The sequence below is a fragment of the Choloepus didactylus genome, chromosome 26, assembly GCF_015220235.1.
Source record: "Choloepus didactylus isolate mChoDid1 chromosome 26, mChoDid1.pri, whole genome shotgun sequence".
In the NCBI taxonomy this organism is placed as follows: Eukaryota; Metazoa; Chordata; class Mammalia; order Pilosa; family Megalonychidae; genus Choloepus; species Choloepus didactylus.
The window spans coordinates 14525740-14597828 of record NC_051332.1 but is presented as its reverse complement, the minus strand read 5'-3'; the positions used below and the strand labels follow the sequence as shown (position 1 = coordinate 14597828).

The 72089-nt window shown below is 36.0% G+C and overlaps 2 pseudogenes; one reads left to right on the top strand and one right to left on the bottom strand.

Annotated features, from left to right (window-relative positions):
* Positions 1-521: 521 nt before the first annotated feature.
* LOC119520825 lies at positions 522-3980 on the bottom strand (annotated as a pseudogene).
* Positions 3981-21829: 17849 nt separating this feature from the next.
* On the top strand, positions 21830-67231 carry LOC119520776 (annotated as a pseudogene).
* The last annotated feature ends 4858 nt before the right edge of the window (positions 67232-72089 follow it).

The following is a 72089-nucleotide window of genomic DNA, read 5'->3' as shown; positions in this document are numbered from 1 at the left end:
TCCTCAGGAAATGAACCAGCAACCTTGACTAACTCCTCAGGAAATGCTTCACTGGGCAGCCAAAGAAGACGTGAAGGTCCTCCATCTGTCTTGCTTATAAGTCTTCAACTGATTAATTGGATCAAATCCAGCCAATTGCATTCTCTCATTGTGGAAGGCATGCCCTTTGATGAGTCATCAGTCACAGTGGCAGTCAACTGACTGATGATCCAATAAACCAGCCTGTTGGTTTATCAACCAGCCTCAAAGTCCTCACAGCAATTGTTAGGCCAGTGTTTGCTTGACCAGACAGCTGGGTCACCTGGCCAAGTTGACACATGAACCTAACCATCACAGTCCACCCCTTGTCAACTTGGCGGTTATACACATCACCTAAAACCGTACCTTCAAAATGAACATTGCAGCTTATGGCATATGATAAGGGGATAAAACAGAGAAGAAAGCACAGATGTTTGCTTTACAGACAAATACAAACATAATCATAACAAAACAAGGAGGAAATATTCATGTCATCATGGTCCTCATTTCTGTAACTGGTCACATGGCCATAGTTCATATTTATCACTACCTTCTTCCACTACCCATTCCATGTTCCCTTTACCCTCAGCAAGCACTTCAGCTGGCCGTGGTTCTTCGCCTGGTGGGGTGACCCAAATATTCATTCCTGAAGTTTCTTGGCCATTGGTAGTCCTGCCTGGATTGGGTTGTTGCAGTTTTCCATTGATTTTAATCACAGGTCACGGTAGTACTAAGAGACGCCCTAGGGGATCTCCTGTATTCCAGGAAAACTCTTCTTTACTTCCATTGTGTAGTTGCAGTGCTATTTCCCCTTGATAGTCAGGATCAATCACCCCAGGCAGTACAGTAATCCCCTTCCTTGCCTATTGATTTGGAGGCATAAGAAGTCCAAAGTGGCCAGGTAGCAGTCTTAACTTCCAGTTCAATGGGATTATTGTTGTGTTTCCTGGTGGAAGCACTCTTCCTTTTGGAACTAAGACCTGTAGACCAGCAGAGCTTAAGCTTGCAGGGACAGGAAGCAAAAATTTACCTAGTGGATCACTAGGAGTGATAGTGAGTGGTGCCACTCCTGTTTCCACCCCTTGATTCCTAGACCCATGAATCCTGGCTATGGGAGTAACAGCACCATAGAGTGGACTCTGATTCAGAGCATACACAGCCTCCTGGAGAACACTGCCCCAACCCTCCAAGGTACTGCCACCTAGTTGGCACCGTAATTGAGTCTTCAATAGGCCATTCTACCGTTCTATCAACCCAGCTGCCTCTGGATGATGGGTAACATGGTAAGACCACAGAATTCCATGAGCATGTGCCCATTCCCTCACTTCATTTGCTGCGAAGTGGGTTCCTTGGTCTGAAGCAATGCTGTGTGGAATACCATGATGGTGGATAAGGCATTCTGTAAGTCCATGGATCATAGTTTTAGCAGAAGCATGTCATACAGGGAAGGCAAACCCATATCTGGACTATGTGTCTATTCCAGTAAGAACAAATTGCTACCCCTTCCATGATGGAAGTGGTCCAATGTAATCAACCTGCCACCAGGTAGCAGGCTGATCACCCCAGGGAATGGTGCCATATCAGGTACTGAGTGTGGGTCTCTGCTGCTGGCAGATTGGACACTCAGCAGTGGCTGTGGCCAGGTCAGCCTTGGTAAGTGGAAGTCCATGTTGCTGAGCCCATGCATAACCTCCATCCCTACCACCATGACCACTTTATTCATGAGCCCACTAGGCAATGACAGGAGTTGCTGGGGAAAGAGGCTGATTGGTATCCACAAAATGGGTCATTTTATCCACTTGGTTATTAAAACCTTCCTCTGCTGAAGTCACCCTCTGGTGAGCATTCACATGGGACACAAATATCTTCATGTTGTTTGCCCACTCAGAAATGTCTATCCACATACCCCTTCCCCAGACATCTTTGTCACCAATCTTCCAATCATGTTCCTTCCAAGTCCCTGACCATCCAGCCAAACCATTAGCAACAGCCCAGGAATCAGTATACAGATGCACCTCTGGCCAGTTCTCCTTTCAAGCAAAGTGAACAACCAGGTGCACTGCTCAAAGCTCTGCTCACTGGGAGGATTTCTCCTCACCACTGTCCTTCAGGGACATCCCAGAAAGGGGCTGCAGTGCTGCAGCTGTCCACTTTCGGGTGGTGCCTGCATATCGTGCAGAACCATCTGTAAACCAGGCCCGAGTCTTCTCTTCCTCTGTCAACTGACTGTAAGGAACTCCCCAAGATGCCATAGCTGTGGGCTGGGAAAGAGAAGGTAAGGTGGAAGGAGTGGGGGCCATGGGCATTTGGGCCACTTCCTCATGTAACTTACTTGTACCTTAAGGACCTGCTTGGGCTCTATCTCATATATATCATTTCCATTTTATGATGGAGTGCTGCTGTGCACGCCCAACTTTATGGCTTGGTGGGTCAGACGACACCCAGCTCGTGATAGGTAACTCAGGTCTCATGGTAACTTGGTGGCCCATGGTTAAGAGTTCTGTCTCTACTAAGGCCCAGTAGCAAGCCAACAGCTGTTTCTCAAATGGAGAGTAGTTATCTGTGGAGGATGGTAAAGCTTTACTCCAAAATCCTAAGGGCCTGCCTTGTGATTCTCCCATAGGAGACTGCCAAAGGCTCCAAACAGCATCTCTATTTGCCACTGACACTTCCAGCACCATTGGGTCAGCTGGATCATTTTGTCCAAGTGGCAGAGAAGCTTGCACAGCAGCCTGGACCTGTTGCAGAGCCTCATCTTGTTCCAGTCCCCACTCAAAACTAGAAGCTTTTCTAGTCACTTGGTAAATGGGCTGGAGTAGCACACCTAAATGAGGAATATGTTGTCCCCAAAACCCAAAGAGGCCAACTAAGCATTGTGCCTCTTTTTTGCTTGTAGAAGGGGCCAGATGCAACAGCTTATCCTTCACCTTAGAAGGAATATCTCGACAGGCCCCACACTACTGGACAACTAAAAATTTTACTGCGGTGGAAGGCTCCTGTATTTTTGTTGGATTTATCTCCCATTCTCTGCCATGCAAATACCTTACCAACAAATCTAGAGTTGTTGCTAATTCTTGCTCACTAGGTCCAATCAACATATCATCAATATAATGAACCAGTGTGATGTCTTGTGGGAGAGAGAAATGATCAAGGTCTCTGTGGACAATATTATGACATAGGGCTGGAGAGTTGATATAACCTTGAGGTAGCACAGTGAATGTAAACTGCTGGCCTTGCCAGCTGAATGCAAACTGTTTCTGGTGGTCCTTGCTGACAGAAATTGAGAAAAAAGCATTTGCCAGATCAATAGCTGCATACCAGGTACCAGGGGATGTGTTGATTTGCTGAAGCAATGGTACTACATCTGGAACAGCAGCTGCAATTGGAGTCACCACCTGGTTGAGCTTATGGTAATCCACAGTCATCCTCCAAGACCCATCTGTTTTCTGCACAGGCCAAATAGGAGAGTTGAATGGGGATGTGGTGGGAATCACCACCCCTGCATCCTTCAAGTCCTTAAGAGTTGCATTAATCTCTGCAATCCCTCCAGGAATCCAGTATTGCTTCTGGTTCACTATTTTGCTAGGCAGGGGCAGTTCTAGTGGCTTCCACTTGGCCTTTTCCACCATAATAGCCCTCACTCCAGGGGTCAGGGAACCAATGTGAGGATTCTGCCAGTTGCTGAGTATGTCTATTCCAATTATGCATTCTGGCACTGGGGAAATAACCACAGAATGGGTCTGGGAACCCACTGGACCCACTGTGAGATGGACCTGAGCTAAAACTCCATCAATCACCTGCCCTCCATAAGCCCCAACTCTGACTGGTGGAACAGAGTGACATTTTGGGTCTCCAGGAATTAATGTCACTTCTGACCCAGTTTCTAATAATCCACAAAATATCTGATCATTTCCTTTTCCCCAATGCACAGTCACCCTGGTAAAAGGCCGTAGGTCCCCCTGGGGAAGGCTGGGAGGAATATTAACAGTATAAATTTTTGGCAGTGTAACAGGGTCCTTCCCCAAGTGTACCTGGCCTTCCTTTCATTCAAGGGGCTCTGGATCTGTAAACTGTCTCAAGTCTGGGAATTGATTAAGGGGGCGTGACTGTCTGTTTTTGTAATTCAAGGGGGAGTTTTGTTCACATGACCTAGAATTCTTCTGCCTATATAGTTCAAACAAGAATTTAGTCAATTGCCCATCTATTTTACTACTTGGTACTCCATGATCCCCTAGCCAAAGCCATAGGTCTCTGTGAGTCATATTATTTTGATCACTGCTTTGAGCCTGTTTTCCATTATGGTAGCCATGCCCACCTTGTCTGTGGTGATTAACTGCAGCCACTTGACTTCTACTGACTCAGGACCCGATTATCCCTATTGTGTTTAAGGATTCCAGCTCAGTGACAGCAGTTCCTACAGTAATATCTGACCTACAGAGAAAGGTGACTACAGAGCTCTTTAAGGATGATGGAGCTAGTCTCACAAATTTATTCCTTACAGTCCTGGTAAAAGGTGTGTCCTCTGGATTCCAGGGCTGTGTGAGCAGGTCTTCCATGATAAATCCACTCTAACATTCCAATCTCTCTAATCCTTTGAATCCCCTCCTCCACATTATACCAGGGCAGTTCTGGCATTTCAACCTCTGGTAATGCTGGCCACCTTTTGATCCATGTTTCAGCCAGCCACCCAAACAAACTGTTAACACCCTTTCTAACCCCTTGAGCTACAACACTGAATGCAGAATCTCTGCTTAGTGGGCCCATATCAGTAAATTCAGCCTGATCCAACCTTACATTCCTTCCACCATTATCCCACACTTTTAATATCCATTCTCACACATATTCCCCTGGTTTCTGTGTGTCTAAGTTGGAAAACTCATACAGTTCTTTTGGAGTATAGCATACTTCCTCATGGGTCATACTTTGTACCTCACCCTTTGGGGCTTGTTGGGACTTGAGCCTAGTTATAGGTCTTGAAGCAAAAACTCCAGTGGAGGTGGGTCATGAAAAGAGTTAGAATTATCCCTCAAGCCATTCACCTCAGGACATTCTGTTGCATTTTCGTCTCTTAAAACAGGATTAATCTCTCCAGACAAAGGAGTGGTGGCTGCTTCCTCAGGGGAGGTGATTACAGGATTAGCAGGCACTGAAGGGTTAATCTCCATAGGTGGGGGTTGGGTGGCAGTCTCCTTAGGGCAGACTGGAGGTGGGGAAGCTGTTTCCTCAGGACAGCCCTCTACAGGTAAATCTAACAATGACCCAGCAGAATCCAGGTTTCCAATGTCCTCACTGCTATTATTATCAATCCATATGTCCCCATCCCAAGTTTCCAGATCCCATTCTTTTCCAATCAATGCCTTTACTTTAACAGCAGACACCCTGAGAGGTTGAGATTTTTGTTTATGTTGTAAATTTGCTACTCACACAATGAGAGACTGTGTCTGGTTTTCAGAAACTTCCAGTCTGCGGGCACAGGAAATAAGATTTTCTCTCAAGGCACACATGGAAACCTTTACATCTGTCATACGGCATTTAAGTTTTGAATTTGAAGCCTTTAGCTCATCCCTTTCTCTTACAACTGTATCCAAAGTATCTAAGAGCAGCCAGCCAACATCATACCTCTTAATACTGCAAAACTCCATGAAAGTGTCGAAAACACTGTCACCCAGAGCCTTGCTTAGTACTAGAGTATGATTAGGAGAATCAAATGGTGCTATTTTGTGTATTTCCTTTGCCAACTCATGCCATGGACTGTCAGTGCCCTCTTGATTATTGGAAATAGAGTCATTAGTGCCTCTGAATCTAATCAGAGTAGAAAACAAATTGTAGAAGTCCATTTTAAGATTCTGTTTCTCAAGAACCTCTCCCAGTACCAAGTTGTATTAGTTAGGGTTCTCTAGGGAAACAGAATCAATGAGAGGTGTCTCTGATTATCAAATTGTAAAAGTGACTCACATAACTGTGGGTATGCATGAGTCCAAATTCTGTAGAGCTGTCAGCAAACTGTCAACTCCAAGGAAGATGTCCAATGAACTCCTCAGGAAATGAACCAGAAACTTCGATGAACTCCTCAGGAAATGCTTCACTGGGCAGCCAAAGAAGAAGTGAAGGTCCTCCATCTGTCTTGCTTATAAGTCTTAACTTGATTAATTGGATCAAATCCAGCCAATTGCATTCTCTCATTGTGGAAGGCACGCCCTTTGATGAGTCATCAGTCACAGCTGCAGTCAATTGACTGATGATCCAATAAACCAGCCTGTTGGTTTATCAACCAGCCTCAAACATCCTCACAGCAATTGTTAGGCCAGTGTTTGCTTGATCAGACAGATGGGTCATCTGGCCAAGTTGACAAATGAACCTAACCATCACACTTTACCTTGGACACTTTATGGCCTTCAGACTATAACTTTGTAACCAAATAAAACTCCTTTATAAAAGCCATCAATTTCTTGTATTTTACTTAACAGCAGCATTAGCAAACCAGAATAGATGGCTATGGAGGAAGAAAAATAAGAGTTAAATGGCATAATTTAAAATCTTGCAAATTGGGAGATTACTCCCCCTAATTGTATACAGTATATATTTCCCCTATACTACCCAGCAGAATTCAACACATTGGAAATCCTGGAAAAAATCTTATTTAATTCTGAAATCTACCTCCATCCTGTAACAAAACCAGGTTTTAAACATTTCCTCCTTTGTACAGGAACAGGTGAACAAGCCACAACTCTATTGAGGTATGCTACATATGATGACTTAAGGTAGCTAATGGCAGAAGCTGTAACAGTAAGCCTTGTTGCTCCTGTCCACATGGAATAGCTTAATGAAATTCATGATTTGTGCTGTCTACTCCCTAGAATTGTGTAATTTTATTTTAAGCTACAAAACACAATATTAGTTTCTACCTAGCATCCCTAACACAAGAAACTAGGAATCCTTGGAACACTGCTTGATTCCAGGGTTAAGGTGGGGAAAATCCAAGATGATCCCAGAGTACCATGTGGTGCCAGAATTTGAGAATGTGAAACATGAAAAGAGAGAAAAAAAGCTGGGGCATGAGGATATGCTCAAAGGAAAAAAGAAACAATATAAGAGAATTCACTTTGGCCCACATGAGAACAATATGAGCCACAAAATAATGCAAAAAATAAATAGTATTGGATTATACAACAAAGAATAAAATAAATGTATATGAGTTGATTAAACAAAGAATAACATAAGTGTATATGAATTCATTCTGATATTAATAAAGAAATAACTAAGTAACTGTAACTACCCTTTCTTATAGAAGAACTTTAAAGGTACTTATGTTTATGGTGACAGTATTCATGTTTCACAAAAGGTGGAGGTGGCCTAAGGGTATATGGACTGATGAACAGAATGGTGAACTGTGGTGTACACATGCAATGTAATATTGAGCAGCTGTAAGAAGAAATGAAATTTTGAGGTATGCAAATAAGGAAATGGATCTTGAGGACAGTATGTTACATGAAATAAACCAGAAATGAAGAGACAGACATTATAACACCTCACTGATATGGACTAACTATAATGGGCAAATTCAGAGAATTGAATCTGAGAATACAGGTTATCAGAGAAAGGCTATTGTAGTGGTTCCTAGATTGTAAGCCTTTACAGCAGTTACATCTATTCCTAAGTTTTTATGGGTATTTCTAGATTCTGAGATGCTGAGCTCTTGTGTAGAACCTGCTTATTCCCTTGAACTTTGGGTATTGGTGTGAATCCTGATACTCAGTTAGAGTTCAGTAGCTATGAATGTCAACATTACCCCTTACAGCAAATGTTAAAGAAGCTGAAAATAGATCAGACTTCAATTAGAGAAATGAATGAAATGGACTTTTTGGACTGAGGTAAATCAGACTAAAGGTTAAAGGATGATATTGACTGTGTTTTAAAACTTCAACTTCAGTGTGAGACAAAAGGTAGAGATGTTTATTTGGTTTAAAATATTTATTTCTGTAACATGCTATATAATTTAACTTACATTGTCAGTTTATTCAAACACTGTAATTACATGGAAAGTTGAATAGGGAATGAGATCTGAATTATTTGTACCAGTTAGTGTGAAGCCCTGATACATTCAAGAGTAATTTTGGCAGAAGTTAAGAAAGTATTTGAAAAGCCCCCTTGAGGAACAAGGGGAAAATGTGGAAATATTGAATTTACCCACCTCAGGAATTCCTTATATTCTTACAAACATTGTGGACTATCACTTTTGTAGGCCAAGCCCTTGATCTTTGAACTTGCCCTTATGAAACTTATTATTGCAAAGATAGGATAAACCTACTTATAATTGTGCAAAAGTGTCACCCCCAGTGAATCTCTTTTTTGCTCAGATGTGGCCTATCTAAGCCAACTTGGCAGGTGGACATGCTGGCCTGCCTCCTACATGGGACATGACTGCCAGGAATGTAAATCTCCCTCATAACATGGGACATGACATTTTGGGATTAAGAAACCCTTCTGGACAAACAGAGGGAAGAAAAATGAAAAAATAAGGTTACAGTAACAGAAATTTCAAATGGAGTTGAGAGGTCATTCTGAAAGTTACTGTTATGCATTCTATGGTACACACTTTTAGTTTTCAGTGTATTATAATAACTAGAAGGAAATACCTGAAATTTTGAACTGCAAGCCAGTAGCCTTGATTCTCAAAGATGATTGTATAACTGTATGACTTACACATTGTAACCATGTGTTGTGAAAACCTTGTGGCTCACACTCCATTTATTCAGTTTCTGGACAGTTGAGTAGAAAAATGGAGACAAAAAAGGGCATGAATAATAAGGGCTATTGTTGTAATGGGTTGTTTTGTGTGTTCTTTTTTACTTCTATTTTTATTTTTTAATTTTATTTTTATTAGATATTTTGATTAGTGAAAAGTTTCAAAAATTGAGGTGATGAATGTACAACTGTACATTGTGAACAATTGATTGTACACTTTGGATGATTGCATGGTATGTGACTATATCTCAATTAAATTGCAAGGAAAATAAAAGTAATGAGAAATGAATGAAGTAACACCACATTGATAATTGTCACAAGTATGGAACAAAACTGAACAAAAATGACACATTTGAAACAGAAACAGTATTTGCATTAACTCATAATATATGCTTCATAAAATGTTCAATAACTACAGAAAGAAAAAATTATTAACTTATCAGTAGTGAATTCTGGCAGATATTATTTTAACCAAATGATCATATTTGACATCATTAGTCATGTCATATTGATATCATATACCCCTTTATGTGATTCAAAGAGAAGAGTACATCACCTTCATTATGTCTTTCCCAATGATACATTGCCTCAAACTTATCATGAGAACATATCAGAAAACAAAATTGAAGGAAAAACAAAAAACCTGGCCAGTTCACTTCAAACACTATCCAGGAAATGTAGGACTAGGAAAGACCAAAACAGCCACAAACTAGAGAGACACAGGAGATATAATAATATGTAATGTAGGGGAAAAAAGAAAACAAATTTTTATCTGTGAACAAAGTCTGTAGTTCAAGAAATAGTATTATAACAATGTTGCTTTCTAAGTTTTGATCATTATTAATGTTATGTAAGAAGTTAACATAAAGGGAAGTTTGTGAAAGTTACGTGGGGATGCTGAAATTTATTTATATCTTGACAGCAAGTGTAAAATGATGTTAATTATCAGAGAGTCTTGCTAACATTCTAAATTTCCAAAGTTAAATCCAATGACCATAATTAAGCAATACAATTTTGATGAATACCAAGTACATTTGGGGATTAAACCTACCAGTATTAAAGATATACTGTTGGATTCTTACTATATTACATATAGTAATGTATAGATTATATATCTCAACAGACATCACAAATAAATTTCAAAAGGATGACTCATCATAGATAGTATTAGAACACTTTAGATCAAGATGGAGAAAAATTTAATTCTTTATAAAAAACAATATACATGAAATTGCAAGTACATGTAATATTAAATAGAAAAAGAATAAAACAAGCATGAGAAAATTAGAAAATATTTATGAACTTGTTTGAGAGAAAAGTTTGAAAGAAATAATTTATCACCTACAGTATTTAAAAAATACAAGTGAAATATCAATATGTTTGTTCAGGAAAAGAATTTGCCCATAATTGACAAAGAATAACAAGCACATAATAAAATGTAAACATTTGATAAGAAAATAACTACATACAAGTCAAAAAGAAAAATAAGCAAGAGTTCGTAATGTGCAATTCACAGAAGTAGGAACCCAAGTAGTCAATAAATGTTAAAACATGCTTCAACTTACAATATATGTTTGGAATCCCACATTATTCACATCATATTGACAAAAACTTTAAAATATAATGTTATAAGATGGTACCAAACAGGTATGAAAGGTAAATATTCATACACTAGTCTGGTGTCATTTTGGAATATTAAATGATACTACAAATTTGGAGAGCAATTTAGTAATTTCTATCAACATGTATTGATACACAATTCCACTTCCAGAAATAACTATAATCTTTAGTAAGGTTTCTAAATGTAGATGAAGTTATATGCACAAATGTGCTCAAAGTATGATTGATTGGCAATTGTCTTCCTGTTATATCCTTATCAAATTTTGAAATCATGTATGTGTTGGATGCATAAGAATGTGTTTGAATTGTTTCCCTCTTTGAGTATTGTCTGAAAGAAACTGTCTGAATATTCTTAAATAAACTTCTTTATCATGCACCTAAATTTGCTTATGGAATTTTTGGTATAGTTTTTTCCTTTACATCTTTGACAATTTATGCATTGTTCAAATTTTCAAACCACAAAGTATCTGTCTCCAAATCTAGAAATAATCAGTATTGTCAACTTTGTATGTTTTTAAAGAAACTTTTAAATCACATGCTTACATGGATTACAGAGAAGTTTCTTGTGGTTTTTATTTGAAAGTATGTTTTGAAAAAATTGTAGAAATTTGCCAAATATTGGACACTTTTAAATTAACAATGTTATGATTATCAATATTATTATTTATTTAATCCTATCTGTTTCATCATATTCCTTCCAATTTTTGAAATCAAAGTTATAGATGAAAATTTTAAATATGTAAAATATGGATTAAATAGTGTGGTAGGTTCCTGTGTCAATATGGCCAAATGATGTTGCCCAGTGGTTTGGTCAAACACTGGCCTAATTGTCACTGTGAGAATATTTCATGGACTTAAATCATCAGTAAGTTGATTGCATCTATTGCATCTGTGGCTGATGAATGCATAGTCAACTGAAGAGATTGCCTTCAGCAACGAGAGATGTTTCATGCAATCGGTTGATGGTTTTAAAAGGAGAAGCGATGATTTCAAAAGTCAGAAGACAGGATTTTCATTTCTGCCTTATCCAGCCAGCTTTTCCTGGGGAATCCAATGAAAACTTTCATCGGAGTTCCCAGCTAACAGCCTGCCCAATGGAATTTAGACTCATATATCCCCACAGTTGCATACAATAATTTAATGAAATCTCATAATATTTACACATATATCCTGTTGGTTGTGTTTCACTAGAGAACCATGGCTAACAAAAATAACAAGCACTTCACTATATTTCTGCTTCTTTAGGCTAAAATACTAAAGTCAATGACATTTTATTCAACTTTTTTGTTTCATTTTTCTAATTATTAGATAATATTATCAATCTACCATTTATTGATTTTTTCAATTGAAAAAGCACCACTAGATTTCCTCTGTGTAATTTGAGTGGTCTTCATATCCAGTAAAATGGAACACCAACTCATCCAGTTATTTATATTTACTATATATTTTCTTTTATTTTTATACCACCGGACATAGTGGAAATACACTTAAAGTATTCTATGTCTTTTTTTTGTCTCTGTTTCCTCCTATTTCTTCTCTCCATCTTTGTTAAGTTTCAGATTCCCCATTTTTTTCATTAAGACTATGCATGTTTTCCTAAATATTAGCAAAACTAATTCAAGATACTTCAATTTTTGCATTGATTGAATGGGACTTCATTATTTTTAGTTTTTCTTGTACTCCCACAAATATTACTATAATTTGTGTTAATATATTTAGGGAACACTGTTGCTGACAGAGCAATGCTGAAATGAGACACAGACACAAAGTTAAGATTTAAGGGAGCAGGGGACCCACTGCATCTCATGCTAAGTGGGTGCTGATGTACCTGTGCTCCAGTTATTTATTCATTTGTTACACAAAGCTAGACTATGCTATGTGATCAAAAGCATTCAGGGTCTGTCAGATATTAATCTTGACATCCTGCTGCAGATAAGAAGGAACAATCTGGGGTCAATGGTTAACACTGCTGTCATAGTCACAAGACACACATCTTTACAGGGTGTGCCTACATGGTGTTCCATGCAGGCTTGTGACCCAGTGTTCCAGGTCACCACCCCAGACATGGTCTAAGTGACATGAAAAGCTTGGTTCCCCACAGAACTCATGTATAGTTATCAACTTGTAATTCTTTTCCTCCTCAGAATCAATACACAAGAGGTAAAGTTTATCAGACTTTGCATATCAAAAAAATGTATTTTGTCCATATATTTGACTTTGGTGTTATAGAATTTTAGAGAAAAATCATTTTTCCTTACAAGTTTCATGGCATTGCCCTAGTATCTTCTAGAATCTTGTGCCTTTGATGTGAATATTGATGTATGTTCAATTCTTATTAATTTATACTTAACTTTTTCTCTCTAGATATTCTTATTGTCCTTTATTTATCCGATTTTTTGTGGGTTTTTTCTAAGGGTTTCCTTTTTCTCCAGTATTCAGCTTTTCAAACAGCAACAAATATCTTCTTACATTTTCTGGAGGATTCTGTGTAGTTTCTGTATGTATACAATTCTAATTCTCCATTTTTCTCTCCAAATATATCTTTTCTTTCAAGGGTCATTTATTTCATTCAAGTGGTCTGCCTATTATCTTTTAAACATTTTCCTGTAGGTATATATATATATATATATATATATATATATATATATATATGTATATATAATATTTAAGAATGTAGGGCTTTGCAAATTTTTAAGTGTGTGTTTTATTTAGCAGTGTCATGAGTGGAAGGGTTTCTTTTTGTTTTTGTTTAATTTCTGCTGTAGTTAATTCTGTTTGGAATTCTACATGCAGGCAGACTTTAGGATGAACATTCAAAAAACTACATTAGTGTAAGAATACAAGAGACTTGTGATGAATTTTTGGTTGTTTCATTTTGCAACCCAACTGATTAATGAAAAAGGAGGGGAGAATAGCTATGAGGACCTAACATGTGTTGAGCAGATTTTCTCAGCCAACTTCCCTGTTGCAGACAACTCTCTCATTGCTATACACTACTGTACTTGCTAACTCTGAGTCTAAAGTTTCCTAGAATATGAGTCCAATTAAATTACTTGGGTGCTGATCTAAGGAAACATAGTTCTTAGTATTGTCAATTGTTATAGGGGTGGAAAAGTGGTCAAATTTGGGTCTCTTTCAGGTAGAACAATGTAATTCAATTCCACCAGAGATTTTCAGAGTAAGATTTAGAAAAAGTCTCTGTATTGCCTCACCCCAACAGGAAGAAAATTGGGTGTTTATAAAACCTATGTTTGTCATTGGTGGAAATCTTCTCCTGGGGAAATTAAATCCCAGGTAATCCTATTCTGAGCAATCCTTGGGCCAAATACATTCTTAGAACCAGAGAAAACTCTATTCTTGAGGGCTATGAGGTATTAGAGTAAGAGGTCAAGGGGCAGGTAAAAGATGAACCCTAACAAACTCATGTTCTTAATCTTGAACCACACTCTTGTAGGTGTAAACCAACTGTAAATAGGATCTTCTGAAGTTATTTTTATTAAGATGTAACCCAACTAAATGAGGGTGGGTCTTAATCTTGCTTACTGGAGGAATCATAACTATGAAGCTAGAAAGAAGAGAACATTTCCATGTGTTTGGAGGCAAAAATAAAAGTCAAGGTTTCCCAATAATTGCTGTCAGCCAGCACAAGAATGCTACTGATTTCGGTGGAGGGGGGTGGTAGCCTTGATAACTGCTTGAATTTGAACTGCTTCTAGTCTTAAAACCATAAGCAGAATAAGTCATGTTTTTTGATTGAAAACTGGTATGATATTTGTGACAGCAGTTCAGGCAAACTAAGGCAAGCCATCATGTTATAAAAGAATGAGTGTGGATATATGTGAGAAAGACACCAAAGTAACTACTGATCTTATTGTCAGATTAAAACTACAAGGTCAACACTAAACCCCACTACATCTTCCCTAGAATGGCTAAAATTAATGATTTTCCAACCTTGTGCCAATGGTGCAGAAAATATGAGTTTTTACTAAGTTTGAACATATGCACAGTCTTAAATCAACAATTCATTACTCAGCTATTCAGACAACAGAAATGTATGTATATGTATATACTCCAAAAGACACTTATATGAATATTCAGAATGATTAGCATTATAAGAAGAAATGGTAAACAATCCAAAAGTTCATTAATAGTGGGGATATATATATTATGGCATATTCATATAATACAACAATAAATATGGAATGCTGGATGGGCTCAGCAATTATGATTTTATTATCAACACATCCCTGTGTTTTATGTTCTCTTTTAAAGTTGTCACATATTGGATTATAAAAATCTGAAAATTACAATCATCACCCACACATCCATACAAAGTAGTAAGTTAAAGTAAAAGTAGATAAATATTCCATTGTGGTCAGAGAATGTTCTTTGAATATATTCAATTGTTTTTTTTTAATTTATTGAGGCTTGTTTTATGTCCCAGCATATGGTCTATTCTGAAGAAAGATCCATGATCACTAAAGAAAAATGTGTGTCCTGGGGATTTGGGGTGTAGTGTTCTATATATGCCTATTAAATTTTTCTATCTCAATTGAAAAAAAAAGAAAAAGTCTAAATAGTCAATGACAATTAAATGCCAAGGATGATCCTGGATGGGATCTGAGGATGGAGGAGAGGAGGCTCAAAGGGACACAGCTGGGACATAAGAAAAAAAGGAATTATAGAATGTAAGCTTTGTATCAATGTTGAATTTCTTAGCTGCACTTAACTTCTTAGCTGCACTTAATGGGATTGCATAAAAGAATGTTCTTGTTCACGGGAATTGTATATGTGTATTATATTGTTTGTTCAAAGATGTGTGCAGCTTGCTCTCATATGTTCAGAAGACAGAGCAATAGATGATGCATGATAGATAGGGAAGGAGGGAGGGAGGGAGGGAAAGAAAGAAAGAAATGGTGGTGTGACAGGATGTTAATGTTGGTGGATTGGGGTATCAGGGGAGGGGGGTTGCGGTATGCTGGAGTTTTGTGTATGGGTTTTGTGTTGTTTTTGCAACTGTTTCTGTAAGTTTGAATTTATTTCAAAATAAATTTAAAAAAGTAAATAAATAGAAAAATCATGTAATATTTACACTTCTATATAACAACAAAGAAAGGAAAATAAAGATATTGGTATCCACATTTCCATTATCAATTATGTTTTATAAAATCATCTTGTGACCCTTTTGTCATCAACTCAGAGGCTTAGGATTATTTACCTGCTATTGTGATATCATCTGCTATGGTTGATGATTTAGTGCCTCAGATTTCCTTTCCATACATGATTATTGCCATCATTATTGAAATATACCACTAGACATGCCAATATTGGGAAGTGAGTCTGGTGATTTTCTGATTCCATTCAAATACTTGAACTTTCCTATGATAGCTGTGATCAAGTCTCAGCTGAAATCATTCAAAGTCTTTTATTCTTCTGAATAGATAAAGTCTTTCTGAATAGATAAGGTCACTTGGGCAAATGCTATTTCCCATGTTAGAGAATAAATCTTTAAGAAGGTGAATGTCCTTTTCAATCACTTTTTAATCTACCAGCTAGACCATTTGCAAACATACCCTAAAGAAACAAAGAGTAGCAGAAAAGAAGAGAATAATGTTGAATTACAGTCCATGGTGCTTTGTGCTGACACATATCATTGTAAATGGAATTACAAGTTTCTAATATCAGACAACATGGATTAAGTGCATTCAGTTCTGTCCCTCTCACTCAATACAGCTATAGAACAGGTGTATCATGTATGGAGGCCATATTTGAGGACTCTGAAAGGTAAATAGTCACAAGTAAATTGGGAAGAACACCAGAATTTAGATCAGATGGAGCCAAAGAGATTGTGGGATAAGTGAGGCATAGAAAAGTGAACACCCAAAGATGTTTATGAACTCCTAGGCACACTCTCAGCTGAAAATCTACATGTCTATTCCTAAACAGTACTATTAAGGCTTTCAGAACTGAACTAACAGATACACCACCATGAAGATATCAGACTTGTTGAATTTTGTGCATGAGGATAGATACATATAGCATTGTGAAGGTTTAGGAAATGGAACATCCATCAAAACCCAACTCAGAGAGATTTGTCTGGTCTTGCTCCATAAACACAGTTGTAAGTATTTTTGGGAAAAATGACAGAATTCTCCACAGGATTTAAATAAAACCCAGAGTCATACTATAAAATATTCAAAATTTGTAGAATATAGTCAAAAAACTACTTGGAACATAAAGAATCAGAAAAACTTCAACTTGCAATGGAAAAGATGATTGAAAATAGTGAAGGCTGTGATAACAAAAATGTTGGAACTATCTGAGAAAGTATTTAAAACTGCTATTAGGAAAATGATTCAATAAGTAAGGGTAAAACCCTTTGAAACTAATGGAAATTAGAAAAACTAAGAAGAGAAATAGGAAAAATCAAAGAACAAATAACAGTCACTGAAATAAAGTAACTAGGTCATATCAATAACATAATTGAGATCATAGAGGAAAATTCAGAATATTTGGAGATAGATACATGCAAATTATGTAATCTGAACAACAGAGATATAAAATACTGAAGAAAAAATAACAGTAGTTGGGACCTATTAGGCAGTTACAAAAGATGTTACATTAATATCATTGGATGCCTAGAACAGGTGAAAAAGTACTGTGCAAAAATGTATTGAAGGATTTATGACTGTAAATATCCTAGATGAGAAGAAAGACACATATTTGCTGCTTCTAGAAGGTAAAGTAGCTTTATCTAGGAAGAAACCAAAGATATACATGCCTAGATGCATCATAATAAAACTTCTATAAACTAAAGAAAAGGAAAAATCTTTAAAGCAAAAATATTTAACAACAGAAAATGACACATTACATAAGTAGAAACAATGGTTCAATTGATTGTGGATTCTCATCAGTAGCCATGGAAGCCAGAAGGAAGTGGAACAAAATGTTTAATATGCTGAAAGAAAATAGTGGTTAATCTAGAATCTTTATTCAGCAAAAATATCCTTCAGGAATTTTGATGGTTAGATTCATGTGTCAACTTGACTAGGTAATGGCGTCCAGTTGTTTTTTTCAAATATAGCCACCGTATTTGTTACTGTGAAGGCATTTCATAGATGGGATTTGCATCTACAATTGATTAGTTCTACAATCAACAAAGGAAAATCGTAATTTGGTTATTTGACTCATCCAATCAGTTGGAGGTTTCTAAAGCCCCATCTTCAAGACCGTTTCTTACTGGAATTTTCAGGCAACCAATTCCCCTTGGGTACTTCAATATCACATTTATTCAGTATTTCATTTAGGAGCTTTCCCTGTGAGGTTCAGGCATTCCAGCCTTCATGTTTTCATGAGCCAGTATTGGGTAGTAAGCATGGTATATTTCTGATTCCATTCAAGTACCATAACTTTCCCATGATAGCCCTGATAGAAATTACAATTAATAGCAATCCTTAGAAAAAACATAAAATTACACAAAAATATACAAAACTATGTTTTTAGAAAAACAATAGGCAAAGGAAAATATAATACTAACAGAGTTTCAAATAAGACAAAACAAGTGGTGAAAAAGAAAACAAGAACAAATATCAGTGGGAAACACAATATAAAACAAAAAATAAAGTGGTAGATTTAAACCAAAAATTCCAATAATATTTTTACTGTACATGATATTACTAGACCTATTAAAACCTAGATATTGTCAAAATTACTTAAAGACATGACCAAATTAAATATTATGTAGAAGAAGCTCTGTTCAAATATAATGATATGGGTAAAGAGTAAAATGTTTGAAATATATACCATGCAAACACTAAGAAAAGAAAAAATATGCATAACTATATCAATATCAGGCAAAACAATGATAGAGGAAAGAAAATTACCAGAGACAAAGTGATATATTACATAATGATGCAAAAATAAATTAACCATGAGACTATAACAATCCTAAATTATATACATGTAAGAACAGAGATTCAGAATACATAAAACAAAAACTGACAGAACTGAGAGGCAAATTAGGCAAAATTAAAATTACACTTGGAGATTTTATCACTCCTTTCTTAGCAATCAAAAATATATTTAAGCAAGTGTAATTTTAGTTATATATAAAATTAATTTATAATCATTTGCAAGGTTATAGGTAACAATGCACTGCTGTAAAATCATGTTAGGAGTTACATATTAAAATAAGGTTGAAATCCCACTCATTTTGATCTAAAGGTTTGTAACAACACCACTTTTATGTGCATGGTAAAAGACTTAATAATATAAAAGTGTGTAATATTATATTAAAATAGGGTTAAAGTTTACACGTATAGCATGAAAAAAGCTAATTTATAGCAAATTGGATAATATTTTACAGGAGTAATTATTCTGGTTGCAGAATAATATCTTAATGGCATCAATTTATTGTTTACTCTGAAAATACAATTCATGGAAAAAATTGTATCTTACTCAAGACCATTGAAAGAAAGAAAATTATCACTTTTCTACAATTTAGATTTATTTTTCAACATATTAAATTGGTTAGCCATAAAATGAGTGTCCACTATTAGGTTGGTCATAATTCAGTTTTATCAGGAAGTGAAGCATATTTCCTCTAAAGTGCTAATTGGTGCTTTTCCTAAGGGGAAAGTAGGCATGATAGGAATAAAAGTATAAATTCCAACATGAACACACTCTATGTGAGTGAGGAGTTTGTTTCTCTTTACTGATGCATTTTATTTGTCTGGATCATTTTACTTTCATCTTGTTGAAACCTCATAAGGTTAGTGTACTCTTTGAAATGAAAAAGAAAGAAAATTCTGTGGTAAGCTCTAGGTTTTCTAAGCTAAGTTTTATGTGTTTGTAAAGATATTAATATGGTGTGAAAATTTATACTTCTGAGGGACTAATTAAAAACAAATATTAATTAGGAAAGATAAAACGTCTATCTTTAAATAATATTAGAGAGGGTGGCTAAATAATGCATAAAAGTTGTTTGAACCTTAAAAATGTGCATACCCACGCATATGTAAAAAATACTTGTATGTAAACTTTCACTTTATCTAAAACATGTTTTGGAGACATGCAACTTGATTTATATTTCTTGGATAACTGGGTCCATTAGACCTCACAGTCAAGAGGAACATCACAAAAGAGGTAGAGACATTATACCATAGAAGAGCTTTTTGGATTCCTCTAGTTTATCAGGTATTGGTCCATTGGATTAAAAAGGAAGGTGAAATAACTCTTTAGCAACATATTTTTAAAGAAAATTCAATAATCTATTTTTCTAAGAAAATTTAAATGTGATATTTCCTTGATATTTATGTACTAAACAAATTATAAGTCTTGAATTTTCTTAAGGTCTATTGGTAAAATTTTTGATTAATTATTTCACTTTCTTTTATCTATACAGTGGAAATTTGAAATAACTAATTGCTACAGAGAAAAGCTTCAGATATGATATGTTTGCTTTTGATCCTACATAAAAGTGCAATTCACAAAATAATAAATTTTTATTTCTGCTTAATTTTAAATGTAAGTTAATTGTAGCCATATCCCTTTGCTCTGAATACTCCTTAGATGATTGGCTGTTTATAATTATTAAAAAGATGTCTTCAACCTCTCTAAATCATGTGGTTTTATCTTTAGTTGCATTTTAACTTTGACTTCAGAAATTTAAATATTAAATGGGAAAACTGAGTGGAGAATATTTTAACAATTTTTTTAGATACACATTAAGTATCCTGATGTAAGATCTACCATTTCTCATTCTTTGTTAAGAATCAATAAATCAAAGTAGTAAATGAGGGTACAAATGAAAATGAGTACTTAACTTAAAATTTAATGTTTATTATCTTAAAATATTGTTTCTTGTAAAAAGTGTCCTTAATTTATTATATTCACCATTATTTTCTCAAAGTATTAATACATACCATATAATATTTTGTAGAATCTTGAATGTTTGAGAACTTGAGAATGCTGCAGATATTTTTGCTTCTATATTTATTCACTCATTTAGCAAACTTGCTTTCATTGAATAATTTTATCTAAGGAGTTTGTGCTTATTAGAAAAATATGTGTCCTTTCAAAATTTTCACTATTTAGAGAGCATCACTGAGAAGAGTTTATTTTCTCTTAGTTGGGGCTCAATATAGGTGCTGTTTAAGGAAGTGAAGGAACAGTAAAGGTAACAATGCAATTAAGGAAAATACAACATTTTCTAATTAATCTCAATTCCTAATTAAATCTTTCTGGAGAGGGCAGGAAATCTTGGAGGTACGTAATGATTCCACTTTCATAAAGAAACCATTATGTACACTTTGCATTATTTATCTAAGCCAAGAAATCATTATTTCCATCATGTAAAATAAATGATGGATGGGAGGTAGTGTAGGGGAACCTTAGAAATATTGTATTTGCTTTTCCAAAAAATGTTCTCTGTTTGAATTGTCTATCATGCACACATGATAGTTTTTAAAACAGAAAAATTTCATTTTTAAAGAACTGAATACAGTCTACATACAAATCAATTTTTCAGACCTTCAGTTATATTAAAGTTTTATGGTAAATAATCATAAACATTGGGATGATTTGGGCTATTGTGGTATACTGGAATGTAATTAGAAAATTAAACAAACTAAACAAAAGATCAATTTTTGTCAACTTGTATAAATTTGAAACCCCATTTGGTCAAATATTTGCATTTTAAGGGAAAATACAATTGAATATATATGCAAATATGTCTGTAACTTGTGGTTATAGTCAGCCTCTATCAACTAGGTTTCATCTCTTATATAGGCTAAATTTAATTAATATTTAGGTATTCTCTTTGAAGATAAAACATACTAATATTCCATTTTTAAATGATAATGATTTTGAAGTTATAGAAGCATTCTTATATTTATTCATTTATAATTAAAAAACTTTGCCAGACCAGGTAATACACATTCATTCATTCTTTCACTGAATGATTATTTATCTACCTTTCACCATGTGCCTACTAGTTGCCATATTTACATATCAAGAAGTAATATTTGATACACTTCAAACTTCAAGGTACTTAGTTTTGAGACAGTGCATACCACTGTAAACCTTGAGATAATCCAAGGAGCAAAAAGGAACCTAAGTATATGTGGGAGATGCATCATCAGCATTCACTGAAATGTGAAATTCCAAACACTTCTGAAGGACCAACAAGTTTCACTGACAGTGAAATTTAAAAATTAAAATGCAAGTTAAAAACTGAGCATATCCAAGAAATATCATAAATGCATGGGATTTTTTTAAACAGTAATTCTAGTAATTGAAATCTGTAGTTAAAATAGCACTAACAAAGTTCATCATCGACAACATCCAAACTATTTTCTAGGTGTCTTTCATCACAACCCCCCTAGGATTTTGATCCTAACTTGTGAATGTTGGTTTCATTTACTCCAGAAACCCCAGTGGAGGGGAGATGGACATCTACAACCTCAGCATGCTGAATGATTTTATCCACATGGGGCTCTCTGATCTCCTGGGGGTGTGATATCCTGTTTGTCATTTTTTGCTGTCATCTATAAGGTCACCTTGGTGAGAAACAGTACCATTCTTCTGGCCATCAGGACTGAGAAGAAGCTGCACACACCCATGTATTACTTCTTGGCAAATGTGTCCTTCTTAGACATATTCTGCCTATCAGCTACTGTTCCCAAGATACTTGAGAACATCCTTAATAACAAGCCAAGCATTTCTTTTGTTCAGTGTGCTTTGCAACTTTACTTTTTGATGGCCCTGGCAGGGACAGAGGTCTTCCTTCTCACTATCATTACTTATGACTGGTATGTAGCCATCTGTTTCCCCCTTCATTACACTCTCATCGTGACTAAGGTACGCTGTGCCCAGCTGATGGCTGGATGCTGGGCAGTAGGGTTTCTTAATTCCGTTCTGCATATGGTGTTCACATTCTGCCTGTCTTTCTGTAAGTCAAATTGTGTTAACCAATTTTGTTGTGAAATCCCACCAGTGGTGGCCCTCTTTTGTTCTTCCATGTATGTGGCAGAGATACTTGTTTTAGTTTTTGCAGGTGTCCTGGGGTACAGTGCAAATTTGACCACCTTTATCTCTTATATCTACATCATATCCATCATCCTGAAGATCCAGTCAGCTGAAGGGAAGCACAAAGGCTTCTCCACATGTGCTTCCCATCTCCTTGCTTTGGGTCTATTTTATAACACAACCACATTTACCTATGCCTGCCCTTCCTCCAGTCAACACTCCCCAGGCAGAGACAGGCTCATCTTGATGTCATTTGGGGTTATTACAGGCCATGGTAAACCCCATTATCTATAGTGTGAGAAATACAGAATTTAAAAGAGCACTAAGAAATGTTTTGTCATCCATCGTGGGATGGAGAACATCTTCTTGACCAAAAGGGGGATGTGAAAAGAAATGAAATAAGCTTCAGTGGCAGAGAGATTCCAAAAGGAGCCTAGAGGTCACTCTGGTGGGCACTTTTATGCACAATTTAGACAACCCTTTTTAGGTTCTAAAGAATTGGGATAGCTGGTGGTAGATACCTGAAACTATCAAACTGCAAACCAGAACCCATGATTCTCGAAGACAATTGTATAAAAATGTTGCTTATGAGGGGTGACAATGGGATTGGGAAAGCCATAAGGACCACACTCCCCTTTGTCTAGTTTATGGATGGATGAGTAGAAAAATAGGGGAAGGAAACAAACAAACAAACAGACAGACAAAGGTAGCCAGTGTTCTTTTTTACTTCAATTGCTCTTTTTCACTTTAATTATTATTCTTGTTATTTTTGTGTGTGTACTAATGAAGGTGTCAGGGATTGATTTGGGTGATGAATGTACAACTATGTAATGGTACTGTGAACAATTGAATGTATGATTTGTTTTGTATGACTGCATGGTATGTGAATATATCTCAATAAAATGAAGATTTAAAAAAATAAAAAATAGAACACATTTACAGATCTTATAATATTGACAAAATCACTTAATAGCACTCTACTTAGATTATATTCATAGGAAGAATTGGAATAAGTCATAGAGAGATAACTCTATTTAGATAACTTTGTACATAGTTTACACATACATATGTATTTATAAAAATTTACAGCCCCATACTCACGTATATGCATAAAATTAGAGTTACGTCTCTCCATGTCTGTATCTATCCCTTTCTATTGGGAACACAAAAATTTGTTATCCAAAAATACATATTTTTCAGTGTAAAGCAGAGAACTGTTAGTAATTTCACTGGCATAAGTAGTAAAAACTGGGTCTGTGTTAAGTGAATTCAGATATATGGTCACTATACTATGTCCACATCTATAGCCATATCCACTTCCATACCCATAACTATATCTATGCCTATATCCATATTTTCATCTAGATCATCTATCTATATTAATCATATCTATATCTTATTTTCTTTTATTTCTGTATCTATAACTATCTATAGATATTCTCTTACTTCCTTTACCTTAATTGCTTATCTGATTAGTCTCTTATGCCTCCTTTATGTCTCCTTAGCTTTATCATTGCACTCTTCCTCTTCTTCCACTCTCATTTTCTTTACTCTATATCCCCACTTTTTGGCTTTTTTTTGTGACCACATGCATTCATTTCCACCTGTCACTCCAAGTAGAGCACTTATTTTTCTGTACATCTGATCTTAGATATCTAATTCATTTCAACATATTACTATCATGTTAATCTCAAACTGGTCAAAATTCAAGTATAATTGTGCAACACACACAATAATCTTCTTGTCAGATACCTTGTATTTTTGTTAATTCTATCCAATTTTCCTAACTATTCAGATTAAAATTGCTGAAATTAGGCTTTACTTTTTCATGATGTTCAGTTCTTCTATTTGTGTGAACAGAGTTATTTCTGACTGTTGATTACTAGCCATTCTCACTTGATTTTCTCTGTCACTTCTTGAAATGTAAACTATTTCTCTCTGGACCACTACTTATGCAATACATTATTTTAAGTCAGCAAAAATGTATAATTATCTCCATAATATTCACCAATTCTGTGAAATTCTGTAACTTCCTAAAAAATAGTTCCATTCTGATGATTACAAATATTTGCATTCTAACATGCAGTATTCACATACTCTCTGTATTGACTGACTTTCTATTCACACTCTAACATTCAATATCTTTGCTGTTCTTGTTAAGTTCAATTTGTGTTTTCTTTATGTCTAGGTATAGTGTTCATATCACTGGTGAAATATTCTTATATTATACAGAGGCATACTTTTCCTTTCTCCTTTTGATTGTCACTGAATTTTTAGTCATTTTCAAAGATTTATCAAACAATGACCTTATCATTTGTAGCTTTTCCTCAAAAAGTAGAAGCTATAAGCACTTTGAAATGCTATGCTTCAAAATCAAGTACATTTTCCAAAGCTCAGCAATGTCCCAATATAGTTCTTCTATAATTTTCCATAGCTATTCTAAGTAATTTTGATCAAATGCCTCTTACATAGGCTCAGATTGATAGGAAAAGCCCACATAGATTAGAAAAATAAAATGAAGTAATAATTACACATATTTTATATTTTGGTTTTATTCCTTCATTTTATTCTCTATAGCACACTGTATGTGTGATATGAAAGAATCAAGTACAATTCCAACTGTGTAAAAATATTTGTTAAATGAAATTCATAAAATTGAGGGAAACTTTAAAAGTCAACCAATTTTCCAATTTAGATACATGAATCTCAAATATTTATATAATGTTTCATCACTAATTTGAATTTTATTTCAGCAAACTAAATGTAATATTGATGTTATATCTAGGGTAAACAAACCACTATGAGGCCTAAATATTGTCTTCCACAAGCAGTGTGTTTCTCATGAAATGTGATGCAAATTAGGACTTGATTTGGATAAGATTGGAAGAGATTGTTAAAAAATATTAAAAATAGAAGTTGTAGCCTTCACCATGTTAATTATAGAATAGATGGATTAATGGAAGAACATTTTTTGTAGAATAATATAGTTGATGAAACTGTAGTAATTCTAGTTTATTAGTCTTAAGAAAGAAAAAATGTCCTTGAAATACAAGTAAAAGTATGATATTTCCTTTTGGTTTCAAGCCAAGATGTTTGAAGAGAATAGTGCTGAATTTGAGATCTTAAAATCATCATACTTAAAGAAGAATGGATTGATGGATGGCATGTTTTCATTGACCTTGGGAATTTGGGATAATCTAAATCTAGAAATGGCAATACTTTGATGAAGGAATTTTTTTTCTTAAAGATACCCTGGTTTGCTTTCTTTGAAAAATCTAAGGGATAAATAAATCTCTATGTTTCTCTTCCCTGAAAGAACAGTATTTTGAGATAAGCTGGCCAAAATAATTGACAGTTATGTTCTGAATAACTTCTCATGGGATGTAGCTGAGATTTTAGCAGCAATATGAATGGAAATGACAGGTTCAAATAGGTACACCTTTAAAATTTAAGACTCACCTTAGGGATGATTGAATGGGTTAGGTTTGATACCTGATACTGATGTATTCATTTTGGCAACTTATGTTGATTCCTTTGAAACCAGACTGATAGTAATCATGGATGTAGTAGAGATTACTGGAAAGACTGAAACAATTTCCCTTTGTCAGAAGGAAATGAAAGGACTATCCTTTTGTCAGAAGGAAATAAAAATTGCTGGGTGGGAGATAGGGAAGAATCAATGACAAAACTGATGTGATGAACTATAATTCAAAAGAGGTCGCACATTACATGTCTGTGTGGGTGTTTGATAGAATACTTCCACCTCAATTCCAAAGTTGTTTGCACAGTAGCTAAGGCATCCTACTGTCAGGCAATAAATAATTATTTCCAATGTAATCCTTTATCAGTTTCATCATGTCTATATGTTACAGGGAATTGCTGTAGATCAGTGATGCAACAAAGTTTGAACAGACTTTTTTGCAGCTATATTTACTGCTTCACTCATAATTGGTAGTAATGTTGTCTCTCATGGCCAAAACACAGATTGAACTGGCTGTAAAGACATGTCTTGATATTTCAGAAATCCATATGTGAACATCAAACTGGGAATTCTATAAGGCAAAAAAAACCAGCTATCCTTTTAAAAGCATATGCATATTAACATATAGGACTATTTGTTTTGTTCTCCACAGATAGGGCCAAAAAATAAACCAGTTGGACACTGTTTTTGTCCCTCCAAGAACCCATGATGTAAGTCATTCAACCTGTAGAGATTTTACTAGTGGTATAATGTTAAAGGAGACTGAATTGCTCACCCTCCAGACTGAAAATAGGCCTGCTAATTGGGATGACTACACAGATCTCTCAGGGAAATATTTTCAGAACAATTGTGATAGTTTTTCTATATTCATTAGAAACCAGGATGCAGATTGAGAAACAACTGAAAAATCTTAAAACAAGGGTTTACAAAATGCAGAAACCTCAGAAAAGGAAGCTGGAACATGTACAGTGGTTACCCTTGTTACATATGTTATGTGTTTATGTAATGTACTCAGGTAAGCTGGATTTGGCTTGGCCCTGGATGCTGCTGAGTAAAACCTGCAGTCCTATTTGCTGTTAATGACAAATCTTCAGTTCAGAACATATTGCAACTGCTTCTTAGTAAACTTCTTGGGTGTCCTTAGTGATTGGCTGATTGGCATTGGTACTGCTTCCAAGTCTCACATACTATGTTGTTTTCCATCTTTCCTTATACAAACATGATTGTGCCCCCCCAAAATCTAGCCAATATCCTACTTAAACAAGTGAGGAAGGAGTGATAGGCTTGCTCTTCATCTCTTATTATTGCAGTTCACTAGCCATGCTTCCCTCAAAATAACAACAACAAACTTCTCTGTGCACAATATTTCCCATCTCAAAATATGACAACTTCAAGTTTCAAGTCTTGCCCTCTATACCTCTCCACATAGTCCAGATGACTGTACTTCTGATGGTCTTGTGGTTTGTATTATTTTCCTTGTTCTGCTTTAACAATTTAAAACAAACTGGGTGACTTACAACAATAGAAATTTAATGTCTTCCAATTCTGAAAACAAGATATTTGAAATCAAGCTGCCAGCAAAGCCAGTCTCTCTGAAAGCTCTAAGAGAGGATCCTTCCTTGCCTTTTTATAGATTCTGGAGGTTACTGGGTACTTGGTTTAACATGGTTTGTGGTAGCATAATTCCAATCCCTGCCTTCTCTTCACATAGCCTTCTCAGTGTCTCACTGTGTGTGTCTCTCATCTTACAAAGACAATAGTCACATTGAGATATGTTCCATCCTAAATCAGTTTGGCCTTATCTAAACTCATTACATCTGCAATGACCCTAATTAAAAAAAACCATCTCATTCAAAGGACTAAAAGCTAGAGACCTAGATATGTTTATCTTTTTTGGAGGCACAACTCAACCCACAACACATTCCAGATGACTTCTGCCTGAGACCCTTAATGATGTTAGGTTGCTTCTGCCTGGAGGTCTCACACATAATCCTCCCTAACTCACTTTTTTCCTTTCTCCAGATCTTGATTCCTATAACACTTTATCAATGAGCCCTTTCTTAATTTATATTTTAATTCCACACTTTCTATACCTTCTCCTTCTTATTTATTTTTTCTCCTTGGTACTTGCAACTGTGTAAATTAATTTAGAATTCTGTTAGTTATTATATATAATTTACATATTTCCTACTAGAATGTAAATTCCTAGAACAATTTGTCTATACCGACAATCATAGCAACAGAAATTAGCACTTCCTCTGATGTTTTTGTCTCCCAGTAAATATATCCGGACTCAGTGAAGGAATGGATAAGGTCATTATCATTAGCGGGAGGGATGCCTTCTTTACAGGTTAAAAAAACACCTTCTGGGACCACTTAAACAGAAAGAGGTACACATGTAGTCAGGGCCAAGGCAGTGGGAGAAGATGTGGCCACAGCAGCAAATTGCCAAGTCTCCAGAGAGTGAACAAGGAGGAAAGGTTACAAGCACAAGGAAGATCTGCACTTGCAAGGGAGTGGCACCTGCAAGAGCAAGACTAGCTACCAAGGGGGTGTAGATGTTGAGCAACAGAAGATATGCTGCATAATTCCTGAGGGTAGCTGTGATAAAAGAGGCCCCAAAAGGGAAGGGTTATATATGTGCATGTCGCAAAAGAAAAGAGTAAGTTGTTTTTAACAGCTTAGGGCCCGTATCACAAATAAATGACAGTTTATGTCAGTGGCAGGAGAGTGGGAGCATAGAGCTATTGTTCCAGCTGCTACAGAGTGATAAAGGGTCAAGGAATCTTTATCTGATTGACCATAACAATAAATCCTCAAACAGGAACTCTTTCTTTAATAGGATTGCTCTCTTTTTCTCTTTAGTGGAGAGTGAGTAGAAATCAGCCCCAGGGCCCCAAGAAACTTTCATTTGTGTGGTCATTAAATTTACTTAATATTTCTTGGCTTTTGTGGATAATCATAAAAAGGAGTGATCTTTCTAGCTTTTTGGTGCCCCCATAGTTTGTTTCTGAGTGCACTTTGCTTAACATGCTTAGCTAAACTGGATTTTACTTAACCACTCATGACCTCTGTTTAATCATTTCTGAGAACCAGATTCTAATTTCCTTGGAATTAGAATCTTTTCTCATCCTTTGTTCCTGGAATGACTTGACAAGGACATTAATCCATTAAGAACATTTGATGAAGATGGCAGGATAATATTCCTCAGGGTATCTTTTCCCCACAGAATCTTTGAACAAATAGCAAAAACAGGCAGATACATCTTCCTCAAGACTCCAGAAAAAATTGAACAGTTGCAGTAACTGTGATAGTTCCAAAACAATAAAATTTAGCTTTAAGAATGGTAGGAAAACTCATTGTGCCTTTGCTTACCCTTAGTCCTTCCTCACCCCAGTGAAGTATGAAGCCAAACTGTGCTTCCACTGTGGGACCCTGGGCCTGTTCCAGAGGTTGCAGAGTATTTTCATTTCCTAGAGTGCCCAAAGCAGATTTCATTAAATAAGCTGTTTTTAAACTATAGGAATTTATTAGCTTATAGTTTGAGGTTGTGAGAATGTCCAAATCAATACCTCATCAAGGTGATGCATTTTTTCTGAAGACTGGTTGCCACTGACCCTTGGCTCCTCTACCACATGGCAAGGTACATGGCAGGGTCTGCTGGTCTCTCCCTTCTCTTTTGGATTCTGTTCATTTCAGCTTCTTGCTCCCATGGCTTTATCTCTGTGTATATTTTATCCATTTATAAAGAACTCCAACAATAGGATTAGGGCTTATCCACATTTAGGCAGGTCACAACTTAACTCAATATCTTCCTTCATCAAAAGGCCCTGCTTATAGTTGGTTAACATCCACAGGAATGGATTAGATTTAATAGCATGTTTTTTCTGCAGTACTTACAGATTCAAACCACCAGAAAGTTACCCCTCTGTGTATACTGGGATGCCTCTATGTCCCTGCTAGTTGATTGAGTGGCAGCTTTAGTATGGAAAATCCTCCTGGGCTTGTCCTCCCAGAACAGACTTCATGGACAGAAGTAGGTTTCTGACACTAAAGCAGTGTAATTAAGTTACAAATTGCCATGGGGAAAATGATTATGTGGTTTATATCATAGTACTATGAATAGGCAAGATTTATTCACAGAAATGTAAAACAAAATGGTCATTAAATATTAAAAAATGTTACATTTTATAATTAGTATTAGGAATCATATGTTATTGCCATCATAATGAAAAACAATTAATGGCTAATTACTAAGAGATGTTAGCAAATACTTGCAAAATGCAAATATTTATAGTATATTGTGGAGTATATAATTTTGTAGTTCCTGTATCTTCTGGGAGTATAAATTTTCGCCACAAATTTGTAGAGTAATTTGGCAATTTCTACCATTTTAATTGTGCATGGACAGAAATTCCACATCCAGAAATAGCAGTATTCCTGAGAAACATCCTGTAAGTAGGCAAAATTATATGCAAAATGTGCTCAAAGTGCCATTGGCTTTCAATTTTCTTGTCCTGGGTATCCTCATCAAATTTAAAATAATGTTTATAATGGATGCATAAAAATTGTTTTCAAATTGTTTCCCTCTTTCATTATTATCTGCAAAAATTTTCATGGACTGTTCTTGAATATAATTCTTTATAATGTACCTTTAATAAATTTTCTCTGGAGCTTTCTTTGTCATCAATTTACACATTTGGACAAATTAAACATGCACAGTGTGTTTTTCTTTTTGGAATTTTAAAAAACAAAGTGATTTCAATGTTATCAAATTTGTTAATTTTTCCAGAAATTTAAAAATTCCTTACCTAAGTGGATTACTGAGTAGTTTTGTGTATTATTTTGACAGTATATTTTAAGAAATTTTGGAATATTTGTCAAATATGATTGAAGCTTGCTTTTTACCCCAATTATCAATGTTATATTTATTACTCTCTAGATCATTTTATTTTTACTATTAAAAATCAAATAAATACATGAAAAATTTACATATAATGTAACAAATAGATTTAATAGCAGGAACTCTATTTCCAATTCATTAATCTACACAGTAAGCCAATGAATTTTTTATTCAACTGTCTGGTTTTCATAATTTCCCTAACTCTATTAAATAACATTATTAATCTACAGTTCCATGATTTTTTTCAATTTAAAAAGGACCAACTGATTTCTTTCTATGTCACTTGAGAGTTCAGCATATCCAGTAATAATGGACTCTGTGTTTCTTTCTGATAATTACTAAGTTCTATCTTTTATTACATCTGTTTAGGGAATATTTAATATTTTTAAAAAATTCTATTGCTTAATCCACCCACTAATATAATTTGTCTTCATCATTTGCCCTATAATCTAATCCCTTCCCCTCATACCTATGCCCTTTGAGTATGATCATAGGATTTTACCTTAATAATTTCAGAATTGATTAAAGTAAAATTCTCTTTGGAAACAATGTTAAATTTTGTTTTAATCTAATGTTTTAATTATAAGTAGAAAAACATTTGTCACTAGTATAACTTTACTAATACTGATCACAAAATAGTAAAAAAATGTGTTAAATAAATGTCATATTCCCATGACCAAAGAAAAATTGATCATCCTTTTTGAACTCCATACATTTCTCCAAATCATACCAGGTATGGCATTCTTCCTAGTGAACATATAACATTCTTTCTTCTTTTGTTCTTCTCTTCCTTTCTTCCCTCAGATTTGCCCTTCTTCTCTTACTTCACTCCCTTCTTGCTTCTTTTACCTCTCTTCCACCTTACTTTTTAAAATTATTTTTCTGTCTTTCTCCTCCTTCTTTGATTTTCATGAAGTTTCAGATTCTCCTTTTTTCCATTAATTGTATATAGATTTTCCTAAATAATAACCAAACTAAATAAAATACTTCTATAATTTTTGCATTGATTGGGAATACTTTCCTTTTTAAAAAGTTCCTTGTACTCTAATAAATATTGTTTTGATTTATATTAATATCTTTGTGAACTCATATATAACTCTAAAATTGTAATTTTGTTTCTGCCTCACAAATATTCCTTATGAATTAATTTGTGAGACTTCACATATCAAATTACATATTTTAGCCTCATAATTTATTTTATTTGATATAGAATCTTAGATTCATATAACCTTACAAGTTTTTTAAAATGCTATGACAGTTATGTGAATTTAGATGAATGTCCAATTTCAATTAATTCATAATGATTGTTTTTTTCTCTCTACAGGCTCATGTCGTCTTTTATTTACACTGAGTGTTGTTCCCAGAATTTCAATTCTTTCATGTGGCAGCAAGTATCTTCTTATATTTTCTGGATGATTCTATGTAAATACTCTCTGTTTCTTTTACAATTTATTCTAGTTTGCTAATGCTGCCAGAATGCAAAACACCAGAAATGGATTGGCTTTTATAAAAGGGGGTTCATTTGGTTACACAGCTACAGTCTTTAGGCCATAAAGTGTCCAAGGTAACATATCAGCAATCAGGTACCTTCACTGGAGGATGGCCACTGGTGTCCAGAAAACCTCTGTTAGCTGAGAAGGCACATGGCTGGCGTCTGCTCAAAAGTTTTGATTTCAAAATGGCTTTCTCCCAGGACATTTCTCTCTAGTCTGCAGTTCCTCAAAAATGTCACTCTTAGTTGCACTTGGGATATTTTTCCTCTCTTAGCTTCTCCAGAGCAAGAGTCTGCTTTCAATGGCTGTTTTCAAACTGTCTCTCATCTGCAGCTCCTGTGCTTCTTTCAAAGTGTCCCTCTTGGCTGTAGCTCCTCTTCAAAACATCACTCACAACTGCAATGAGTTCCTTCTGTCCATCAGCTCATTTATATGGCTCCACTGATCAAGGCCCACCCAATGAGTGGGCCAAAACTCCATGGAAATTATCCAATTAGAGTCATCACCCACAGCTGGTGAGGCACATCTCCAAAGAGACACTCAAAGAAATCTAATCAAAACTGATAACATCTGCCCACACAAGATTACATCAAAGATAATGGTGTTTGGGGGGACATCATACATTCAAACTGGTACATTCCACCCCCTGGACCCCAAAATGACATTATCTTTCCATATACAAAATACATTCATCCCATCACAATATCTCAGAAATTTAAATCATTTCAGTAACAATAGTTAAGTATAAAATTCTATCAAAATCAATTATAAGCATGGTCAGTCCTAAGGCATAATTTTCCTTTAGCTGTGGATCTGTGAACTTAGAACAAGTTATCTGTTTCCAATATACAAAGGAGGGACATACATAGGATAAACAATCCCATTGCCATAAGAAAAAACTGAAAGGAAAACAGGGTTCACAGGACCAAAACAGTTCCTAAAACCCACAGGACAAACTCCATTAGATTTCAAAGTCTGAGAGTCATTTACAGAACAATGTTGCATCCTTGAGACTTGAGAGAGTGGAAGTCTAACCCTTCCAAAGGGCTTTTGTGGCCACCCTTTCCTCTTCAAACACTTGGGTGAGTGCTCCAACATATCCAAACATTGGGGAGACCACCTTCTTGACCCCATCCTCCTCAAACATTGGAGCAGCTCCTGGATTCCCTTCCATCTCTGGGGGACATGCTCAACCCCTTCAGAACAGTGTGGTGGCAGCCAGGCTCTCCCCAATTCCCTGGGAAAGTGCTCCACCCTCTTTGGGGCTTGGGGTGGCAGGACATTTCCTGAGCATTGTGGCAGAAGGCCCACCCTCAACCTCCAGGGCAAACTCACCCTTTCCATGCATGTGAGCTGCTCCACTCTCCCAGCCCAAGACCTCTTGACTCCAGACCTCAACCTCCATGGTGCTGTCTTTGAAGAAATTTTTCCTTCAGTTTGTTCCTTGTCTGTCTTCTCCAGTCCAGACTGGCAACAGCTCTGTCTATAAAGATCTCACAAAAATTCTGTTGGCTTTGCATGAAGCACACAGGGATCAAAGCCATCAGACAATAGTACTTTCCACAAATCCTTTCTGGATAATTCCATCTCCAATCTTGGCTTGTACTGAAATGGTGGCTGGGTTCCATGTTTGGTTACATCTTCACATTGGGCTGTAGCTTCTGGGATTCCACCCACTGGAATCCCATAATTTTCCAAGCCATCAGCTTCTGGTTTCTCTGAACCCAAGAGTTCAGTTCTAAGTTTATCTCTCTCCACTCACATTTTACTATAAGCTGCAAGGAGAAGCCAGGGTACATCCTCCAAATGTAGTCCAGAGATTTCCTCAGCTAAGTATTCCAGGTTGTCACTTTCAAATTCTTCCTTCCATCTGACACCAGGACTCAAATTTGCCAAATTCTCTGCCACTTTAAAACAAGGATCACCTTTCTTCCAGTTCACAACACAGTCATCATTTCTGTTCACAGCCTCGTCAGAAGTATCTTTAGAGTCCATATTTCCATTGTCTCTTCAAAGCAGTTTAGACCTTTTCTATCAAGCTCCTCCAATTCTTCCAGAATCTTCCCCTTATCCATTTAAAAAGCTGCCCCAACATGTTTGGTATTTGCAAACTCAGCAGCAAAAGCACCCCACTCCTGGTACCAAAATCTGTTCTAGTTTGGTAATGCTGCCAGAATGCAAAACACCAGAAATGGATTGGCTTTTATAAAAGGGGGTTTATTTGGTTACACAGTTACAGTCTTAAGGCCATAAAGTGTCCAAGCTAACACATCAGCAATCAGGTTCCTTCACTGAAGGATGGGCAATGGTGTCTGGAAAACCTCTGTTAGCTGGGAAGGCATGTGGCTGGTGTCTGCTCCAAAGTTCTGGTTTCAAAATGGCTTTCTCCCAGGATGTTCCTCTCTAGGCTGCAGTTCCTCAAAAATGTCATTCTTAGTTGCACTTAGGATATTTTTCCTCTCTCAGCTTCTTTGGAGCAAGAGTCTGCTTTCAATGGCCATTTTCAAACTGTCTCTCATCTGCAGCTCCTGTGCATTCTTCAAAGTGTCCCTCTTGGCTGTAGCTCCTCTTCAAAACATCACTCATAGCTGCACTGAGTTCTCTCTGCCCATCAGCTCATTTATATGGCTCCACTGATCAAGGCCCACCCAATGGGTGGGCGAACACTCCATGGAAATTATCCAATTAGAGTCATCACCCACAGCTAGGTGGGGCACATTTCCAAAGAAACACTGAAAGAAATCTAATTAAAACTGATAACATCTGCCCACAAAAGATTACATCAAAGATAATGACATTTAGGGGGACATAATACATTCAAACTGGCACACAATTGTTATGTGGCATTTTCCTCTCCAAGTATATCTATTTTTCCATGGGTTGGTTATTTTGTTCAAGTAGTTTGACTATTATGTAATGCATTATCCCATAGGTTGTCCATCATTGTTAATATTTGAAAATGCTGATTTTTCTAAGGAGTTTGTGTGTGTTTTATTTTGTAGTGTTATGGGGTACATTTCTGTTTGTGTTATAGACAATTTTCTTTGGAACTCTCTTTATATGTAAACAGGATTTCTGGATAAGCATTCAAGCAATCAGACATTAAATTGTGGAAAATTCAAGAGTTTTAAGATGAATTATTTGGTTGTTCCATTTTGCATTCACACTGGTCAAGGAAAGAGAAAGGAGAGGAGAATTGGTGTGGGAACCTAACTGATATATATGAACAGATTTTTTTCAGCCCACTTTCCTATTGTGGGCTTATCTCTACCCACTAATATACTTCCTAATTCAGAGTTTAAAACATCTTGAGACCTCCCATCCCCTATATCTCATCCACATTTTTGCTCTCCTTTCCTTCAAGAACTCCACACATATTCTGGGCTTTTGCTCCCATAATACTCCTTATTCACCAACAGCATACATTATGTTCTTATTCAAGCTTTGTCAGTGCTCTCATTATCTGATTGTTCTGAGATTATTCATTGATATCCATTATTTGTAGTGTCAAGAAAGATGGGATAAAATGGCTTGGTAAAAACTGTCATAATGAACCAGAACTTGCTTAGCATATTACTATAAACCTTTTGTTCATTTCTCAACACCATTTATTTCAAGATCTAAATTTTCCATCTTTATTCATCATATAATAGCTTTTTAATGCAATTCTACTGAGATATTCACATACCATAGAAACTATCTGAAGAATACATTGGTTCACAATATGATCAAATAGTTGTGAATACGACTGCATGATCAAATTTAGAACATTTTCATTTTCCCAGAAAAGAAATAATAATAAAAATGAAAATCCAAATCTTCCCATATGCCTTATCAAACCCTATTTTTGACCCATAGTATTAATGTGTTACATTTGCTAGTTGATGAAAAAGTATTAAAATATTACTGTTAACTACAGACCATAGTTTGCTGTAGGTACATTTTTTTTCACATATACCCCTCTATTACCAACTCCTTGTAATAGTGTCATACATTTGCTCAAGTTAATGAAATAACTTTTTTATATTTTTTACAGCTAATCATGGATGCTGCCCACCAAAAGATTTACTGTATTATACATTCCCATGTCTTAACTTCCAACTTTCCTTATGAAACATACATGACTAAATTAACCCTTTCCACCACATTCACACACCATTCAGCACTGCTAATTATTCTCATATTAATGTGCTACCATCAAATCTGTCCATTTCCAAATGCTTAAATTCAGCCTAGTTAAACTTTCTGCACATATTAACAGCTGATCCCATTCTTCAGCTTCCTTCCATGTCCTGGTAACCTATATTTTATATTTTATGTCTATAAGCTTACATGCAATTAGTTCATATCAGTGAGATTATACAATATGTGTCCTTTTGTGTCTGACTTATTTCACTTAACATAATATCCTCTAGGTTCATTCAGGTTGTCATGTGCTTCAAGACATCATTCCTCCTGCTGGATAATATTCCATTTGATGTATATAACATATTTTGTTTATCCATTCATCTGTTGATGGACACGTGGGATGTTTCCATATTTTGGCAATTGTGAATAACGCCACTATAAATATCAGTGTGCAAATATCTGTTCACATCTCTGCCTTCAGATAATCTGGGTATATCCTGAGTAGCAGGATTACTGGGTTGTAAAACAACTCTATACTTAGCTTCTTGAGGAACTGCTAAACTGTCCTCTGCAGCAGCTGTACCATTTTATATTCTCATCAACAGTGAAAAAGTGTTCAAATTTCTCTGCATTGTCTCCAGTATTTGTAATTTCCTGTTTCTTTAATAGTGGACATTATAATAGGTGTGAGATGATATCATATTATGGTATTGATTTGCATTTTCCTAAGAGCTACTGGAACTGATCATCTTGTCATGTGCTTTTTAGCCATCTGTAATTCATCTTTGTAAAAAAACCTATTCATGTATTTTGCCCATTTTTAAATTGGGTTATTGTCTTTTTGTTGTTGAGTTGTAGGATTTCTTTATATATCCTGGATATCAAACCCTTATCCAATTTGTGGTTACCAAATATTTTCTCCCATTGAGTCACTTGCCTTTTCATCATTTTGACAGTCTTTTGAAGCACTGAAGTATTCAATCTTGAGGAGTTCCCATTTATCTATTTTTTTTTCCTTCATTGCTTGTGCTTTGGGTGTAAAATCAAAGAAACTACTGCCTGTCACTAGATATTTAGGATGTTTCCCAACATTTTCTTCTAGGAGTTTTATGGTAACTCTTCTTCTATTTAGGTCTTTGATTCATTTTTAGTTCATTTTTCAGTAGTGTGTGTGATAGGAGTCTTCTTAATTCTTCTGTTATGGATATCCAGTTCTTCCGATATAATTTATTAAAGAGTCTAATTGGTCTCATTTGAATGGACTTGGTAGCCTTATCAAATATCAACTGACCATAGATCTGAGCATCTATGTCTGAGACCTTAATTTGATTCCATTGATCAATATGTCTATCTTTATGCCAGTACCATGTTGTTTTGACCACTGTGACTATAATATGGTTTAAAGTCAGGAAGTGTGATACCTCCCACTTTATTCTTTGTTTTCAAGATACTTTTTGCTATTCAAGGTCCCTTATCCTTCCAAATGAAATTGATAATTAGCTTTTCCATTTCTGCAAAGTAGTCTTTTAAGTGTTCAATTGTATTACATTGAATCTGTAGATCACTGGGGTAGAATCAACATGTTAATGACATTAAGCTTTCCAATTGGTGAATGTGGAATATCTTTCCATTTATACCAATCTTCACTGATTTCTTTTAGTATTGTTTTTCAGTTTTCTGTGTACACATCCTTTACATCCTTGATTAGGCTTATTCCTAGGTATATGATTCTTTTAGGTTTTATATTATAAATGGAATATTTTTCTTGATTACCTCATCAGATAGCTCATTAGTAGTATATAGAAACACTTTTAATTTTGCATATTGCTCTTGTATTTTGCCACATTGCTGAACTTGCTTATTAGTTCAAGTAGTTTTGATGCACTTTTTTTCTGAATTTTCTAAACATAGGATCATGCTATCTACAAATAGTGAGTTTTCCTTCTTCCTTTCCAATTTGTATGACTTTTATTCCTTTAGTTGCCTAATTGCTCTAGCTGGAACTTCTAGCAAAACGTAGAATAGCAGTGGTGACAGTGGGCCTCCTTTTCTTGTCCTGGTCTTAGAAGGGAAGATTTCAGTCTCTCACCATTGTGTATGATGTTAGCTGTAGCTTTTTCATATGTGCCTTTTATCATGTTGAAGAATTTTCCTTTGATTTCTAACTTGAATTGTTTATACCATGAAGGGATTCTGAGTTTTATCAAATGCCTTTTATGCATCAACTGAGATGACCACTATTAAATTGTTAATATGGTGTATTACATTAATTGATTTTCTTCTGTTGAACCACCCTTGCATATGTCTGGAATAAAACACACTTAGTCATGGTGTATATTTCTTCTAATATGTTATTGGATTCTATTTGCAAGTATTTTGCTGAGGATTTTTGCACTTATATCCATTAGAGAAATTGGTCTGAAGTTTTCTTTTCTTGTATTTTTAGTAGCTTTGGTATTAGGGTGATGTTGGCTTCATAGAATGAGTTCGGTAGTGTTCCATATTCTTCAATTTTTTGGAAAAGTTTGAGCAGGAATAGTATTAATTCTTCTTGGAGAGCTTACTAAAACTTGTCTGTGAAGCCTGGTCATGGATTTTCCCTTGTTGATAGGTTTTGGAGGACTGTCTCAATCTCTTTACTTGTGATTTGTTTGTGGAGGTCTTCTATTTGTTCTTCAGTCAGTGTAGGTTGTTCATGTGTTTCTGGGAAGTTCTCCACTTCATCTAAGTTTTCTAGTTTGTTCGCATACAGTGGTTCATAGTAAACATTTATGAACTTTTACTTTTCTTCCAGGTCAGTGGTAAAATCCTCCTCTTGTTTCTTATTTTATTTTTTTGCAACCTCTCTCTTTGCTTTTGGAATTCTAGCTATGCAATTGTTGATTTTATTTGTCTCACGGGACCAACTTTTGGTTTAATTTATTCTCTCTTGCTTTTTCTTTTCTTTTTTTCTTTCTCCATTTAGTTAATTTTAGTTCTAATCTTTTCTTCTTTCATTCTAGTTGCTTGGAGTTAGCTGTTATTACTTAAGTTTCACCAGTTGTTCAGTTAGGTCAGTGATTGTAGCTCTTTCTTCCTCTTTAATGTAGGTACTTAGGGCTATAAATTTCCCTCTCAGCATTTCCTTCACTGCATCTGATAAGTTTTAGTACATTGTGCTCTCATTTTCATTCATCTTGAGATATTCACTGATTTCTCTTGCAATTTCTTCTTTTATCCACCAATTGTCTAAGAGTGTACTGTTTAACCTCCAAATATTTGTGTATTTTCCAGTTCTGTTTGTTATTGATTTCCAGCTTCATTCCATTATGATCAGAGATAATGCTTTATATGATTTCAATCTTTTAAAATTTACTATGACCCATTTGTACCCCAGATTATGGTCTATCCTGCAGAATATTCCAATAGCACTTGAGAAGAATACATATCCTGCCATTTTGGGGTGCACTGCTTTATATATGTCTATGTTCCAGTTTGCTAATGCTGCCATTATGCAAAATACTAGAAATGGATTGGCTTTAATAAGGGGGTTTATGTGGTTACACAGCTACAGTCTTAAGGCCATGAAGTGTCCAAGGTAAGGCATCACAATTGGGTATATTCACTGGATGATGGCCAGTGGCAACTGAAAGACCTCTGTTGGCTAGGAAGGCACGTGACTAGCATCTGCTTGCTCCCAGGTTGCATTTCAAAATGGCATTCTCCAGAATATCAGTGGTCAGCTTCCAATAGCCATCTTCAAAATGAATCACTTGGCTGCAGCTAGCTTACTCCTTCTGTCTCAGGTTATATAGTGCTCTAGTAAACTAATCAGGGCCCATGTTGAATGGGCAGATCCACATCTCCATGAAAATTATCTAATCAGAGTTACCTACAGTAGGGTTGGTCACATCTCCGTGGAAACACTCAATGAAAGGATTGCAAGCTAATCAAAACTAATATGTCTTCTGCCACAAGATTGCCTCAAAGAACATGGCTCCTTCTGGGGGACATAATACATACAAACTGGCACATTCTGTTAGGTCTAATTCATTTATCATATAAGGTTCTATGTTTCTTTATTGATCTTCTGTTTAGATGTCTTAACTATTGTAGAGAGTGTTGTGTAGAAGGACTCCACTATTAGGGTAGAGTTGTGTATTACTCTCTTGAGTTTTGTCAGTGTTTGCCTCACATACTTTGTGACAACTTGATTAGGAACATAGATATTTATGATTTTTATTTTCTCTTGGTTAATTTCCCCTTTTGTGGCTTTCTTTATCTCTCACACCTTTTTTTTAATTTAAGGTCTATTTTGTCTGATATTAGTATAGTGACCTCAGCTTGCTTTTGTTACTACTGACATGGAATAAAATTTTCCATCCTTTCACTTTCAATCTATATGTATATTTGGGTCTAATATGAGTCTCTTGATAGCAGGATAAAAATGGAACATGTTTATAAATCCATTCTGTTATTGTACCTTTTGATTGAAGAGTTTAATCCATTAACTTTCCTTTATTACTGTAAAGGCAGTTCTTGATTCAATCATTTTATCCTTGGTGTTCATTATTCACATATGTTTTTTCACTCTTTCTTTTTATGCTTTAAATTACCTTTCCTAATATTCTTCAATTCTGTACCATCCTCTACCTTTCTCTCCTGTCTTTTCTTTTCACCTGGTTGGATTCCCTTTAGTGGTTCTCTTAGGTTCCCTCTCTTATTAACAAACTCTCTCAGCTTTTGTTATCTGTGCATATTTTAAAATCATATTCATTTCTGAGGGAGAGCTTTGCTGGGTAGAGATTTCTTGGCTAGCAATTTTTTCTCTTTTAGTATCTTAAATGTATTGTACCACTTCCTTCCCACCTCCCTGGTGTCTGGGGAGAAATCAGCACTTAGCCTTATTTGGCTTTCTTTTTATGTGGTGAATCACTTTTCCCTTGTTGCTTTCAGAATTTTCTCCTTCTCCTTGGCATTTGACAGTCTGATTACTATGAGTGGTTCTATTAGAATTTACTCTGTTTGAAGTACATTGGGATTCTATGATTTGCATATGTATATCTTTTATAAGGGTTGGGATATTTTCAGCCCTTAATTCTTTTGATATTCCTCCTGGTCCTTTCCCTTTTCCTCCTTCTGGGACATTCATGATATGTATATTTCATGTTGTTAAAAATTTCCTTGAGACATTGCTACAATTTTTCATTTTTTCCCCATTCTTTCTTTTGTCTATTCAAGTTCAGTTGATGCCTGTTAGTTCACTGATACTGACTTCTGCCTCCTCATATCTGCTGCATGTCTCTGGTATATTTTTAATTACATCTACAGTGTCTTTCATTTACATAGTGTCTGTTATTTTTCTAAGTATTCTTTAAAATTCTTCTTTATGCTCTTCTAATGTCCTATTAACACCCTTTATCTCTTTATACACATTTTCCTTCATTCTTTGATTTGATTCAGGAGATTTGTTTGCACAAGTTTGATTAGCTGTTCCAGATTCTGTATATCCTACAACTTCTTGATCTTCTAGAACTTTAGTATGCCTTGTGATTTTTTGTTGATGTATGGTAATCTGATTACCTTGATGGGTATAACTTGAAGGTCAATTTCTATCTCTTTTCTAGGATTCAATCATTGCCTGCATTTGCCTCAAGATATTTACAGATTTCTCTTGTAATTTCTTCCTTGACCCACTGTCTGTTTAAGAATGTGTTTAGCCTCCATATAATTGTGTATTTTCCTGCCTTCCACTTGTTATTGTTTTAAAACTTCATTCAACTATGATACGAATGCATCTTTTTAATAATTTTGATCTTTTTAAATTTATTAAGACTTAATTTGTGACCCAACATGTGGTCTACCCTGGAAAATGACCAAACAGCACTTGAGGAAAATGTATATCCTTCTGTTGTTGGGTGCAATGTTCTGTAATTATCTGTTAGTGTAGTTTATGTATCACCTTATTCAAAATCTGCTTCCCTATTGATACTCTGGGTAGATGTTCTATCCATTGATGAGGGTTTTGTGTAGAAGTCTCCCACTACTACTGTAGAAGTGTCTATTGCTCCCCTTAGTTTTGTCTGTTTGCCTCATGTATTTTGGGGCATTCTGGGTGCATATAAATATATGATTTATATGCCTTATTGATGGATTGTCCCTTTTATTAATAATGTCCTTCTTTGTCCCTTTGGCTACATTTGAAGTCTAGTTTGCCTGATATTATTATAGCTACCTCCACTCTTTTCTGGTTGTTGTTTCCATGAAGTAATTTTTCCAACCTTTCCCTTTTAACTTTTTCCCTTGGGTCTTAAGTGAGTCCCTTGTAAATAGTAAATAGAAGGATACTGTTGTTTTATCCACTCTGCCAATCCATGTTTTTAATTGGGCAGTTTAATCTACTATCATTTCATGTGATTAATGAAAAGTCATTATTTCCTTCAGCCATTTTATTCTTTCATGTTTTATATGTCATATCTTATTTCTTTTCTTTATTTTTCCCCCCTTAGGCATGCTTACTGCTAATATTCATTCCTATGTTCTCCAAACCTCTTTCTCCTGTCTTTTCCTATCTCTCTGTAGCCCTCCATCTATTATTTCTTATAGAGCAAGCCTTCTTTTCATGAGCTCTAAATATTTACCATTCTCCCTCATTTTAAGTACAGTTTTGCTGTATATAGAACCCTTGGTTGGCCTTTTTTTCTCTTTCAGCATCTTGAAAATATCATTCCATTGCCTTCTTACCTCCATGGTTTCTGCTTAGTGATCCCCAGTTAGTCTTATTGAACTTCCCTTACATGTGATGGATCATTGGTCTCTTGCTGCTTTAAGAATTAATTCTGTATTTCACATTTGACATTTTGATTTGTAAGTGCCTTTGAGTAGGTCTATTTGGATCAATTCTGTTTAGTGTATGCTGCACTTCTTGTTATTTTACGTCTTTCATTAGAGTTTGGAGATTTCCATTGATTGTTTCCTCTGTTATTTTTATTTTCTTTCTCCCTTCCTTTCTCTTTCTGGGACACCCATATTACATATACCTATGAACTTCATGTTGTAATTTGGTTCCCTAAGACCTGCTCATATTTTTCCATTCTTTTCCTTATCTGTCCTTTTGTCTGTAGGATTTCAGATTTATTGTCCTCTAGTTCACTGATACTTTCTTCTGTCTATACAAGACTGCTGCTGTGTGTTTCTTTTGCATTTTTCATCTCTATACTTGTGCCATTCATTCTCATAAATTGTCATTATTTTTTCAAGCTTTTGAGTTCTTTTGCATGGAAACACTGTGTTTTCTTTATATCCTCCATCACTTTTGCCAAATTTTCTTTCAATCCTTTTATTTGAATTAGAAGATTTGTTTCAACATCTATAATTAATTGTTTCTACCCCTGTATATCATTTGAAATGATAGTTTTTTCCTTTGTGTGAACCATATCTTCATGCTTCCTATTATGACTCATGATTTTTTTCTCTCTAGACATTTTATTTTCTTGATTAGTTTAATCTGGGGATAATTTTCTATTTTTTTGCTTAGAGTTTTCTTGTTGGTTGGCCTTGATATCTACCTGTTTTTTGTCTCTCTTGCCAACCTGTTGTTAGATTAGCTGTGATCCATGGTCTATCCACAAAAATCAGTGCCCATGGCACCTTACCTTGCAGAGGTTAGTGCTGGGCACTACAGCAGTGTTTCTGTGTGTGGTTAAGTCAAGTCTTCTTACTCCAAGTGGTGTTCAACTTTTTGACAGCCATCAAGCCCTGGGTTTGTTTTAGAACACTGCTTTAACCATTGGGTTATCCATATTTCTCAGCTTAAACAGGGGCAGTTTCCCATACATGGGGTGTAGACCAGTTCCAGTGGGCCTGGGATAAGTTCTAGAGATGTTCTGAAAGGTCTTCAATTCCCTTACATTTTCCTGCCTTCCCAGCAGATTCCACTGTTTGGTGACTTAATCATCATCTGAAGGCATTTATCTTCTGGGTCAAAGGCTGCATCTCACTGGGCATGCCCCAGCTCTCTTTTTGGGGTACTTCTTTCATGGAATATGTTTTTCTATTTCAGTTTCTACATAATCTTACCTCTGCATGTAAGATACATTTCTTTAAGCAACATAGAGTTGGAGCAAGCTTGTTTTAAAATCCATTCTGCCACTCTATGCCTTTTGATTTGGGGAGGTTAATCCACCAACACTCAGTGAAATTAATATAAATGCAGTACTCACTTCATCCATTTTGTCTTTTGGTGTGATTTTTGCCATTTATTTTTGTCTCCATATTCCTTTTTTGCAAAATCCTTTTCTGTATAGTTTATCTTTTGTGATGTCTCTGAATGAGACAGTCCTCATTATTTTTCTATATATTTTTAAAATAAATTTCTGTGGGTTACTTGGCATTTATATTGCACAACTTACATCTGTAAACTAGTAACTTGAAAAAATACCAAATTTGCTTCAGTAGTTTATTCATTATCTGCTCTGATATCCTTCTGTTTCCCATTTTTATATTGTTTTCATTCCAATTTACCCCTTTACTATTTGCATGTTCATTGTCAGGAAATATATCTTTTTTCATGTTCAATTGTATTTAACTCTTATAGGAATTGAAGAGTAAGGTTATATATTGAAGATAGAGTTCTATTGGGTTTTACATTTACCCTTTTAGTTATCCTTACTGATAACCTTCATTTCTTCACATGACTCTAAGCCACTTTCTCCTGTTTTTTCCTTTCCTCAACAGAACTCCCTTTAGTAATTCTTTTTGGGCAGGCCTCTTCTTGAGGAACTCTCAATTTCTGCTTCTTAAGTGAATATTTTAAACTCTCCATTTTTGAAGGACAGTTTTGACTGATAAAGGCTTTAGAGCTAACAGTTTTTCTCTTTCATTATGTTAAAAATGTCATATCACTGCTTTCTGAGGTCCAAGGTTTCTGCTGACAAATTGGCACTTAGTCTTATTGTGGATTCCTTGTATATGATGAATTGCTTTTTTATTAATGCTGTGAGAAAAGAAGTCACTCTTTATCTCTGGCTTTTGATATTCTGATTGGTATGTTTCTTGGAGTGGGTATATTAGGATTCATTCTGTTTGAAATATTTTGCATCCCTCAGACATGTATATTTATGTCATTCATAAGAGTTAGGAAAGTTTTTGTCATGATTTCCTCAAATATTCTTTCTGTTTCCTTTCTTTTCTCTTCTTCTGGGACACCCATGGCAAATGTATATTTTCATTTTATGCTATCTCTCAGATCCCTTAACTACTGCTGATTTTTTTCTAGTATTTTCTGTATCTGTTCTGACTGTATGATTTAAATTGTCTTGACTTCTAGTTCATTACTTCATTCTTCTGCCTGTTGCAATCTACTCCTTATTCCTCTAGTATATTTTTCATTTCTATTCTTTTGCCTTTCATCTCTGTAATATGTTATGTTTCTTTTTATATTTTCAAATTCTTCTGTTCACACATTGTCTTCTTAATGTCCTTTATTTCTTTATACATATTTTCCTTACTTTCATTGAGTTGATTTGGGAGAATTGTTTGAACTTATTTGATTAACAGTTCTAAATACTGTGACTCCTCTGAGTTTTAATTTGTTCCTTTGATTGAGCCTTATCTTCCTGTTTGTTAGTGGCTTGTAACTTTTTGCTGATATCTAGGCATCTGATTATCTTGATGAGTTAACTCTGAAGGTCAATTTCTCCATCATGTTTATGGTTTTATTGTGTTTAGGGTGTTCTTAGATGTTTGATGTGCTACTTGGAAGCTGTTTGGTAAAACATAAAAGTTCACTTTCTTTCAACCCACTTCTGTGGGTGCAGACCTATTGTGGGTAGGAAATTTGGTTTAGGTTATTTCAATTGAGATGTGACCCATCCTATTCAAGGTTGGCCTTAATCCTTTTACTGGAGTCCTTTATAAAAGGATAATAAAGAAAAAATGTTGAGGCAGAGCTTAAAGATTAGAAGCCTAGGAGAAGCTAAAAGAGTAACCACAGAGCTCAGAAAGAAAGCCACTGGAACCAAAAGCTGAAGCAATTAAACCCAGGAGAGAAGGACCAGCAGGCACTAGCTGTGTGCCTTCCCAAGTGACAGAGATGTCCCAGATGCCAGCAGCCTTTCTTCAGAGAAGATATAGCCTTGTTGATGCTTTAATTGGGAGATTTTCATGCTCTTAGAACTGTAAGTTTGTAAGCTAATAAATCCACCTTGTAAAATCTGATCCATATTTCATATATTACATTCTGGCAGGTTTAGAAACCAGAACACTTGGTTCAGCTTATTCTAGACCTTAATTTTAAGACCCATGTTTAACTGCTCCAATTGCAGACCCTTGTTTAATTGATCCAATTTTCTCAGCTGTTCTTGATCTGTTTCTTGTCCTGAAGGAGTGGTAAAATTTTTATGATTACAATCTGTGTAATTGTTTAACCACAAGGAGAAATCTTCCTTGCTTCTCTTATTCCTTACTTCTCTTCCTTTTCCAGTGATTTTGATCTGTTCTCTTTGTGTCTGTGCAGAATTTTCTCCCCAGTTCCTATGATTTTTTTAAATTCTCTCCCTCATTTATTGGCCAATTTTCCTTATTCTTTTCTTTTCTGTGGTCCTCCATACTTCCAGCAGTTCAGTTTACCCCCACCCTTTTATTCCTTCCTTGTTATGTCCTTCCATCAAAGGTGGTCAATTGGTTTCAAATAAGAAATTTGGGTCACTCTAGAAACTCCCCTTTCTTTTAAGTGGTCCAGTTAACAGAAACTGGATGGAGTGAGCATAGAACATTACAGCTGCAATTTTACTATGGTCTCTCTCTATATTTTTCTTTCCTTCCTGGGTCCCTATATTATGCAGATCTCCTCAGTGGCTTGTGTTTGAGCCTGGACCTCTGTGTACATGGTTCCTGTGCTTGGGTATGTGTGGGGTAGTATCATTACTGCCCCCAGGGAGAAAGATGGGAAGGATATAAGCTGCCAGTCTCTGAGCATCTCACCATTCTGCAAGGTGACAAATTATGGAGAGTGAGTAGAGTGGCAGTTCTGGGGTGGACATTCATTCCCTAATAATTTTCTCTTTCTTCTATTCAGCATTTGAGAAATTCTTCTCATGCCTCTACTTCCTGAAAATGAGTATTGCTCTTTTATTCACTTAAACTCTAGGAAGGCTTTTGCATGGGATTTATTACATTGCCATGTTGATGATATCCTTCACACATAACATTTTGCTTTATGACAATATGTAAGTCAAATTGTTGTTTTATGAGTAAGCATATGTCCAAACTTAGAAGAAACAAGCATACATATATTGCATCAGAAGTATATGAGAGTTCAGTTTGCTTCATCTATTGACAAAACCTGGCATTGTCATTAATTTTTCCAATTCTAATGAAGGCATAGATTTTAGGACTTGTGGTTTTCTCTGCACTCCCTGGTGTTTAATTAAGGCTGATATTCTAGTAGATGCCATTGGTAACTTTCTCTCATCTATTCACACTCACAATTCTTTTACAAGTTAATGGCTTGTCATACTTTGCAAGATCTGCTCTCACATGCTTGACAAAGTGTGTTTCACTGACAAAAACATAAAATGTTTCTGCTCATAGTATTGAAGCTAGAAACAATTCAATATCAGGATATTTGTAAGGCCATCTTTCTCCCCCAAATCAGTCATATTTGGTGCTGGCTGCTAACAATCCTGGGATTCCTATGCTTGTATTTAAGCCTGTATATATTATGTATATTAAGCCCTTATTCGATATATTTTTCCAAATATTCTCTCCAATTGAGTCAGTTGTCTTTTCACTTTTGTGAAAAAGTCTTTTAATATGCATCTTGAAAAAAGAAGAACAAAGTTGGAGGACTAAAGTTTCTGACTTTAAAACACATCACAAATCTACAGTGACCAAAACAGCATGGAATTGACACAAGAATAGACATTTTATATAATGGAATCTAATTGAGAGATCAGAAATAGACCCTCATATCTATGGCCAACTGATTTTTGCCATGACTTACAAGTTCACTCAATTAGGAAAGAAATGATGCTAGGAAGTTTCAATATTCCTACACAAATGAATGAAAGAGAATTCCTTTCTCACATCATATGCAAAAATTAACTAAAAATGTATCACAGACCTAGTATAAGAACAAGGACTGTAAAAGTCCTTGAAAACATAGGAAAGCCTCTTTGGGATCATTTCTTGGGCAATGGTTTCTTGGACTTTATACCCAGAGCACAAGCAGTGAAAGAACATATAGCTATATGGTACCTCCTCAAAGTTGAATACATTCACCCATCAGAAGACTTTTTCATGAAAGTGAAATGACAACATACTAAATGGGAGAAAATATTTGGAATATCTGGTAAGGGTTTAGTATCAAAAATATATGAAGAATCCTACAACTCAACAATAAGAAGACAAATAACTGAAATAAAATTAGACAAAGGAATTTTCTCCAAAGAGAATACATAAATGGCCAAAAAGCATGTGTAAAGATTCTCAACTTTATGGTCAGGGAAATGTAAAACAAAACCACAATGAGATATCATTTCACACTCAATGAAATGTATAGTATTTAAAAAAGAAAAACCTAAAAGTGTCAAAGAGAATGTGGAGATATAGAAATACTCATTCATTGCTGGTAGGAATGTAAAAAGGTGCAGTGTGTAAGACATTTTGGCAGTTCCTTAGGAATTAGCATATGATCTAGAAATCCTGCTACTAATTATAAAACAAAAGACTTCTAATCAGGGGCTCAAATAGTATTTGTCCATGGATGTTCACAGCAGCATAATTCACAATTACCAAAAGATGGAAGCAACCCAAGTGTCCATAAACCAATAAATGAATAAATAAAATATGGTATATACCTACAATGGAATACTATATGGCTGTCAAAATTAATGAAGTTCTGATGCATGACATAACATGGATGAACATTGTGGACATTATGCTGAGTGAAAAATGCCAAGAAAAAAGAACAAGTGTTGTGTGATCTCACTGGTATGAAGTAATTATAATAAACCAATTCATGGAGTTAGAATCTACAGTATAGGTTACCATGAGATAGATTGGGATTCGAGATTGAGTAGTTAGTGCCTAATTTATACAGAATTACTCTTCAGGGTGATTGTAAAGCTTTGAAATGGATATTGGTGATGGCAGCACCAATGTAATTTACAACACTGAATTGTATAGGTGAATTGTATAGGTGGCTAAAAAGGGAAATTTTAGCTCAAATATGTTACTAGAATAGAAACTAAAAATTATGATGTAGGACAATATAACAGTGAAATTTATTAGGGATGATGGACTATAGTTAAAATTCAACTGTAAAAATGCTCTTTCATAAATTAAAACAAATATATGATATTATTACAAAGTATAAATAATAGGGTGGTGTGAAGTTTGGGTTCATGTATCAACTTGGTCAGGTGATTGTGCCCAGGTGTCTGGTCAAGCAAGCACTGGCTAAACCATTACTGCAAGGATATTTGTGGTTTGTAAATAAACCAGATGGCTGGTTTATAAAGTCATCAGTCAATTGACTGCATCTGTGACTGATTACATCAATGAAGGGCATATTTTCTGCAATGAGAGAATATAATCAGCTGGACTTAATCCAATCAGTTGAAGACTTTTAAGGAAGAAGAGAGAGAAACTTCTTCTTTGGCTGTCCAGAATGACCTGGGGAGTTTGTTGAACACCTTCATCAGTGTTGCTAGTTCACTGAATGCCCTATGGAATTTGGATTCTTGCATCCTGCCCTACATATTTGAACTCATGCATCTCCACAGTTGCATGAGACACTTTTATAAAATATCATATTTGCAGTTATCTATTTTTGGTCCTGTTTACCTACAGAATCCTAACTAATACAGCTTGGTACCAGGAGAGGTTCTGGAGAAACAGAATCTTAAAATGAGATTTTACAATTGGTTTTATATTCTGGTTAGATTCAAAGACACTAATGACTCAATTTCCAATAATCAAGATGGCACTGACAGTCCATGGCATGAGTTGGCAAAGGATATACAACATATATCATCATTTGATTTCCTTTATCATGCACTTGTATGAAGCAAGGCTCTAGATGACAGTGTTTTTGACACACTAACAGTGTTTTGTGGAGTTAAGTATAATGACGTTGGCTGGTTGCTCTTGGATACATTGGATAAAGTTATCAGAGTAAAGGATGAGCTAAAAGCTTCAAATTTGAAACTTAAATTCTATTTGACAGATGTAAAAGTTTCTATGTGTGCTCTGAATTAAAATCTTATTTCCTATGGCTGCAGACTTAAGATTTCTTAAAACCAGACTGAGAGTCTCATTGTGAAATAGCAGATTTACAGTGTAAACTAATATCTCACCCTTGTGCAGGATATGTGCTGTTAAAGTAAAGAACAGGATCTGGAAACTTGGGATGGTGACATATGGATTGATAATAATGACAATAAGGACACTGGAACTCTGGATTCTGCTGAGTCTTTTCTAGACATCCCTGTAATAGTCTGCCCTGGGAAACAGCCACCACCAACCTCCAGTTGTCCCTGAGGAGACAGATACCCTACCTCCAGCCTCCCTTGAGAAAAATCTTCCAGACCTACAGTCTGCCCTGAGAAGCCTGCCTTCCAACCTCCACCTAAAGACATTAACCTTTCATTGCCTGCCAAACCTGTAATCACCTCCCCTAAAGAAGAAGACTTCACTTCTCTGTCTGGGGAGATTAATCCTGTTTCAGAAGATGAAAGTGCAAACTATTGTCCTGAGGTAATTGGCTTGATGAATAATTCTAATTCTTTTTGTGACCCACCCCAAACACCACTCTTCTCTTCAATACCTATAACTAGACTAAAGTACCAAAATGCCCCAAGGGGGAGATACAACATGTGAACCATGAGGAAGTACACTATTCTCCAAAAGAACCACATGGGTTTTCCAATTTATATAGACAGAAATCAGGGAAACATATGTGGGAATGGATATTAAGGGTGTGGGATAATGGTAGAAGGAATATATACCTGGATCAGGATGAATTTGTTGATATGGGCACAATAAGCAGAGATTCTGCACTCAGTGTTGTAGCTCCAGTATTTTGGCTGAATCATAGACTAAAGGTAGACTGACAGCACCTGAGGTCAAAATACCAGAACTTCTCTGGTATAATGTAGAGGATGGGATTCAATGGCTTATGGAGATTGGAATTTTATAGTCAATTTGTCATGGAAGACCTCACAAACCCCTGGAATGTCCAGAGGACATACATTTTACCAGATCTGTGAGGAAAAAGATGTGAGATTACCTCTGTCATACCTGAAGACCTCTGTAGTCATCTGTCTCTGTAGGTCAGATATTATTGTGGGAACTGCTGTCATTGAACTACAATCCATAAACAAAATGGGGATAATTTGATCCTGAGATGGCAGAAGTCATTTTGCAGCAGTTAATCACCAAAAACAAGGTAGGCATGGCTACCATAATGGAAAGCAGGTTAAAAGCATCAGTCAGATTAATCTGACTTGCAGAGACTTATGGCATTGTCTAATAGATAATAGAATACCAGAAGTAAAATAAATGGTCACTCTACTAAATTCTTGTTTGATCTGTATAAGCAGAAGTATTCCAGGTCAAGCGGACAAAAGCCTAATTTGAATTACAAAAGCAGAGAATCACAACCCCTTAATCAACTCACAGACTTGAGAAAGTTTATGGACTCAGAGCCCTGTGAATGAAGGGAAGGCTGGGTACCCTTGGGGAACGACCCTGTTACACTGCCAAATTTTATACTATTACTCTTCCTCGCAGCCTTCCCCAAGGGAAACTATGGACTTTTACCAGTGTAAATGTGCATTGGCAAAAAGGAAATGATCAGAAATTTGAGGAATTCTTAGACACTGGCTCAGAAGTGTCATTAATTCCAGGAGACCCAAAATGTCACCATGATCCACCAGTCATGATAGGGGCTTCTGGAGGTCAGGTGTTTTTGCTCATGTCCATTTCACAGTGGGTCCAGTGTGTCCCTGGACATATTCTGTTGTCTTTTCTCCCAGTTCCAGAATGCATAATTGGAATAGACATACTCAGAAAGTGGCATAATACCCACATTGGTTCCCTGACTTTTGGAGTGAGGGTTATTATGGCAAGAAAGGCCATGTGGAAGCCATTAGAACTTTCCCTGTCTAGTAAAACACTAATGAGAAGCAATACCATATTCCTGGAAGGATTGCAGAGATTAATGCCACTCTTAACCACTTGAAGGATGCAGGGGTGGTGATTCCCACCACACCCCATTCAACTATCCTATACAGCCTTTGCAGAAAACAGATGGCTCTTGGAGGATGACAATGGATTTTTGTAAGCTCAATCAGTTGGTGATTCCAATTGAAGTTACTGTTCCAGGTGTGTTATGATTGCTTGAGCAAATCAACACATCCCATGCTAACTTGTATGCAAGTAATTGATCTGGCAAATGGTTTTTCCTCAATAACTGTTAGTAAGCACCACCAGAAACAGTTTGCAATAAGCTGGCAAGGCAAGAGGTATGCCTTTATTGTCCTACCTCAGAGGTATATAAACCTTCCAGCTCTATGTCATAATATTGTTCACAGGGAACTTGATCATTTCTCCCTCCCACAAAACATCCCACTGGTCCTTTATATTGATGATTTGCTGATTGGACCTAGTGAGCAAGAAGTAGCAACTACTCTAGACTTATTAGTAAGGCAATTGCATGTCAGAAAATGGGAGATAAATCCAAAAAATTACAGGGCCTTCCACCTCAGTAAAATTTCTAGGTGTCCAGTTGTTTGGGGCATATAAAGATATCCCTTCTAAGGTGAAGGATAAGCTGTTGCATCTGGATCCTTCTATGACCAAAAAGGAGGCATGACACCTACTTGGCCTCTTTGGATATTGGAGAAAACATATTCCTCATTTAGGTGTGCTACAGTCTTCCAATTATCAAGTGACCAGAAAAGCTTCTAGCTGTGACTGGGGACCAGAAAAAACAGGAGTCTGTGTGATAGGTCCAGACTACTCTGAAAACTGCTCTGCCACTTGGACCATATGAGCCAGCTGGTCCAATCTTGCTGGAAGTATTGGTGTCAAATAGAGCTGCTGTTTGGGGCATTTGACAGGCACCTATGGGAGAATCACAACACAGGCTCTTAAGATTTTAGAGTAAAGCCTTACCATCCTCTGCAGATAAGTACTTTCCCTTTGAGATACAGCTTTCAGCCTGCTATTGGGCCTTTCTAGAGACAGAGTGGTTAACCATGGGCCACCACATTACCTTGAGACCTGAGTTACCTATCATAAGCTGGGTGTTGTCTGACCCACCAAGCCATAAATTTGGGCATGTATAGCAGCACTCCATCAAAAAAATAGAAATATTATATGTAATACAGCTTGAGCAGTTACTGAAGGCACAATAAGCTACATGAGGAATTGGCCCAAATGAGCATGGCCCACACTCCTGCCACATTACATTCTCTTTCCAAGTCAAGAGCTTTAGCCTCTTGGGGAGTTCCTTACAATAAGTTGACTGAGGAAGAGAAAATTCAGGCTGGGTTTACAGATGGTTCTTGCACAATATACAGGTACCACCCAAAAGTTGGCATCTCCAGCACTGCAAACCCTTTTCTGGGATGTCCCTGAAGGACAGACATGAGGGAAATTCCTCCCAGGGGGGAGAAATTTGAGCAGTGTACCTGGTTTTTCATTTTGCTTGGAAGAAGAACTGGAAGAAGAAGGTTTGTATATTGATTCATGGGATATTGCTAACAGTTCCTGTCTGGATAGTTAGGGACTTTGAAGCAACATGATTGGAAAATTGGTGACAAAGAAGTCTGGGAAAGATGTATGTGGATAGGTTTTTCTGAGTGGGCAAGAATCATGAAGATATTTCTGTCAAATTTGAATGCTCACCAGAGGGTGACTTCAATTGAGGAAAGTTTTAACAATCAAATGGATAACATGATCCATTCTGTGGTTACCAGTAATCCTCTTTCCCAACCACTCCTCTCATTGCCCTATGGGCTCATGAACAAAGTAGTCATGGTGGTAGGGATGGAGGTTATGCATGGTTTCAGCAACATGGACTTCCACTCACCAAGGCTGACCAGGCCAAAGCCACTGCTAACTGCCCAATCTGCCAGTAGCAAAGACCCACACTAAGTACCTGATATGGCACCATTCCCTGAAGTGATCATCCTGTTACTTGGTGGCAAGTTTATTATGTTGGACCACTTTCACCATGGAAGGGGCAGTAATTTTTGCTAACTTTATACATGGACAATGGATATGGGTTTGTGTTCCTGTATGCAATGCTTCTGCCAAAACTAACAACTGTGGACTTATGGAATGCCTTATCCACCATCATGGTACTCAACACAGCCTTGCTTCTGATCAGTAAACCCACTTCACTGCAAATGAAATGAGGAAACGTGCACATACTTATGGAATCTCTGGTCTTACCATATTCCTCATTGTCCAGATGCAGCTGGGTTGATAGAACAGTGGAATGACCTTTTGAAGACTGACTTATGGCACCAACTAGGTGGTGACACCTTGCATGGCTGAGGCAGTGTTCTGCAGGAGGCTGTGTATGCTCTGAATGAGCATCCACTTCATGGTGCTGTTTCTCCCATATTCAGGATTCACAGGTCCAGGAATCATGGGGTGGAAATGGGAGTGACATGCTATCACTTCTAGTGATCCACTAGGAAAATTTTTGCTCCTGTCCCTGGAACCTTAAGTTCTGCTGGACTACAAGTCTTAGTTCCTAAAGGATGAATGCTCCTACCATGAGAGACAACAATAATTCCATTGAACTGGAAGTTAAGACTGCCACCTGGCCACTTTGGGCTTATCATGTCTCTGAATCAATAGGCAAGGAAGGGGATTACTCTTCTTGCTGGGCTGACTGATCTTGACTTTCAAGGGAGTATAAGACTGCACTACAGAATGGAGGTAAATAAGAGTTTTCCTAGAAGACATGAGATTCCCTAGGGCAACACTTATTACTACCATGCCCTGTGATTAAAGTCAATGGAAACCAGCAATAACACAATCCAGGCAGGACTACCACTGGCCCAGAAATTTCAGAAATGAAGATTTGGTTAACCCCCTGAGTCAAAGAATCATGGGCAGCTGAAATGTTTGCTAAGGGTAAAGGGAACATGGAATGTGTAGTGGAAGAAGGTAGTGATAAATATGAACAATGACTGTGTGACCCATTACAGAAGTGAACACTAGGATCACATGATTATTTCCTTCTTGTTTTGTTATGAGTATGTTTGTATTTGTCCATTAAGCAAATATTTTAGTTTCCTTCCCTATCTTATCCACTTTTTCTATGACATAATTTTTATTGTTCATTTCATAGTATTGAAGTTATAGGATATTGAGTTCAAGAGTGAATGTTACCCAAGGACTTGCACCTTATTCTGGAGAGATTTAGTGCATTTCTAGTTGTACACAGGAAAAATGAGTATTGTTAGATGAAATGTATGTGTGTTATTTTGTTCCATTTAGAAATAAAGTATGTTATAAGGTGATGTGTATAGCTGCCAAGTTGGCAAGAGTTGGGATGTGGTGGTTGGGTTCATTTGTCAACTTGGCCAGGTGATGATACCCACATCTCTGGTAGAGCAAGCACTGGCCTAACCATTACTGCAAGGACATTTGTGGCTGGTTAATAAACAAGAAGGCTGGTTTATTAAATCATCAGTCAACTTACAGCATCTGTGATGGATTACATTAATTAAGGGCATGTCTTCTACAATGCAAGAATACAATCAACTGGATTTCATCCAATAAGTTGAAGACTTTTAAGGGAGAAAAGAGAAATTTCATTTTTTCTTTGGCTAGCCAGCATCAAACACCTTCATTGGAGTTGCCAGTTCACTGTCTCCCCTACAGAATTTGGAATTGTGCATCCTACTCTACAGAATTTGGACTCATGAATTCTTCTCTAAAGACTTTGGACTCAATCATCCCCACAGTTGCAAGAGAAAATTTTATAAAATCTCATATTTACAGAAATCTCCTGTTGGTGTTTTCCCTAGAGAATGCTAACTAATACAAGCTTTATGAGGAAAAAAATACACCTAATGTAAACTATAGAGGATATTTAGTAGTAATATTTTAATAATTTTCATCAATTGTAACGAATGGATTTACTGTTAAAAAATAGCACAATTAAGAAAAAGTGCTATTATCACTTGTAAAAAATGTCCCACACCAATGCAAGCTGTTGTGGAATACTGTATGGGAATCCTGCATTTTATGCATAATTGGCCTCTAAACCCACAACTTTTCTAATAAAATCTTTTTAAAATGAAACATAAATTCCTCTGTGTGCATGTAATACCAAAGACAATTACATGAGTATTTAGAATGAACATTACTTTAAGGGCAAAATGTTGGAAACAACTCAAATGTTCAGTGATACTAGTATTTGTTCATTAATATATTTTGGTATATTTATACAGTAGTTAACATATACCAAGTAATAGGATAAACTAGAGCTACATAAAATGACATGATGGGTTTGATTCACTGAATTTTATTATGAACACATCATTGTGACATGTCAGATTATAAAAATTGTGAAAATTACAATCATCCATAAACTCCATACAAAATAGTAAATTAAATGAATAAGCTATATAAAGAAAATATATATAATATATATATATAATATTTATATTTATGACACAAAAAAGAAGGGAAAATTAATGGATTGGTATCCAAAATTTTTATTGATCCTGAGTATTTTCAAACAATCCTGTGTCCTTTTTCATCATCAACCCAGAAGCTTAGGATTATTTACCTTTTATTGTGACCCTATCTGTTATGGTAGAGGATTTAATGTCCCATATTTTCCTTCTTTTGTTCATGATTATTGCTACCATCATTAAGCATGCCAAAGAAAATATTAATACTTTTAATTTAGCCTGTGCTTTTTTTATTCCATTCATATACCACAACTCATGCACCCTGATCAATTATCTTAACTGAAGTCAGACATATCCTGCTCATTTCCTGTTAGACCTGGTATGTATTTGTCACCTGATATGAAGGACTCAATGGGAATATAATGCTAGTAATTAACTCCTCTGGGCAAGTACCATTCCACATGAAGCATTACAACATGTTAAGAAGCTGAATACCATATTCAGACCATTTATAATCTACTTTTCTGATTATTTGCATACATACAAAAAAGAAAATTAGAGTAGCAGAAGTGATGACTTTCTTGCCAAGCACAGTCCATGAGCATCTTGCTGAATCCTTACTATTTTATATGGGATTAAATGAATCCAACACCAGTTAACATGAAGTATGTGCATTGAACTATGTTGTTCACTCTCAATACAGCTATTGAACCTGAATATGACATGTGAGAGTCGTATTTGAGTATTCTGAATTGTAAATGGTCTGCAGTAAATTGTGGAATACCAGAATTTAAATCAGAAATTAACAAAGATGTGAATGTGAAGTTCAGTAAACAAAGATGTTTATAAACTTCTAAGAACATTCTTAACAGAACATGCATGGATCTTACCCTAAGCAGCCAAATAAAATCTACCAGCAGGGAAATAAAAGATAGAACAGTATACCTTATTATGCTTAAAAAAAGTTTTGTGTATGGGAGCAGATATAGATAGCATGATACTGGTTTGTAAAATGGAGCATGCATCAAAATTGCAATACAAAGAGGCTGTTCAGATCTTGTACCATAAACACAACTATAAGCATTTTTTGTAATATAAATATCAGCTTTCTCCACAAAATTAAATCATGATCCCAAATCACACTGTAAGTTTTATAATGTGTAGAAAGCAATTCAAAATAATTTGGAGGATTACAGGGTAAGATGGCAGAGAGGTGAGTTGTGGAATTCAGTTATTCCTCTAGGCAGAGGGTAAATAGCCAGGAACTGTTTGGAAAAACAGTTTGGGTGACTTCTGTGACCAGAAACATATCATACACCAGTTTGGAATGGAGGAAGAGCTGAGTTCACAGTGAGGACCTGTAAGTTTCCCTGGTCAGGGTGCTGGTTTCCCTCCCCCACAGGCATGGCAGACTGTCTTGGAGCACATTACCCAAGGGAAACAGGAACAGTCTATGCTGGGAGCAAGGAGGGAGACTCAATCAGTCTCCAATTGCAGCTGCTGAAAAACGCTCTGAGCACAGGTAACTCAGGAGAAAACATGAAAGGAAATGGATGATTTGGGGCCAGAAGAGTGGCGGCAGGGTTAACAACAACAAAAAAACAGAGACTTTTGGAGCTGGAGTAGCTGAGGAAAGTGGAAAAAGTTTGGACCCTAAGAAAAAGGGGCACATAGAAAAGGTTACATGCTCCAGCTCTTGATTGGCAAATCTGGAGATCTGGGGTCTGGATCTGAAAAGGGCTTTTTCTTTTCTTTACTTTCTGATACTTTATTTTCTTACTTTTCAATAGCTCATTAGAGCTGCCAGAATTCTCAGATTTCAGCACTGCCTCAGGCAAGGGCTGAATTAAAGTTGTCTGAGAGTATCTAATAAGGTGAAGGAGATACTGCCTTATAGGTTGTATCTTTCAATAGTCTATACTGGAAACAAGGGAAAGTGGCTAGGCAAAGATAAAATTGTGGTTTTCATCCCAGCAGAGATGAATCAAGACTAACAAAAAAATTAAACTGAAACAAAATAAAACTGAATAAAGCTGGAGGCTTTTGGAGTTGTCTGAGCACAGTGTGCTGGAAAGGAACAGGGACCCAAGAAGTGTGGGAGGTATAGGGAACCTGGCACCAGTGCCAGGTCTTTGCTGACAAAACTTGGTGACTGGGGAAAGTCTCTGGAAAAGGATTTATATTTTTTCTTTTTAAAATTATTCTAAGTAGGTCATTAGTGAAAGCCTGATATATTTTCAATTGGGAGTTGGATCCAGGCAAGTGTAGAGCTAAGCTATGTCTAAGAGACAAAGCAATAAGTCTAGTGGGGGAGATACTTCCCTAAAGAGCATAATTTCCCCCAAGAAAAGGGGGGGCAAGCCCAGAACAACTTTTTTTTCTTCAGAGATTTCAAACCCCAGGTGCTGGAAAACAGAAGCAGCTTGGGTCAGCCATGCCCTGGCAGGGATAGAGGCTGCTCAAAATTAGAAACACTGCATTACTTTACACCAGTGGAGGGCTACAGGCTGACAATCACCACATGCTGGATAGGATCAGAAAAGCTCAGAGTCTACAGCCTTTATAAGAGGGTCTGATAACCTGTGTGGTCTCATTATCAGGGGAACTTGATACAGATTACACCTTCTTCCTGAGACCTGGGCCTGTCTGGATTGGGAAAATCTTATTGGGGTCAATCATATCTGGAGAGAACCAGTCACATAAGCATTACATAGAAGTGGGGAAAGAACCAGAAATACAAGGACTGAAAAATTCTGATCAACTAAATACAAGCTATGTTACAGGTCTACAATAACTTGAACTAATTCCCAAAGAATAAATAGGAAACAAAGTCAGCCTACAAGAAAACCCTGGGTGAAAAGTGAAAATGAACACCAGATAAACTAATCAAGAAAATCAGATGCTTAGAGAGCTAAAAATAATGAGCCATACCAAGACACATGAAAATATGGACCAGCCAAAGGAAAAACTAACATTTCAACAGAGATACAGGTGTTGAAAAGTACTAATTAATAATCCAATATTTAATTCTTCTAAATCACAGCAATAAGCTGAAGGAAAATGTGAAAAAGGGTGAAGACTGTAAAGAAGACACAAGATGAACATAAAGAATTAATAGTCTTGAAAAAGCAAATGGAAGAACATATGGGAATGAAATGCACAATAGAAGAGATGAAAAACACAATGGAGACATACAACAGTAGATTTGAGGAGGCAGAAGAAAGGATCAGTGGACTAGATGACAGGACATCTGAAATCATACTCACAAAAGAGAATAGATTGGGAAAAGAATGGAAGAATACAAGTAGGAACTTAGGGAACTTAATGTCAACATGAAGCATGTCAATATATATGTGTTATGGATGTCTCAGAAGGAGAAGAGAAGGAAAAGGGGGCAGAAAGTATAATAGAAGAAAAAATGAGTGAAAATTTCCCAATTCTTATGAGAGACATAAAATTGTGCCTCAAGAAGGGCAGCATACCACAAACAGAATAGATCCAATAAACCTACAGAAAGACACTGATTAGATTATCCAATGTCAAAGACAAAGAGAGAATTCTCAGTACAGCAAGAGCAAATCAGTCCATCACATGCAAGGGAAGTTTGATAAAACTCTGTACAGATTTCTTTATGGAAACCACAGAGGTAGGAAGGCAGTGGTAGGATATATTTAACATAGTAAATGAGAAAAAGTGCCAAAATCTCTACATCCCACAAAATTGTCCTTCAAAAATGAGAGTAAGATTAAATTTTTCAGACAAACAGACACTGATAGAGTTTGTGAATAAGAGACAAGACATACAAGAAATACTGAAGGGAAAGCTATAGGCTGTTAGTAAGGACAGAAGAATGAGATTTGAAGAAGAATGTAGAAAGGAGCACTATCAGCAAGGTTAAAAGCACAGAGAGAAAAAAATAATATATGACATATAAAATCCAAAAGACAAAATGGTAGAAGAAAGAACTACCCTTGGAATAATAACACAAAATGTTAGGGAACTAAACTCCCCAATATAAAGACATAGACTGACAGAATGGAATAAAAACAGGACCCGTCTATATGTTGTCTACAAGAAACTCGTTTCTGACACCTTGTCAAAATGGGTTGAAAGGGAAAAATTGGAAAAAAAGATATATCATGCAAAAAATATTCACAAAAGAGTGGGGGTAGCCATATTAATATCAGAAAAATTATACATCAAATGTAAAACAACTGAAAGAAACAATGAAGGACATTGTATATTAATAAAAGTGACAATTCATTAAGAAGACATAGCTAACATAATTATGCAAAAGTGCCCCAAAGTACATGACACAAAAACTGACATCACTGATGAGAGAAGTAGCTACATATACAATAATAGTTGAAGACTTCAATACACCACATACATCAATGGACAGAACATCTAGACAGAGGCTCAGTAAGGAAACAGAGATATTGAAATATATTATAAATGAACAAGACTTGAAAATTATTTATACAAGACTATGTCCCATAACAACAGGACACATGTATTTCTCAAGTTCTCACAGGTCATTCTGTAGGATAAATCACATGTTAGGTCACCAAGCAATTCTCAACAAATTTAAAAACATGAATATTATGCAAACTATGTTCTCAGTTCATAAGGAAGGAGGTTGGAAATCAATAATAGGCAGAAAGTTAGAAAATTCACAAATAAATGTAAACTAAACAATACATTTTACAAAACATGTGGGAAACAAGAGAAATTAGAAAATATATTGAGGTAATGAAAACTACATATAAAAATTTATGGGGGGTGGCAGAAGAAGATGGTCAAATAGAGAGGAGTGGAAGTTAAGTCCCCCTAGCATAACTAATAAACAACCAGGAAAAACTAGTAAATAATCTGGAATAACTGCTGGGGAACAACCATGACTGTCCTCACATTGTAAACCAACCTGGATTGGGAGGAATGTCCAAGATTGCAGCATAAAATCTGAAAGTAAAAACTGAAGACCCAAGCTATGAGCCCCCTCCCCCAACAGCAGACTGAACTGCAAAACCTTGCTTTGGCAGAAAGCAGCATTCTCTGAACATACAAATATACCTCAGTCCAGCTCCAACTGGGGTTTTAATTAACAAATATGGACTGCTCAATAAAAGCTATGAATCCCTAACAAGCAGGTAGAGGCTTTTGGTAATGACAGACTTTGGTGAGCTGGAGGACCACTCTGTCCTGGGAAGGAGTAGCCCAGAGGACTAGGTGCTTTCTCTGGTTGATGGGTGAAACTGAGTGGATTGGGGATGTGCCCTGAATGGGGGCATTCTGTACCCTTTTCTCACTCTCAACATGAGCAGCCCAGGAGAGAAAGCATCAGCCATTTTCAGTTTGCAGCATTCTGACACAGACAAGGGTGGAGATAGCAGAGTCAAAGAAACAAAACCTATTTAAATTCAGATGATAACTCCCTAGGGTGTGTATCTTACCTAAGAGGAAGGAGGTGGTGCCAAGCTCTACTACCCACCTTCAATTCAGAACCAGACCGCAGAGCCTGGGGAAAACAGCCAAAACAAAGTAAGCAGGTGACAACTCCTTCCACAAGTCAGGAGTGACAGTCTGACAGGTGCCACCTGCTGGGTAGATTAGGAAAAGCACAGCAGCTTGAGGCCTCCTTGTGTGTGTCAATCTTCTAAAACACACCCTCAAGGAAAACTGACACCAAATACTTCCTCATTCTGAGACCTGAGCCCATTCTGGTCTGAGAAAACCTGTTTGGTGTAACCAAGGAAACCAGTTGCCTAGACAACAGAAAACTACAAACTACACTAAGAAAAATGAAGATATGGCAGAGTCAAAGGAACAAACTCACACTTCAACTGAGATAAAGGAATTGAAACAACTAATGTTAAAACAATTCAAAAAGTTTAGGGAAGATATGGCAAAATAGATGAAGCATATAATGAAAACAGTGGGTGTACATAAGATAGGAATTGAAAATTTGAAAAAGCAACTGGCAGATTCTATGGAAATGTAAGGCACAACACAAGAGATGAAAGGCACAATGGAAAAATACAGCAGCAGATCACAAAAGGCCACAGAAAACACTCAGGAACCAGAGAACAAGATACCTGAAATCCTACACACAAGGAACAGATAGGGAAAAGAATCAGAAAATATGAGCAACATCTTACAGAATTGAATGACAACATGAAATCCATGCATGTATGTGCTAGGGGGGGCCCAGAAGGAGAAAAAAAGGGAAAGGGGGGAGAAGTAATAATAGAGGAAATAATCAATGAAAACTTCCCATCTCTTATGAAAGCCATAAAATTACAGATCCAAGAAGTGCAGCATACCCCAAAGAGAATGGATCTAAATAAGCCTATGACAAGACACTTAATAATCAGATTATCCAACATCAAAGACAAAGAGAATCCTGAAAGCAGAAAGAGAAAAGTGATCCTTCACATACCAAGAAAACTTGATAAGACTATGTGTGGATTTCTTAGTAGAAACCATGGGGAAAGAAGGAAGTGGAGCGATATATGTAAGGTACTGAGAGAGAAAAACTGCCAACCAAGAATCCTATATCTGGCAAAATTGTCTTTCAAATATGAGGGAGAGCTTAAAATATTCTCTGATAAACAGACAATGACAAGGCTTGTGAACAAGATACCTGCCCTACAGGAAACACTAAAGGGAGCACTACAGATAGATAGGAAAAGACAGGAGTGAGGTTTGGAACAAAATATTGAATGACGGTAGCAGAGCAATGTAAGTACAGTGAACAAAGAAGACTATGAGCATGGTTGAAAGAGGAAGGTTAGGAGCATGTGGGACACCAGAAGGAAAGAGGAAAGGTAAAGATGGGACTCTAGAACTCAGTGAAACCTAGAGTGCTCAACAATTGTAATAAAATATGAAAATATATTTTTATATTAAGGAGAACAAATATATGCCAACCTTGAAAGTTGTTAAAAAAGGGGTGATATTGGAGAGAAAATACAATCAATGCAAACTAGTGACTATAATTAGCAGAAACATTGTATTTTGCTTCCTTTAATGTAACAAAGGAAATATACCAAAGCTAAATGCTTATAAGTAGGGGACACAGGGGAGGAGTATGGGACTCTTGGCATTGGTGATGTTGTCTGACTCTTTATTCTACATTAATTTAATGCTACTTTCCCTTTGTTTCTTCCTAGAATGTAGGGGGCCAAGAGATAGACAGCAACTAGTGAAGGGGGAATGATAATCAAATAAGAACAGTTAAGATATTGAGAGTAATCTCAATGTTATGGGAATGCTCAGGGATGATAATGGTTTATGAATTTTTGGGGGTATGGAAGGGGCATGTTGGAAGCAATGTCATTATTTTAGGTTATTTGTTTTTCTTACTCCTTTGTTTTTGTCAGGGTTTGTTAATTTTCTTGGGGTATGGTAGGGACATGTTGGAAGCAATGCAGTTATTTTAGGTCATTTGTTTTTCTTATTCCTTTGTTTTGTTTTGTTTGAATTGTTTTTCATTTTTTAAAACTTTTTAAAGTTTTTTGATAACAAAAGCTAACACATTTAAAAATTAGTTTCAATGTAGTTATTTTAGGTTATTTGGTTTTTCTTATGCCTTTGTTTTGGTATGGTTTGTTAATTTTCTTGAGGTATGATAGAAACATGTTGAAAGCAAAGTAATTTTATGTTATTTGTTTTTCTTAATCCTTTGCTTTGTTTTGTTTGAAATGTGTTATTTTTGCTGTTTGCTTTTTAATTTTTCCATAAATAAAAAATAAATCTAAAAATTTGAAATTCAATTGAGATATATCAGGAAAAATAGTGAAGAATTGAGATACTGCCCCCTTCCTGAGAGAATATTTGTCTAAAATAGGCTGCAGATGCCCTCCAAGGAAGTCAGTCCCTGAGATGGCAGAGAAAAGAGAAATAACTGGATGAGGTTAAGCTTGGATGTTTAACATTCATCATTACTAATTTTATCCTGAATGTCACAGAAGGTATTCTGGATCAGAGACAGGTTTCTTACTAAAAACTTCCAGAAAGTAATGAGTGTGTCAGCCACTCTTGCCCTAACTTCACTAATAGGCTGAAGCAACAACGTAGATGTCCTACAAGAATACCCAGTCCCCAAGAGATAATCGGTGAAGCAAATGATTTGTCCCTGTTTATAAAGTGGCAAGAAGCAGCTACCCTCTCTGCACTTGATAGGTTTTCCAACACTTGGTAGGTAAATAAAATTACTCCAGGAATATCCAAGCTTCATCACTATTGGAAACATAAATATCTAGGAAGATAAGCCCTACAGTCTTCTCAGCACCTGGGGGTCTTAACCTTGGAACTTACTGGGAGCTGTAAACTTTGACCTTCTCCTGCAGAAAAAAGAAGTTTTATTCTCCATTTGAATCAGAACAATTGACTAGACAAATGGTCTCACATCTAATTCTTCTGTCATATGAACAATTTTACAGGAACACAGAGCAATTGAGGAAAATGTTATGCCCTCCCTCCCCCACCACACAGACAATAAGCAAAATGACTGCAAAACACCTTCTGGAAGATAGAGGATGTTTGGTCCCTAGTGCTGGGGTGAGGGGGAGGTGGGTATTGCTTCCTGAATGGAAACCATTCAGATGAGACTGCCTGAGGGGAAAAGTTTGAGTATGCTCATCACCTGACCTCAATCCCTGCCTGGTTTGACCTTGCAGGGGGAGGATAAAACAAGTGACAGGTAAGGCAGAAATAATGGGCAAAAGAGGGCACAAATATAAAATAAGTAATAAGACAAATGTTTTCAAAGAGAGAAAACTGGAACATGGTATAGAAATGTATACCTATGAAAAAGTATCTGTGAGAATTCTGGATATAAACAATGAATATTTAAGGACTCAAGAGATAGCATGAATATCTGGATGGATATAAGCAAACATGGTATTGCTGAGCTTTAATTTCAGGTGAAGAAACTCTTCTAAGAGGTACCCACAAGAGATAAGGCTGTGAGAAATATAAAGGCAAATTAAAGTGTATAGTTAGGGTTAATAGCTGTCAAACCAGCATAAAGCACGGTATTTATTATTTATTATTACAAGTGAATCTCTGGCCATGGAAAATATGAAAGACTGTTTAAAAATATAAGCCTTGTGTAAAGAAATAGAAATACTGTAACTTTTCCTTTTTTTTTTTTTTCCATAAGAAGACTCTACTGAAAACAGAAAACCAGGAGAACCAAGGATTACATACAGGTATGTGGCCTCATAGCAAACCGATAACAAAAGAACCACAACAAAAAGAGAGAGGGAGGGATCCCCAGGATGAGAGGGGGGAAGGGAGAGCAAGGAGAGAGGGTTGTTTTGTTTGAGTTTTATTCTTCCCACTCTTTGAAAAAACCAACACAAAAAACACACGCACACAACCAAGGTTTGTTCCCGAGTAGAAACATAGATAAGGTGGACCCGGATAGTATTCTCTCTTCAAAAGGCAAAAAAAAAAAAAAAAAAAAAAAAAAAAAAACCGGACAAACAAGGAGACGAAACGGAAACTCAGAGCTCAGGCCGCGCCTCCGCGGAGCCCCGTTCCGCAGCAGGGTAGTCCGAGAACCGGCGGGGGAGCGCGGGTGTGTGCAGCGCGTGAGCAGAGGGGTCATGGACTCGCCCCCCCCCCACAGTCCCCGAGGAGAGGAGGTCCAGCTTGTCGCATCTGGGGCGGTCTTTCTGAGTCCTGGGCGGGCTCCGGGGTGATTCTGGGGTCCGCGCACTCTCAGAGTCCTGGGCGCTTTCCGGGGTACTTTCCCGAGGCCGCGTCCTCTCAGATTCCTGGACGTCCTCCGAGATCCAGGGCACCCACGGCCGCCAACCCAGAGCCTGCCCTTCCCCGTGGCGGGGCGCGTGTGCGCCCAGTGCGCGAACTCAGTATGCAGGTACCCGGTGCTGGCGCGAGCAGCTGGCTGCAGATGGCAGCCGCTATTTACGTGGTTGAGGACCTTCTGCTTGAGCTGTGCAACCTGCCCGCGCAGGAAGCTCGCCGTGGACGCCAGCTCTGCGTTCTGGCTCTTGAGCGTCTTCATCTTCTCGAGGCTCGAGATGTGCTCCAGCTTGCGCTGGCGGCACTTGTAGGCGGCGGTGCGATTGCGCAGCTGCTGTTGTTCCAGTCTGGTGTGTTCCGGTGTCTATGGGCGACTGCGGCGGGTACTCGCTGAAGCTCGGTACTGTGGGCACCTTCTGCAACTTCTCCTTGGTACAAAAGTAGTATTATGAGGGGAAAAAGTAGTCTTGAGGAAATAATTAAAGACATAAGGAACAAGTATAACTCAACAAAACATAAAAGTCCTGAGTGATTTAAAAGGAAACTAAAGTATCAAAGTAATATTAGCAGAAACATACAGAACATACACACAATTATACAGTTGTGAAATTTCAAAATTTCAAAGGCAAATAAAATATTCTAAAAGCCTCCAAAGAAAGGGAGCACACATCACCTATGCTGAGAAACATTAGTGTCACTAGTTTGAAGAATGGATTCATTAGAATGTGGAACTAGAGTTCTGTACAAATTAATTATTTAAATTATATGGTTATATTAAAATATGTTTAGGTACCATGTGATCATTCTTTTTGAGAATTCTCTCTTCTTGGAGGAAGTGATGAAAAGATAATAAACTAGGGGGACAATATTCGATGTATGGAGAGTAAGCAAGGGTGAAAAAAATATCCTAGTAATCTCCGCTGTAGTTTAAATGACCACAACAAATTACTTATTTAAAATCACACAGTTCAAAGTCTAGGCAATATTGTAATTGGAAGCACTACTTGAGCTCTTTTAATTTCACAAGTTCGATGGTCTCACAGCTGATTATATTCCAAGGTGGGTTTTGGCATTCAATATATTTGATTGTTCTTTGATATATTTATGTCAATGCAGATAGGAAGGCATTTACCCTAGTTCTGAAATGCAAACTTCTTCCAAAAAGGCTTCCTTTGGATTGAAGTTTGACCTTTTAGTATCTGAGAGATAGGAAATTTTGATTTTAATTTATACAAGTGCAACTAATGTAGCATATTCCTTGAATGTGAAAACCAGTAATTTCCATATTATTCCCTGAAAATGTATACAAATATATATAATAGATGAAAATGGAACAGTAAAAATATAGATTCATCCAAAAAAAGTCAAGCAAAGAAAGAATATATATTATATATAAGATATAATATAGCAAAAACATTAATGGATTAAATAGTCTATTAAATTTCTATGATTATTAAACTAGATGAGAATACCAACTCAACCATGTGCTTCAAACAAGTGTCATAAATATAAAGAACCAGAATTTTCAGCTATTTTGATATATCAAAGTGGGCTTGAAGCCAAATTGAGCCTGGCAACAATAATAGATGTCAACCCATAGAAAAAGAGAGCACAGTTTAATCTGTATGGGCCCCCTACTTTACCTACAAAATACATCAAGGAAAATTGACAGAGCTAAAAAGAGAACAAGAAATACATCTACAATCAAAATGTAAGAAAATATTCTATTAATAATTGACCAAATAAGCAGATAACAAATCAATAAGAAGGCCAGGACTACAACAAGGAAAATGGATTTAAATGACACATGTGGAGCACTGTAACCAACAAGGACAAACAATATGTCAAATTGACCATATGTAGGCCCATAAAGCATAGCTCAACAAATTCTAAAGGGCAAAACACTTGAGTATATTTTCTGACCAAAATGAAATTTAGCAAGAAATTAGAGAAATACAAGCAATAATTTTTTGAAAATTGCCCACTATTTGGAAATTTAACAATATACTGCTAAATAGTCACTAAGCCAAAAAAATTAGGAAATATTTTTATTTGAATAAGAAAGATGCAAGACATCTAATTTGGGAGATACAACAAAAGCTAGAAAAAGAATAGCAAGCCAAAAGTCAAGAATGCAGAATTATGTACATAAGAAAGAGTGAATCCATTATGTTAAGGAGGAAAAAACAGATGGATTCTTTCATGAATTTCCCCAAATGTTGTGGAAGAAAAAATACTAATCTTGCATACAAACATGCAGAGAATATAGAAAGTGGAAAAATCTCCATTTTTTAATTAGATCAATACAACCTTGATAATTTAAACTTCACAAGGTTATTTAAGCAAAATTATACCCCACTATCTAAAGGCATACAAGCAACAACTGAATACACATTCCTTAGCAAAATAATATAGTGAAATCTTCCCAGCATAATAACAAGTATCTTCAAAAAACCAATAGCAAATATATATAATGGCAAAATATTTCAGCATTTCCCCCAGAATTTGAAAAAGAAACAAGGATACCCATGGTCTCTATTTCTATGCAAGATAAAGCTGGAGATAAAAGCACATATAGTAAAGCAAGAATGAAATTGAAGAGCTAAGGATGAAAAAGTCATAATTCTTTATAGGCAACATAAATTCTTATGTAGAAATTCAAAAGGAATCCACAGAACTATGAGAATTGAGAGTAAATTTAGCAAAATTGTTGCTTATAAAGAAAATAAATAAAATCGTATTTCTATGTGTAAGGAAGAAATTAAAATAAATTTAGATAAAAAAGATACCATTTACAGTTACATCAATAAATCAAATTTCTAGTAAGAAATCCAACTAATGATGTGTAAACCTCCATGATTAAAGCTACAAATATAATTGAGAGAAATTTAAGAATGCCTTGGTAAATGGAGAACTGCACCCTGTTTATGGAATAGAAAATTTAATATTTCTAAGATCACAATTGTCTATCTACAAATTGTCTGTAGAATCAATCCAACTGCAATCAAAATTCTAGCAATTGTTTTTAATTGAGAAGCTTATTTTCAAAGAAAGGCAATGATCTGAGAGTAGATAAGGCAATTTTGAAGAATTAAGCTTGTAGAGATTTTGTATCAAATGTTTAGTCATCTTATAAATTAATAGCAATTAAGACCATTTGGCATTGTTGCTATATAGATAAATTGAACAATGGAACAGATCAGAATAAGAATATACATGCAGAATATTTATATGCTGATGGGTTGAGGCAGTCATTTTAGGATGGCTGAGTCAATTGGATTTCAAAATGGGAAAATAAATGACTCCTATTTCACAACACACACAAAGTCAAATTATAGATGGATGCAAATCTAAATGTGAAAGCTAAAAAAGTTTTAGGAGATAGCATAGAAGGCTGTCTGTATGACTTTATTTAAATGGATACACAGAGTGTTAACTGTAAAGAAAAAAATGAATTATTTTAAGGTTAATCATTTCTATTCATCAACAGACATTATTAAGAGAGTGAAAAGACACCCCAAAATGTTTGAAGATGTTAGTAATATAAATGTCCAACAATAAATACATATCCAGAATATATGATTAATTCCTACAAATCAATAATTTAAAAGACAGCCATCCCAATAAAAACATGTGCAAAATCCTGGAATATGTACATCACAGAGTTATCCAAATAGTCAATATGGAAAGTTACTCAACTTTGTTAGGACTCAAGAAAATGCAAATTACATTTATATACTGTAATAACACCTCATTCCACACAGAACATCTAAATGGAAATGATGTGATTTGTGGAGCAATGCAATTCTCATTACTGCTGGTTGGAATGTAAATGACAATGAGTAATATAGGGAAGGTTTCTCTGCATCTCATAATTGACAGATGTAAAAAATATTAATGTATATGGTTACATAAAAATAAAAATGTAATCTGCATGAAAAACACAACCTGATGAAGGGAAAAATATATTAAAAGTATTTATATATCTTATTTTGTACCATTTTTTGATATATTAAAAGGAATCTTAGAATATGCTTTTCATATTTTTAATTTTTAACTTCAATTCATAACCCTTAGCAAAAGATTTAGAAACCAAGATAAAAATTCCAATAAATAAGTAAAAAAAAAAAGGGAGTGAAGAGAGAGATTATCAAAAATAGAGACAATATATCTTAAACCTCTGAAAATGCTCAATCTCATTCATAATAAAAATGTGCTCATTAAAACTACACTGTTATTGCAGAAGTGCAACATTTTATAAAGTAATCTGATGATAATGCTTTGAGAAAGCATGGCTGAAGAGAGTACAAAACGATATAACTCTATACAGAGATATTTTTTTTGTATATATGAAAATTATAAATGCATTTCCAATTTGTCAGTTTACACTTCTGGAATTTACCCAACAGATATGTCTGCTCATATCCAATTGATGTACACACAAGGCTACTCAAGGCAAAATAAATAAAGGACTAATTGAAACCAAAGATAAAACACAATGATATGAAGCAAAAACTAAAATTAGGTATAGAGGAGTTATACATTATGTTAACTTCAATTTAAGAATGGGAGGTAAATCATATGCATTCTATTTGCTTATAGCCATTTGCTTAGATATAATTAAGTACTAGAAAATGTAATTATATTTGAAAACTATCTGGGAAATACATTAAAATTAAGACTGAGAGGTACACATGACACCAAACATTAACTTATCATAAGGCAATATCAATTAAATAAAAATATTATCAGTATAGAAAAATTTAGTCAAAACAATTGTATAGATTGCCAAACTTCAGTATATGAAAATTGCATGTCTTACAAATAAAGCATTTCTTTTCAAAATAAGGCAAGGTGTGATATTTAAATCTTGGCACGTATACTCCCACTCCACTTTCCTGATGCCTCTCCAAATTTCAATGTTCTATCTCTCTGTCCTGGTGAGTGATAAATTGCCTCAGGGTCCTGAGAATATACTACCAGATAACTTTTTTACGTATGAGATGAAGTACATTTTCCATTAAACTCATAATATCTAAGGGAGAACAAATCAGGATTGGTAGTGTGATTCATTTCCAAATAAATTACATTCAAACACAGTATTTTAATATAGAAATTAAGGCCATAAAATAAGTAAAATGGAAAGATGTTGATAGTTATAAAACAGCAGATGTAGCAAGCTTTTTAAAACATGTTCATCTATTTGAACTACCAGCAATGAATATTTTTATTAATAATGGGACTAGATAAGA